The 72,089-nt window shown below is 34.2% G+C and overlaps 1 protein-coding gene, 1 long non-coding RNA gene and 1 other non-coding gene across 4 annotated transcripts; 2 read left to right on the top strand and 1 right to left on the bottom strand.

The window, feature by feature from the left end:
• The first annotated feature begins 13,595 nt into the window (after window positions 1–13,595).
• On the top strand, window positions 13,596–23,506 carry LOC133784787 (probable F-box protein At1g44080). The gene is made up of 2 exons (XM_062224061.1): window positions 13,596–13,710; window positions 22,338–23,506. Exons 1-2 carry the CDS (start codon window positions 13,596–13,598, stop codon window positions 23,504–23,506), a joined length of 1,284 nt encoding a protein of 427 aa, XP_062080045.1.
• An 11,856-nt stretch (window positions 23,507–35,362) lies between these two features.
• On the top strand, window positions 35,363–35,469 carry LOC133787635 (small nucleolar RNA R71). Its single transcript, XR_009872642.1, has one exon. It is a non-coding gene; the product is annotated as a small nucleolar RNA R71 (small nucleolar RNA).
• Window positions 35,470–44,658: 9,189 nt separating this feature from the next.
• LOC133783863 (uncharacterized) lies at window positions 44,659–47,828 on the bottom strand. Of its 2 annotated transcripts, none has more exons than XR_009870995.1 (6): window positions 47,705–47,828; window positions 45,974–46,238; window positions 45,785–45,881; window positions 45,578–45,702; window positions 44,915–45,041; window positions 44,659–44,833 (listed from the first exon to the last, which is right to left on the bottom strand). It is a non-coding gene; the product is annotated as an uncharacterized LOC133783863 (long non-coding RNA). The 2 variants fall into 2 exon arrangements; XR_009870996.1 differs by lacking the exon at window positions 47,705–47,828 and adding an exon at window positions 46,346–46,507.
• Between the last annotated feature and the right edge of the window lie 24,261 nt (window positions 47,829–72,089).

Below are 72,089 nucleotides of genomic sequence, written 5' to 3'. Positions count from 1 at the left end.
TAAGTATTATGGAGTATCTCTAACCAATCATGGGATGTCACTTTGATTAAGGGTAAAAAATGTACATTTATTGATTTTAATTGTCAAAATAAATTAAGTTTTAATTAATATTTTCAATGAATTAATGTAATATATTTTATAAATGAAAATATTTAATTTGGATTTAATTGGTTTTTATTTTGTAGGAAAATGATACAATTTTAGTTGAATAAAATAAAACAAAAAGAAAAAGAAGTAAAAGTGGAAGAAAATGAAGAAAGTTGACATTTTTAAGAAGTCAAGCCCAAATTGAAAAAGCTCAATCCAATTCATGAAGATGTCATGTCACCAATCCATGCAATTTCTTCTCCACCAAAAGAGATGTCAATTACAACTCATTCCAACAATTGTTGACAATCCATGTGCTTCATTTTCAACCAATAGAAGTGTCTTATTTTCAACAAAAATTAGCAATCCATGTGCTTCCCTCTCAACCAATAGTAGTTTTCAACTTGTCATTTCCACCATAGTTTATTTGTATTCTACACCCATAAATAGGATGTAGTTTTCATTTGAAAAACACACATTTTCTACACACTTCTCTCCCTACCAATCTTTTCTCTCTATTTCATCTTTTCCATTTTATCTCTAAGCCTAGTCTTCTCACATTTTCATTGGAAAATGTGAGAATGACTTTTAACTTAGGCTAGAGTTTTCTTTTGGTGAGGATAGGGGTGAAGCTTTATATTTTGTAATTTTTTTATTTTGATTTTATAAAAGTGTTTTAATGTTCAAATATTTGATTCTTATTATTTCTATCATTATTTATGCAATTAATATTTATTATTAATTTTATATAGATTCAGTCAAGCTTTTTCTATGTAATTTTGCTAAAATAATTTATATTAAATTTATTATTTTGTGGGTAGTCTTTTACTGCATTATCGCCAATATGGTATAGTGGCGCTTCTAGATTTCTCATAATGTTGCTTATATTTTAATACACGCAAGTGCACGTATCATACAAGTAGTACTCACACAGGTGAGGTCGAACCCAAGGGAATTGTAGCTAAGTACTAACAAAATTGGATCTATATTTCTATTTGGCAACAATAAAATTTGGTGTTTAAATATGTAATGACCCACTAATCTAGACTAATTGGACCATTATCGAAACTATACATAAAACTTACATTTTTACGAAAATACCATAATTTATTGAGTAACTTAAAAATAAGAGTTATTTACAAATAAACAGAATACTAAGAAGGATTTTGGGATCCCATTGTCTTTAAAACAAAACAAGATTTAAAATAAAAGACATTACATAATAATGCGGAAAATACACATAAAAACCATAAAAACATAAAAGGAGACTATATCATCGAATCGAATAACGCTCGGCCCCTTGACTCCATTCATCATCGATACACATTCTCCAAGCGTCACGAATCTTTCCGCCTCTAAACTTATTTTCCTGCACATAAACAGAAAGGAGTGAGCCTAATGCCCAGTAAGGAAAATCTAACACAAAGTCACATACATAATTTCATAAGAAAACATAAAGACTTAACATAATACATATAACATACACTTATTATAATGGCCATTATTACTTGGGGTCCCATAGACTAAACAAGCATATGCCCATGGGATTAGTGGGGTCCTACTAGCTAAGTAGGTTATATGCCCATAACCCATTTGGGGTCTTGTTAGTCATATGGGTCATATGCCCAAGCCTACAAACATACACATATACATATCATAACACTTTTAATAACATAAAACATATAGATAACATAATCACATAACATGTTGATTCTAGCCTATTTCCTTACCAAAGTTACCGAGATTATGGACTGAGTTGGGATTGTTGGAACACTCCTAAAACCATAAAAAAAGAGTAAGTTTAAAGAAAGGAGATGAAATGAAAGAGATGGAAAGACTAAACCATAGAAAACATACTTACCAACTTATATGCTTAAAAGCTTGGATTCCCTAACCAAAATAAGAATAAGGTTAGGGGACTGAGTAGAAGGTTTTGAGAAAGGAAATAACATAAAAATACAGAAAAGAACTAGAGTTTTGGGTTTACCTCAAAGATTGCAAGATCAATCTAACATCCACCGAAATACTATAGCACTCACTTACTTCCCAAAGTGTTTGATAAGCTTATGATGTTTAAGCTTATAGTTTTTCCCCAAACCAAGTGTTTACACTCTCACACTCACTTAACACTAGCAGCCTCTGAACTTAGAGCAAATGGTGAATAATGGCTGGGTACTAGGTCCTATTTATAGAGTTTGGGAATGAAAATATCTTGATTTTACTTGAATAAAAATAATGGCTTTTTAGGTGAAAATCATTTGAATAATCGTTCAGCAGAGGCTGAAGACTCGTTCAGAAGATGCTGGACTGTTGAAGGAGTTTGAATGGCTGAAGGGAAAAGAATTCAAATGTATTTGAATTCATGCTGGTGGAGGCGATATATCGCCCCCTATAGGCGATATATCGCCTGGACCTTTGTTCCCGAGGCGACCGTGCATCGATTCGTGTTTTCCGTATCTACGTGCTGCGATATATCGCCCCCTATAGCTGCGATATATCGGCATACGCTAAATATTTAAACACGAATTTACACATTTTTAGCTGAGTTTGAATGGAGTAAACAGCCTTGACTAAGCCCTCAACGTGCTCAAAGCTGCTGACTGACCCTATACATTCAAACTTTTACCCTTATTTAATTTAATCCTCAAAAATACTTAATCCTTAATTACCATTCAAAACATGTGCTTAAAATCCTATTGGTTGATGTCTAAACCTTATAATATAATAATATAATCCTTAATATCAGACACATTAATCAAACCTTAGGTTATACTTAATATTCTTAAACTATAGGTTAAACTTAGAAAATCTATAAGTACTACTATGAGTGTCCAAATAACTCCCGGTCTGAACCAAAAATCCAAAGTAACAATGATAACACTAAACATACTATAATACTACTAAACAATTAGCTAAGTAAAGTTCTTGGACTCTACAAAATAATAATGCAGAAAACAAAATAAGCAAAATCAACAAATAAGAAATTAAGGGTTTAACAATGGATGTGAAAATAGGGATATGATTTCAATTGCTCCGATAACCCAATTGTTAACGCTAGTTGACTATTCTTCTTCTTTCAATGAAATGACAGATTATAAAATTACCTAAACTCTTTTCAGATCATTTAGGTTCTAAATTGCATTGTCAACTATTACATTTCTGAGATAGCACAACAATCAATTCGCTTTAAGTAATAATCTATAAGCCACATAAGCTATGCGAATACTTTCGTTTCGCATCAAAACCTATGTTCATTCATTTAGAGCATTCCTAATATTCACTTTTCAGATTTCACATTAGGATCATGAATCATGCTTAAGGTGATCAATCTCAAACATACATTAAGCATAAAGATGAACAAATTTCATAAACAAGCAAGAAGAAATAATCAAATAACATTAACCATGGGGTGATCTCAGTCAATATCCATCAAATCCCTAATAAGAGTTTAGTTCATAATCTCAATATTCAAATCCATAATCAAACTAAACAATAGCATAGGAAAATCAAAGAAAAAGAGGATGAAACTAGATGGGGAGTTGTCGGAGATCGCCCACGCTTGCTCCAAAATTCGTCTTCTCTTGTCTTTTCCCTCTTTTTGTCTATCTCCACTGTCCAAAATCGCGATCCCCCTTTTCAGAATGAAGACCTCATTCTATATTCTACCAATAATGACGAAATTGCCCTTAAAATTCTGAAGTGTACGGACGATAGCGCCGCGGCGCCAATTCCTGCGCCGCGGCCCTACTAGGCAAAGGCAAAATCTCGAGTTTCTAGAAAGGGGCTCGCCGCGGCTCTAATACGTAAGAGCGCCGCGGCGCCAATTTCTGCGCCGCGGCCCTAATTGAAATTTCAGCACAATCCACTCCAAATGCTTGATTTCTACACAATCCACTCCAAATGCCCAAAACATAAGCTTAACCTGAAATCAAGCAAAAACAAGCATAATTCCGCTCCAAAAACACAAGAACCATTAAAAAGACACTGATAAAGACACTTAAAAAGATAGGCTAAAATTAGCCTAACACATAACAATAGTATTAGCATTAGATATTAGTTTGTTATTTTGTGAGTAGTCTTTTACTGCATATTGCCAATGGTATTATGTCGATTCTAGGTTTCTCATAACAATATCATATGCATGTACTTCAACTAAAATGTTTTATTACTCAAATACATTTGCAAATTATCAAAGTAAATAGGTGACCAAAATATATTGTGGAACCCCAATGCCTCACCAAACCCCTTTTATCATTTATTTTCCTTTCATTTCAATTATTCAAAACCACAAAAATATAATTCCTTTTACTACTTTCACATTACTTACCTTATAACCATTTTATTTGTTCTTTGTTTCTTTACCTCCTTGTGGAATCGACCGTTTATCTATACTACGACTACCGCTAAGTGGAAGTCACGTTTGGGTGTTAAACACACCTCATGTGGTGTTGGGCACCTTGAAAGTTTAGCAACCTAGCATATACACACCATTAAGTCCTTAAATTGAGGTATTATTTTCTTTTGTGCATCTTAACCAATAACCAATTTATCATGCTACACATCTATAGTCCAATTTTAGTCATGTTATTCTATTGGTAATAAAAGTAATGTTAGTGACTATTGAAATTCATATAATACATTTTATTATTTCATAAGAGTATTACTATGAAATATTTGGATATTGAGCATCATACTACTAATGTAGGTGGAAAGTGTACTCCACAATATTAAATTGCCATTTAAATTATACACATGCAATAGTTGTGGTTCCTTTTAGCCAATCTATTTTTAAAAAAAAAAAGAATTATATATAAAAAGTATGTCATATAATTGGGAATTGTGCAAATGAATAAACTTGTGTTTCTGCTACTCAAAATAAGCAAATCATATGTTTATTATTAATATAGGCCTAGAAGTGGATATTTCCATCACACACAATCTAATTAATTATTTTATTTTGAAGTATATTATAAATATTTTAAAAAATAAATAAAGTTTCATGTGTATAAAATGAATGCATAAACTTAATAAACTAATTTAACGTAGAATAAATAGGAATTTTTCCTCCCAAACTATGAACCAGGTAGAGTTTTGTCTCCTGATTTTTTTTTACAAAATTCCCCCTAAACTATAACAATCATAGCAAATGTACTCCTTTAGCTATAGCATGTTCATTTTTAAGCGGTTTACTAGTCTGACATCTGACTACATGCATAGTTACAGTATGATGGTCTATTTAACTAACTTAAGTTAGCCGAAACTGAATTTATTGACATTAAACATACAAATATTAAATCTAAGAATATCAATATATATATATATTTATGGAATTTGGCATTAGACTACTATCTATGCATGTATTTCTTGCCTAGTTGAATTGTGTCTGATTAGCGTTACATCAGTGTTAAATCAACAAACAGTTTAATGAACGAAATACAATTGAAGGGGAACATTTGCAATAATTGTTATAGTTCGGGGGAGTTTTTTTCTTTAAAAAAAAATTAGAGAGCAAAACTCAACAAGTATCATAGTTCAAGAAAAAATCATTTTTGTTTTTTAACATATATATCAAAATTGCAATTGCGTAATAAAAATTATATAACCTAATGATTATATTCATTTTTTGACATTAAAGAGAGAAATTCGAATTTGAGACTTCATTTTTGTGAGAAAAAGTGTCAACACAATTATTATTAGTTCAACACAAGTTCTCATTTATTGAAATCATTCTAATTTTAGTTCTTTGAACTTGTACAAATAGATTATTAAGATTAGAAAATGAGGATGATTTGTCTCCATATATTAATGATCATAATATATATATATATTATTTTCCCTTTGAAAAAAAAAATAACTATTCTTTTTCTACCCAAATAGCTTAGATTAAAACAAAAGTAAACAATAGTTGCTGAACTGAGAAAAATGTGTTTTTTTTATAATATGTGTTGCCGTTATATAGTTTGGTGTAGAAGTATTATTCCCTGAATTTCTAATTATAAAATAAATAATTTTATAGAAACTAATAAGTACATTACCTTTTCAAAAAGAGAAAAATTGCAATCGGGATATTATATTCTTTGGCAAAAATTGAAAAATAAACAAAACATGCCAGAATTTTTGGCTAATAGATAATGACTATAAATGATATATATTTTTTCTTTAAACAAAAAATAAAACTATCATACTTGAAAACTCATATAAATTTTTTTTCTTAAAATTTCCAAAACGTATAATTAGGTCCGGCCTGAGATGGGGAATACAAAATATAGTATTTTTTTTATATAAAAAGTTATATATAATATGGAATTACAAAAATAGTTTTTTTAATAGAAAATAATGACATTCTTCTTTAAAAAAAAATATTGGGCCTCTTTAATTGGAAGCCTTAGATACAGATCTGATCCGTTTGTGTCCAAAGCTGATCCTGGGTATAGTTTATATCAAATAATTTAAAATTAAGATTATTTTTCTAATTTTTTTATTATTGTGTTGTTTTATAATTTTAAGAGATTATAAAGAGTTATTTTAAAAAAAAAAAATTAATTCTACTACACATGGGTGTACTAACTTCGTCTAAAATTTGATATAGTATATTTTAGACATTTTATTTAATGATAAATATAAAATAATTATTTCTAACAAAAAAAAAAATATAAAATAATTTTTTATATTTGTTTAGGATACAAATACAGCTAACTATTGATACTTTGGTATCTAATATCTGTATTGCCCAAAATGAGCTAAAATAGCTAAAAATGTAACTTATAGCTCAAAACCTAAAAAAGCCACTTTCATCCTATGCTTTAAAATACAAAAAAAAATACTTCCATCTATTATATATGCTCCACTTTTATAAAATATATTCATGCTCTAAATAATATTTTATTATTTTTTCTCTCTCTTTTCTTTAAAATATATATACATATTCTACCATATATATATATATACTAGTCAATAGGTAGGTAAAATAAAATATTAAAATATATAAGTACTTTATACAAAAAAAAATGAAGAAATAAGTAGATAAAAAGCATGTAGAACAGTTAATATAATTGTAAAATGCAAGAGAGTAATTTAACTATTATATACATTCTCAAAGATTATTTGAGACAAAAATAGACATATCTAGCAATCTAGTTTGAAGCTACTATTGAAGGTCTTAAGACTATTGTGAGTTATATACAATGCAAAAACTATTTTTCATTGAAGTGGTACATAAAATAAAAAAAGAAATATATACAAGTACCAAAGTAGCCAGCTACATTATGAATTGTTAACTTCACTGCATGAAGTTCTTGAAATACTATCAAGAGAAGTAGCTGATGCATCAAAAAACTCATTATGTTCTTCAGAAGAACTTTCTTTAGCAGTTGAACATTCACTGATTGATTTTGCTTCTTTTTTATCAATTGTTTTGATTTCTGCTTGAGTAACTGATTTTGTTTCCTCTGTTGATATTGGTAGGAATGTAGTCACAATATACTGCACATTTGGTTTATTACTAACTAAAAATTTCATTGTTTTCAGATATATGTAATACTTTGTGTTGGTTGATACATGATTTATTTTGTGTAAGATGTTTGTTGTTTCCTGCATGTTAAGAATTACATGGTGTAAAATGCCTTTACATTAATAAAAGAATATAATTGAAGGTAATGGTAACTATGTGATACCTGAATAGTGTAATTCATTCAAGTGTTTGCAGAACAGGACAAGAAGATTTCAGCATTTTTACCAAACATAATGGCTTCTAAAGTTCCTGTTTGATCACGAAGTTCAACCATAATTTGAGCCCTAGAAATATAAAAATCATTTAGATAACATGTAGGACTAATATTTATAGTATTGGAAATTAGATTATGTAATTGATTGAAGAAGTAGAGAAGTAAAGATAATGAACCTTGGTTCAGCCATGCATTCTTTCTTCAAGCAAATATTACAAGTGAAAGGTTGATTTACATCAGCACCTGTGAATTTTTTACATTTATTACAAATCATGTACCATAGTGTTTGATTTGGCTTTATGATTGTAACTGATGTTGTAACTGAATATGCTCTTTCCTGGAATATTTTTTATATTTATTAGTATAATATTTTGTATTTATGTATATCAAAAGTAATAAATATGATAGAAAAAATTACCTATATTGGTGTAACAGTATCTATTGTTGTCATAAGATTTAGTGGAGCTTCAGTGATAATAGAGGATGATTGTACATGTGATTTTTGATTGATCAGGTCCTCAAGATAGGCCTCATTTTTATTGCACCTAAAACAAATGTAAAAATAATTAGTTTTTATTAAATATATTGACAAATAAAATAATAAATACATTAATATTGAAATTATAAATTTAGTAGTATATATTGTACCAATCACGCAAAATCTGCACCTCAGGTACATTAGGGTTGATCATAAGAGAAGTACCTATTTTTGTTGATAATGATATTTTTGATATTATAATAAATATTCCATAAGATTAATATTTATTATGTTCAATAATGTAATAAATTTAATAAATACATTTTAGTGATATAAGAGAAATAAATAAAAATAATATGTTATACCTATTTCATCAATAAAACTTGAAAAAATAGATTTTTAGTTTGTAATGCAACAATTATGTAGGAATAACTATGAGAATAGAAAAAAATATATCTTCATTAAACATAAAGCATGAGAAAAAATATTTCTTTTCTATTTTCAAATATATTAATTCCATTTCTACTAAGCTAAGATGCAATTTTTAATTTCTATAAAGCTAAGATGCAATTTTTAAAGTAAACAGATATTGTGTTATTAAAGTAAATAGATATTGTGGTATTATATAAGCAATTTTTAAAGTAAACAGATATTGTGTTATTAAAGTAAACAGATATGTGCTATTATATATGACAATAAATTAGTATGAAATTCACTGACCATTGAAGAATGTAAGTTTCAAACGCATTGCAAGAATGATAGGTTTGGTGCTGATTATATCTTCAATTGTAGCACGGTCAACTGTAGCAAATTGATCCCAACAAGTCAGTAATATTGGCTTCTCCCTATTGGTGAATAATTATTAGTTATTTATAGAATTAAATGAAGGAAATATTTATATGAGTAATATAATTATAATTCTCTTACTCTTGATTAACAAGTATTATTTCTTGTATTTCCTGTAAATTGTTCCTGATGTATACTTGTTTTTTGGGATTGAGGAGTATTGCAATTGCCATAAGATCTAGATCAAAAGAAATCAAAATAATTAAGTGTTGTTTATATTAGGAAAATATAATATAAATAAAGAGAAAATAGACAAATAATTCATTTTACCAATTGATGTCGTTTGATCCATATGGCGGGGCAAATCACGAAAAATGAGTGAAATTGTAATATGCTATTGTGTGCATTGTCTTGTCTTCAACTTCTTCAAGCAAAGTTTGTCTAGTAATCACTCATTCATATTGATTGTCTACGACTCGGTATTGTGCCTTGCTTTCTTTCACTTGTATGTTTGATATGTAATATTTGTTGAAGGTGATCAGTCTGTTCTCAAACGTATCGATCTCCCTATCATAGATAGTTACCTGTACTCTTGTATCCTAAAGAAATAAAGAAAATAATGAATTAAAATATTTGAAAATGAGAAAGTATAAAATTAAAGAAAGAGGAAGCAAAATTTTTCATATAATTAAATTGTTTAACTTACCTGTGAATCACAGAAAATTAAATTTATGTATTTTTTGGTAGTATACCGAGCAGTTTTCCACATTCATTTCTCTATAACAATCACTTTAGCTTTCCATTTTGTGTCGGTTGGTAAAATATCTTTGATGAATTTCTCTTGTATTGCCATTGAAACCTAAGAGTGGTGGTTGATATGTTTATTATAATAATATCATTCAAAGATTTAAAGATATGCAAAAGTCCAATCAATTTATGTATTTAGTAATGTGAACAAAAAAAGACAAAGAATAAAAAAAAATTATATTGCACAAGAGATGAGAATTCAATATAAAACTGGAATAATAAAACTAACAAAAGAAAAATATATTTTAACAGATGCTAGAGGTTGTGAAATTAAAATGTTTAATGATTGTTTGGAGACGACTTCATATCAGATATAGCTACAAAATAATAAGCATAATTTGTAAGTTTTAATATATGAAACTAATAAAGTATAGTCAGTATAATATATATATAACTTAATGATATATACATATATAGATGTAATTATATAATGTTGCTAAATATGAAGGAGAAGTGGATGAGTGATTTTAAATGTAAATGGCAAAATCAACACACAATATATATGTTGGGGGCATTTTAAATATCATTAAAAATGAAATTAATAATATAATTAAAATTTTAAAATTTAAGTAAAACATCTAAATCATAATTTAAGAATAATTGAAACTATTGTACAATTATGTAAATACTCTATGAAAATACTATGAACACCACAGGGATGAGAATTCTAATGAAAACAAAATCTGAGAAAAATGGTAAGAGAATAATAATAAAAAAAACTTCTGCAACTGAATTAGTAATAAGCTTTTACTATGTTTAAAACAACTAATACAGAATGCACCAAGGGCATGTTTTATAATTAGTATACAAACGAATTGTAAAGGGTAAGGATTTTAAAAGATGTAAGGAACTCAAAAATTGGGCCTTTCCTTTTCAATTTAACTAATTTTATTTTTTTGATAGTAAAAATTCATGATTTTCATTCATTCATTAAAAACAAAGATCAAAGATCTCTTACAACAACTCTTGATAAGCTCAAACGACAAATCTATTTCTACAAGACGAGCACTAACAATGGCATCAATAGCCAACAAGATCTGTTTTTTAATGGCATACAAGCCTAAGCCATGGTCAATAACAATAATCAAACTATGAAAGATAGTTGATAGAGGAAAAAATCAGGGGTATTTGCTATCAAAACCCCAACTGCAGAAATGCACAGAATCCTACAAAAATATATAGGAGAATTACAATACCTATCAAAGAGAATAAAGAAGCAAAATAAAATAAAGAGGTAAAGAACAAAGTTATTATTTTTTTTCACTCTGTTTATTGAAATAGAAGAGTAACCTTTTATCTTCAACTTAGTTTTTGAATGCTGAGAAAAAGTTTTGAAATGCAGAGAAAAATGAGTAAATAAAGATAAAGAGGAAAGAAAAAAAAGATATATAAAATAAATACTTTATAGAAATTAAATCGTGTCAAAATTTGTTGCAGTGAAAATAATGATAAGTAAAGTGTATTGTGCATGTTTGACATGTTTTGATTTAGCTTTTTTTTTTTTCAACAAACGTTTTTATTTGCTTCATCACTAAGATACTAATATTTTAATAATAATTATAATAGAAGGAATATTCTTTTAATATGCTTCTATATACTATAGATATAGATATATATTCATTCTCTACCATATATTTAGCATAAAAGAAAATCTTTCAATATCTTTTTACTATTATTTGATTTGATTTTACACCACATGTAACATATATTTTATATATTTATATTATTATATTTTTATAATATTGATAATTAGTGAAAATATAAGAACAATTTTGATTAATTTAAAAATAAGATATATTTATATGATATGATATATTGGTAAATATTATAAATATTAAAAGATGTAGAAATATTATTGATACTGAGATTAAAGTATTTGAAATGAATACAAAATATTAAAATATTTAATATTTAAATGATATAGATAAAAAATATAGAAATTATGATGTATAGTGTAGTAAAATAAATAAAAATTAGTATTTTGATGAATTATTTTAAAAATTAGAATAGATCATTCTTTAGAGTAAAAATAATGGCCCGTTCGGTAACTATTTATTAAAGTGAAAATTACATGTTATATGAAATTTTTAATAGATTGTGCAAAAATATGGTTTTTTTTTAAGAAAAGTTAATATATATCTTTTTTTTTTATTTCACTTGTATGGGTTTAGTTTCTCATATTTTTATATGAAAGTTTGATTATGCCATAGTTTTACTCTTAATCAAGTTTTATTAATTTGGAAGGGTATGTTTGTAATTTGATTATTTTTTTAGCTTATTTGATTTTTTTTATATTTCTTTTATATTAAATTTTTCCATGGTTGTTTTGAAAATTTTTTATTAATATTTTTTTTAATATGAATTGTGTTTATTACTATTTTTTATTTATTATAAACATTTTTTTCTTTTCTTTTTCAAAACCTGAGTAAGGTAACCAGTTACTTAATTTATTTTTCAAACTTATGTTAAAAAAATCCTACAGCTAGGTTAAATAAAATTTATGCAGAGGGGTAACCAGTTACTTGTTTGATTTTTCACAGTTATGTAAAAAATAGTCTTAGAGGTTAAATAACATGTATCAGGAGGGGTAACCAATTACAGTGAGATTAGTAACTTACTGCCATAAGAGGGGTAACCAGTTACCATAAGAGAGGTGACGTGTCACTCATATTAGAAATGAAAAGAAACATCACATTTGAAGGGAAAAAAAAACGAAGAGTAAGTATGATTTAGTAACCTAGGTAACCAATTACCATAAAGAACCCACAAATATACACACACATCAGAATATGAAGGTAACCAGTTACCTCCTGAAATATACACACAAAGAATGTGAAGGTAACTAGTTACCACAGATTTGAAGATACAGATTTGACCACGAACCAACCTTCTCCCTCGCCTCCGACCACCACCAGAAACCCCCATCCCCTGCGCACAAAACCCCGTCGCAAACCCAGCCATCCCTGTCGTTTTGCGCAGCTCTGAGCACCACAAATCGCTCTCAGCCCAGGCGCCACCCTTCTTCCTCGCCTCCGACCACCACCAGCACATCCCTCTCCTCTTGATATCCTTCTTTTTGAAAGGGTTTATAGGTGCAAACTTGTTTCAAGGATACATTATTACTACTATTGTCATTATGTTTGCACTATTTATGTATTAAAACTAGTTTTTTTATTAAAATTATATAATACAACATAATGGATTCTTCATCCTGTATTGGTACAAGAGATAGAAGAGAACACATGTGACTTGTCGCTGACTGTGTGGTTCTTTTTATCCTTCTTGATGGCATAGAAATGGAATGCCTACTGCTTGGGTAAATTTTGTTTTTTTTGTTCACATTGGGTGTTTGACTATTCTTATATAATACAGGTGTGCATAACATTTTAACCACATGATCAGTAATAATTATTAGACCGTCTTATTGCAGAGTTTCTTGGTGGTGGAGACTATCACCTGAAGTCATTGAAGCTAAATGCATCATGAACTTGGTTGATGAATTTGCATACACTGTAAGATCCAATATAAGTGCAATCCATACTCGGTATATTTATGTTGATGGTTCCACCATTCTATGCAAGTCTCACCCTAAGAAATGAACATAAAAAGGGGATTGGTGTGGAGAACATCAAAAAGAGACTTGTGAACTCGAAAGAACCCCAACATATGAGCAGCCAAAGATAACACTTGAAAAGCTTATTGAGTATGGAAACATGCTTGTTGAAGAGCAAGAAAATGTAAAGAGAGTTCAATTGTCAAACAAGTACTTGAAAGAAGCAACTCTTGGAGATGCAAATGAGGATGCCATCAAGTCAGGAAACTTCTATGGTTAGAGCTTAGAATCTTAGATTTTCCTTAAGTACTATTTGCCCCAAAATAAAGTAGATTATAGGCTCTCATTATCATATGGTTTTAAGATTGTTTTTAGATGAAGTAATGATATGAACAAAATGTCCATTGATTTTTAAAATGGTGTTTTTGTAATAAAAATTTGTATATTTATAATTTTAAAATGTGTAGAGAAAATTTATAAGAGAAAACATAGAATAACTAATTTTTTTTTTAAAAAAATATCTTCATATTTAAGTTTATAAAATAAAAAATAAAAACATTAATTACCAAACATGTTTTTTATTTTTTATTTTTAAAAATAAAAAACAAATATAATTACTAAACGCATTTTTATTTTTCATAAATCAAAAAACAGTTTAAAAAATTTTAAAATAAAAATTTTCCCAAACGCCACCACAGAATCTTCAAAATTTCCTATAAAATCCACAATCAACATACATATTAATTAGCTCCAAGATTTTTTTTTTAATTTTTCTCTCTATGGAATGGATAAATAAAATAATAATTTTTTTTTTTTAAAAGAAAGTCAAATAATAAAAGTGTAAATATTCCACAACGTGTGGTCAATCATAGTTGATTCGCCCTTTCGGGTCATCTTTTCGACTATTTTTTTTATTGCCTTTAATTTTTTTTTAAATGATTACCTTTAATTTTAGATAGTGAGCATTTATCACATCCGAAAATTTTATTGATACTTTTTAGTGGATCTAATATATATACGGAATTCTTTAAGCCCTAGTGGTGGGATTCTCGGTCTTCTCGACTCGTGTATAGTTTTTAGCGCGATTTTTTTTATGACCATGTATATTGTAGCTATTTAGAGCATCTTGTAAATTTTTAGAAAATTTCGAATAGTTTATAATACTGAAAACTAATTTCAAATATCTTGTTGCACGCATAACTAATTATTTTTATGAGCGTATAAAGCAACATGTTTGAACTTTGACACATGTTAAAAATTAGGCCAAATTTGATTCACAATATAACATGGTGCATATTTTGCATCATCATAAATGCTACACTTTTTTATTTATTTTTATTATTTTTATCTATTTGTATTAAATATTATATTTTTTACCTTATTATTTTATTATTATCCTATACTATCAGCAATAAAATATAAAGAAAAATAACTCATTTTTATATAATTTCAATACATATCAAATTAATATTAAATTTTTCTACAACATTAAAGCATAATACTAAAAATTATACTAAATATATAATATATTAATTTTTTTATATTAAATATAGCAAACTATTTACATAGGGAAATTTTATGTTATATGCATAATAACTTAGTGAAATTTTTTAATATGCCAACTATCCCAAATATATAATAATTTCAATTTTTTAGACAAAAATATCCCTAACATTCAAATACCCATTTTCTCTCTCAATCCAAACTTTCTCTCTCTAACATCTCTTATTCTCTCACTCTCTCTAACATTCTAATCTTGTAGATCTCGAAAAAATATCAAAATTAAAAAAAAAAAATCTAAAACCGACATTTGAGTGAAAAAATATAAACCTAAAAAATTTTCGTCAAATTTCAGTGCAGAGCATCAAAATTGCATCGAAAAAGCATCGTTTTGGACAAAAATCAAGTTTTCATGATTGCATTGAAACATCATCGATGCACTATCGATTTTGCATCGAAACACCATCAATTTTGCATCGAAAAGTCATCATTTTGGCTAAAAAAATAAGTTTTCATTATTGCATCGCAACAACATCGAAATACCATCGATTTTGCATCGAAACATCATCGATGTACCATTGATTTTGCATTGAAATACCATCAATTTAACATCGAAATATCATCGATGTACCATCAATTTTGTATCGAAAAAACATCGTTTTGGCCAAAAACAAGTTTTTATGATTGCATCGAAAAAACATCGAAACATCATCGATTTTGCATCGAAAAAACATCGTTTTGGCTAAAAATCAAGTGTTCATGATTGCATCGTAACAATATCGATGCACCATTGATTTTGCATCGAAAAAAGCATCGTTTTGGCGAAAAACAAGTTTTCATGTTTGCATCGTCGATTTTGCATCGAAACACCATCGATTTTGCATCGAAAAAACATTGTTTTTGCCAAAAATAAGTTTTATGATTGCATCGCAAGTGCATCGAAATTACATCGATTTTGCATCGTTTTGATGCAATTTAGATGTTTTTTTATGGTGTTTCGATGCAAAATTAATGGTGTTTCGATGCTCTTGTGATGCAATCATAAAACTTATTTTTTTGGCCAAAACAATGACTTTTCGATGCAAAATCGATGGTGTTTCGATGCAAAATCAATGGTACATCGATGATGTTTCGATGCAATCATGAAAACTTGATTTTTATCCAAAACGATGCTTTTTCGATGCAATTTCGATGCTCTACACTGAAATTTGACGAAAACTTTGTAAATTCATATTTTTTCACTCAAATGTCGGTTTCAGATAATTTTTTTAAATTTTGGTATTTTTTCAAGATCTACAAGATTATAATGTTAGAGAGAGTGAGAGAATAAGAGATATTAGAGAAATAAAGTTTGGATTGAGAGAGAAAATAAGTGTTTGAATATTAAGGGTATTTTTGTCTAAAAAATTAAAATTATCATATATTTGGAATAGTAACTTATAATAGCATATTAAAAAAATTCACTAAGTTATTATGCATATTACATAAAATTTCCCTTTACATATCTCGCATATAATATTATTCATGTTTAATAATTAGGAAAAAATTACATTAAAACTATACAAGGCCTTTATCTCTTCTATATAATAAGTGTGTAGATAACGGAAATTCTTGATTTTAACGGTTTTTTATTTTTTTAAGGTTAACTTTAACGGAATATTCTTATATTTAACAGAATATTCTTATATTTAACTGTAGTTTCTAAACACTTAAACTTAAATAAAATAAAATAAATGATTAAAAAAATTAAAATAAGATATTTTTGAGATATTTTACAATAATAATTATTTAAAAATAATAAATAATTAAACAAATTAAAATATGATATTTTTGAGATATTTTACCATGATAATTATTTTAAAATAATAAATAATTAAACAATTTAAAATATGATATTTTTGAGATATTTTACCATAATAATTATTTTAAAATAATAAAATCATATTTTTTTATAACTTAAATAAAATTTAATTAAACTTAAACTTAATTTAATAATATCATATTAAACATGTAATATACTATACTGTAAATTAGCATCAAATTATTTTTTTAACAAACTAGCAATAAACTTAAATTTAAAAAAATAAATGATTAAAAAAATTAAAATAAGATATTTTTGAGATATTTTACAATGATAATTATTTAAAAATAATAAATAATTAAACAAATTAAAATATGATATTTTTGAGATATTTTACCATGATAATTATTTTAAAATAATAAATAATTAAACAATTTAAAATATGATATTTTTGAGATATTTTACCATAATAATTATTTTAAAATAATAAAATCATATTTTTTATAACTTAAATAAAATTTAATTAAACTTAAACTTAATTTAATAATATCATATTAAACATGTAATATACTATACAGTAAATTAGCAACAAATTATTTTTTTAACAAATTAGCAATAAACTTAAATTTAAAATCCACATATAATATTTAATATTACATTAAACACATAATATATAATCTCTTGTTGTCATTCTCAAATACAAAAACTAGAATAAACATAAACATAAACAAAAATAAATAAATTATTTAATTAAAATATGATATTTATTTTAAAATTTATATGACATTAATATAAATTTAATAAAAAATAATTAATAAATTATATAAATAAAACTAAACAAACGTGCAATATGTACGTTGTTTGTATCTAGTATCTAGTATATAGATATGTATGTGGCTTTGACTTAGGCGCACACGGAAGAGTTCCATTGCGGTTTGACTTATTAGGCACCCAGATTTGAGATTAAGTTATATATAACAAATTTCATTAATCTGCCGTTATCTTTAACGTTTTTTATAAAAAATTTAAAAAAAGTTGACCAACGATTTGAAAATTAATTCTATCTACTTTATAGATTTCAATATTATTAATATGAGTTAACTTTAACGTTTTTTGATCAAATAAATTAAAAACAATGATCAATGATTTAAAAATTGCGTGCTTCATTTTTTAAATTAAAAAAAATTAAAGTACATTAAAAAAATTGAATTCGTTATAAAATCTTGATTTGAATTGCGCTATTTTTTATCAATAAAAAATCTGGCCATCGTATAATTGGGGAAATCAATAAATTAACCAATTTAAATTTAATTCATTCTGTTAAGAACTTTTTAGTATATTTACGTCAATTGGAAATCTAGCCATTTAATTATTTTAATTAAAACATCTTTTATTTTAACTTTTAAATGAAGTTTTTTAAATTGTATATTTAGAAGGAAAAAAATAAACAATATTGATCACAGTGTATATAGGGCATTCAATACAATCAACCTAAATTTAATTCATTCGGTTAAGATTTTTTCAGAGAAAATTAAGTTTAATTTTTTTTAAAAATATCTACAATATAACATCCCTATATATATATAACAAAGTTACAATATTAATAATTTTTATTAACATAAAATTTTCTCTGTGACTCTCTAACCATCATCAAAACATTAACGTAAGTTATATTGCCATAAAAAATTACACCAAACTCAATTTCATTATAACCACACATCATTCATTGATTGCTATATTGATTAAATTGATTTACTAACCATTTTTAATTCAGGTGGCGAGTCAGAATTCAGTTTATCAAATAAAGTTTACACAAACACAAAGTATCATCTTATTTTAATTATATTGACAGGTAAGTAATTATTGTCACAAAAAATATTGTGATTTCAAGTTTTTTTATAACCACATCATTGAATGCTATATTGATTTTCTAGTCATATTTAATTTATCTCAAATCAGGCAGTGAGTCACAAATAAGTACAATCAGATATATAAGATAAAGTTCAAGAAAATACAAGGTAACATCTTATACAAACAGTTATGAATTATTTTATTATGCTATGTTCAGTTAATACATTTAGTAATTAATTAATAGTAAAACAATAAAATAGTACTTAGAGAATTAGAACCATCAATTGCTATTCAATTACTATGATAATAAATGTTAAAACTAATAACAAACTGTGAAAAAACCTATAAGCATTAATGATATTTTCATAAACCATAAATATTTGTTCAACAAGGCTAGAAGATGCAGATAGAAAATCAACCTATAGAATTTAGGATTGATTAGATTAAGCTTAACTATGAGGTTTGAAATATATACATATACCAAAGAATAACCAAATCTTAAACTGCAACCATTAAAAAAGAAAAAAAAAACTTATGAATCATCCAATAAATCTAAAGTAAAAATATCATTACTTGAAAAAAAAACAACCCTAACCTAACAAAATTAAAATAAATCCATTATCCATAAACAAATTTAAGAAATCAACAAAAGCAAAATCCTTTTTTTTTACCACTATATGAATCAATCAAACGAAACAAAAATAAATCCAAATCCAAACCCAAAGCATAAATTTATTCAATAAAAATTAAGACTTTGAGTTTTAAATGAAATAAACAATCAGCTAATGATAATCTCATTGGGATTTGGTCCTGTTCATTTTATAAACCAAGGATCTATTGGGCATCAAAACTAAAAAATAAGCGTACCTGTGTTTACGATAATGCTCATTTGGTACCATGTATTTTGAAATCGTACATATTTGGTAACCTGTATTTTGAAATTGTGCATATTTGATAACCTAAACTCAAATATAATTGATACAATTTTGCTAATTTAATCAAACTGTTATCAATTTATGAGTTTTAAATTTAAATTTAATTAGTTAATTACATATAACTGATGAGAATTTGGTCATATTGATAAAATTTTATTTATTGAATCTGAGTTTAGGGTACCATTATATGTATGATTTTAAAATATAGAGTAAGAATTATTGAAAAAAGAGGGTACCAAAACGCTATTTTACAAAAACACATGGTACCAAATGAGGAAATTCCAAAAAAAAAAAAACCAACCTGATTGCCAAATGCAATGACATTGTGAAAAAGATATAAAAAAAATCATGAGAAAAAACAAAGCTTACATTAAAAAACTACCCTTTGACACATAACACAAAGCCCACAACACCAACAACCAAAAATCAACGTGTTGGGTACTCCTGTCAAAGATGAAACAAACCCAAATAGATAGCTAAGCATTATATCAAAAAAATTAAGTATTGAGTTAACATGTAAAAAATATACATATATATATATGTGTCATCAAATCTGTCCATAAATCTATACCAGATCAAGAAATAAAGCCTGAATGATAATCATAGTCTAAAAGCAAGCAAAGAACAAAACCCACAATTTCCAAAAATCCAAATCAAGACAAAGAAAATATTCAAACTTCAATCAAACGCATCCTTATTTAATATATCTTCTTCTCTCTTTTTTTTAATCAAAGAAAATGACATCAAAAAACATGTTTTATGATCCACTAATAAAACCTCCCCCAACAAATATATGACAATGACATTATTAAATTTTATATTTAGATTCAGCTTATTATTCACTCATTAATAAAACCTCCCCCGACATGATTTATGGTTGTAGAAAACATTAACATATAAAATGTTTGTGAAAGTTATACAAATTACCTATCTTAGTATTTGGGCTAAAATCATAATGAAATATCATTAAAAAAAAATTATATAAAAAAAATCTAACTAATTAATATTGAAACATATAGAATAAGTATATATCGTAAACCCACCATATTGAGCATCAATATGCATAGAAAATTTATTTTTCTTAAATTTTAATGTTGGGAAAAAAATTTGAAATATGCATTGATATTGACTTAGAATATATCTATTATTACTAAAAATATACTTTAAAACACATTACTTCAAAAGAGAAGTCCACTGAAGCTTGGTCGGAGATGGTGAGGGAGGGACGATGGGGAGGTGGCAGCAGTACGACGAAGAGGGTGGTGGTGGTGGTGGTGGTGGTAGTGATGGTCGGAGATATTGTGAGGGAGGAAGAGACTTTTGGGGGGTGGCGGCTAGATTGGGGTACCGCAAATAATATCGACGCAAAAAATGTTATTTGTTGTAGTGATAGATTAAGTGGTAAAAAAAATTATGTTTTATTTTAAATATAAATGATGAAAAAAATTAATAAAAATTAAGATTATTTATTATAAATATATTTAGAATAAAGATAATTTATAATATTTGAATTTATATTACTACTAGATACAAGTACGTGCAATATGCACGTTTACTTAGTTTTATTTATAGAGTTTATTAATTATTTATATTAATATCATATAAATTTCAAATATATATCCTATTCTAATTAAATAATTTATTTATTTTTGTTTAAGTTTATATTTGTTGTAAGTTTTGAATTTGGGGGTAACAACAAGAGATTTTAAATTTATGTTTCTTGCTTTTAAAAAAAAAAAATTTGTTGCTAATTGACAGTAAATTATATTATATGTTTAATTAAATTTTATTTAAGTTATAAAATGTAAAATTTTATTATTTTTAAATAATTATCATTGTTAAATATCTCAAATATATCTTATTTTAATTTATTTATTATTTTTAAATAATTATCATTGTAAAATATCTCAAAAATATTATATTTTAATTTTTTTAATTATTTATTTTATTTTATTTAAATTTAAGTGTTTACAAACTACCGTTAAATATAAAAATATTCTGTTAAATATAAAAATATTCCGTTAAAGTTAACATTAAAAATATAAAATATTGTTAAAACAAAAAAAATTCATTATCTACACATTTATTATATAAAAAAACTATAGGATAGATATGCGGTCAATTTAAAATCAAATAAATATAATCATAATAGATTTCAGTTCAAATTAATAAGCAACGTAGTCTTAAAAAAAGATATTAATGACAGTTTTATGAAAATCAGCAATAAAAATAAAAATAATTAAATATATATGTATAGAAAAATCAACCGAAAATATAGTAAAAAAATAATCATACCTTCAAATAAAAAGATATAAGGTTATAATTTAAAATGAGCACAAGATAATTATAATTTAAAATATGGAAATCAAATAGATAAAAATATATTTATACAAAGATATTTTGAATTTTAAACAAGATTATTATTGACCCTAATAAGCCAACGAAGTTTAAATTAATAAGCAACGAAGTTTTAAAAAAAGATATTTTGAATTTTAAAAAATATTACTCTTGACCGCCATATATATATATATATGTATATATATATTCATACATGAGCAGCTTGTTATATATAACTTACAATCTCAAATTTCCTTCACATTTGTGTTCCTAATTAGTCAAACAGCAATGGAACTCTCCCTTGCCGTCATCAGTGTGCGCCTAAGTGAAAGTCACACACCAGGTAATAATATATCTATTTATATATAATGACCTTGTATAGTTTTAATGCAATTTTTTCCTAATTATTAAACATGACATGAATACCATTAATAGTTAGTTTTTTTTGTTTTTAATTTTACGTTCTCAATGATTTCAGATTGGTCGAGTTTACCAGAACATCTTTTCGACCAAGTTTTTGGTAACTTGGAAACAGTAAAACAGTGTTTGCAATTCAGTGGTGTTTGTAAGTGTTGGCACAGTGTGGCAAAGGATAACCAAAGGAAACTTGTGGAATTGAGTTTTCACAATGTACCAATGTTGTTGGTTCCTAACAAACACAAAGAAGATGATAATAAGGATGAATGGAGTGTGTATGATGTGTTGTCAGACAAGTTCTTAATCTCAAATTTATTACTTCCTCCATATGATCATTCTTTTGGTGGCTCTTCACAAGGATGGTTACTTACCCTTGATGACAATTTATCTTTAACGCTCTATAAACCCTTTGTTGGAATTAGTATTAATGATGTTATTCACCTTCCTCCAATATCATCAACTCCCATGGATAAGGGACTATTGGAAGGGATTGCTAAATATCGTCAATACTATGTTATGAAGATGTCTATACACACTCCTGATCCAATAGCCAACCCTAAAGATTTAATCATTGCAGTCATATTTGGACAATACAAGTTGGCTTATATCAGGCCACTCAAACAACTTACTTGGTCTCAAATTGATATACAATCACCCTTTGATGATCTTGTGTATCACAAGAACAAATTTTACGCCATAACTCTTACTAGCCAACTTGCATCTTTCGATGTTGACAACAATGTTAACTTTTTTGCCGATTCTACTATTCCAGACGATGATTATGACTGTTATGAACCAGTAGTAGGAAGAAGTTCTTGTTACAAGAGATACTTGGTAGAATCATTAGGAGGAGATCTTCTGCATGTTAAAAGGTATGAAAGGTATACTCGTGCTTTTTATAACTGTGTGACTATCAAGTTTAAAATTTACAAGTGGAGTTCGGAGAAATGGATTGAGATAAAAAGCATAGGCGATAGTGCTTTGTTTTTGGGTGATAACACATCAGTGTGTGTGTTGGCATCAAACTTTGTTGGTTGTGAGAAGGACTCGATATATTTCATTGATGACAAAGATACCATTGACTATGCACATAAAGGTCAAATGGATCTTGGTGTGTACAATATTCAAACAAGAGTTTGTAGTCGAAGGGGTTTCAATTTTGATGCAGCAACCATTCCCAAAACACGTGGTCGCCAACCAATTTGGGTTTTACCTACTTTATCTATATAGTCTTTTTTTTTCTTTCGTTTATGAGTTGTATAAACAAAGATTATTTTTTATTATTATTATTATATATCTTTGGTTGAATTTTTTTTATTGTATAGTTTTCATTATAGCTAATATAAGTTTATATTGTTTTAGGGTTTATTTTATAGATAAATTATATTAGTGTTTGAATTAATTACTTATTACAATATTAAAACAAAGAAGACAATTTATATGATTTCCTAAGTATATAATGACATTTTCCAAGAAGATGAGTCTCTGGTTACAGACAATAAACTTCAAATTTCATTTTTAAATGAACTTTTGTATGGTATAGAAACCTTTTTCCAGAGCCTAATTACTATGAATTCATTAAACGGAATATACAAGTAACAATTAAACTAAGAACAAGATAATCAATTATAGCAATAGGATTATTAATTTTAGAAACTTCATACAGTTAGAGCTTTCCCCAAGAGAGTTCTCTATATGTCTATTAATTGCACCGACGATATCTCTCTCTTATCTTCTTCTTCTTTATATTGTTATATGTATGTGGTCAAATGCTTGAGTATAAGTTTTTTTTGTCTTTATTCATATTCATGTTCTTATTCTTTGTATTGTTTCAAATTCAATATTTTTTATAATTCTTCAATTGTTATAGTTCATTTAATTTTTTTTATTAAATTAATTATTTAATATGATGGGTCATTGTTATATACGTATGTGGTCAAATGTGAATAAGTTTCACTTAAGTGTTTATTGTCATCGCTCATGTTTTCTCCTTACTTCTGCCACATCTAAGCAAATAAGTCAATACAATTGTAGGAACATAAATAGAATACCTTTAAACATTAAACATTATTATTCATATATTCACCAAAAAAAGTATTACTCATATAATAATAATAATAATAATAATAATTTGTTGGGGTTAAAGTCTTTGACATTTTTATTTAAGAAGTATCATTTCTTTGATATGATCATAGTTTTTTATGTTTTTTTCAGTTAGTTTGATATATTAGTATCTTAATTATTGTAAAAATATATAGTATCACCATTTTTTTTTTTAAAATAGTTGGATTTCATCCCTAAATGAATAGTTTCTTCATTAAAAAAAAATATTTTTAGGCTTCTAATAATAAAAGATTAGACGTGTTATTGAAGATTTATGAATTGAACTTTTATATATTTATATATGTTAGTCCAAACATCACTAATGTTTTTTTTTTCTATTTTATTAAAAACATAATATTATACTTCTATTATATATAAACATCTATTTATCTAAGATTCAAAAATACATTTAAGTAAAAAAAAAAGAGTTTTCTTTTTCTTTTAATTTAATTGTTTTTACATTATTAAAACTATGTATGTGTATCAATTTTTGTTGGATATGTATGTTATTGTATGTGTATTATTAACATTGTAAAATTATCAAATAAAATATATATTTTAAAAAAATCTATTTTCACTAATTATGCTTATTATATCTAAATTAATTTGAAATATATTCTTTACATATTAAATCGATGTAATAAGTGTGTTAGTTTATTTCCAAGCCCATAACCAAATTATTAATTATAAACTGTTTGTTTATATTATTATTTACTTTCTTCACACATAAAAATTCAAAACAAAAATATATTTTTTTACTTATTCCTTTCTACATTACTTTTAATCTTCTCGTAAGGAATAAAATACTAGAAAAAGAATAATATTGTCACCCATTGACTAATATATATCTATACTATATATATATATATGCACGAATAATTTTTTGAGTGATCCTTTTTTTTTTTTGGTAGTGAGACACTCATTTTTAGTTGCTGATCATCCTTTTCACAGTCCGTTAGATATACACACAAATGTAATTGTATCTAAAATTGTGATTCTTTAATTTATTACATTCCTTTTTTTCTTATTAGTTCACTATTACACGTTTCACCTTATTGTTTTGCCACTTATATATATTATTTGTAAATTTTTTTTTTATTTACTATTTTGTTTTCCAAATACGATGTTACTCTGTCTAGGGAGATGCGTAAGTCATTCTTTATTTTTTTGTTTTTTTCTTTTTGTTTTTTATGTTAAATAGTATATATATACATATAATATAAACTGATTTATATTATGTTATTGGTAATTGTATATGCATAATATACATTATATTGTATTAAGTATACAAGGTTATTTTTCTTTTTTGTTTTTTTTCTTAATTTATTTTTTCTATTAACCAATATATATAATATACACTAATTATATGATATTCATTCGTAGTTGTATATGCACAATATACAATATAGTATCTACATATATAAATTTAATATGTATGATTATATTGTATTTAGTCCATTGTATTTATATAGTAATATAATAAAAGGCTATCATCATTTATTGAATATTAATACATACGAATGCAACGTGGTTTAATGCATGTGAAAGTTACACGTATTAATAGGCTTGTTGCTCGAGTCATACTATGTTGGTGTGTTGATCACACATATACGGTCATCCTTCTTTTTATAAAAAATAAATAAATTATTAACTGTGAACTATTTATTTATATTATTATTGAATTTTTTCACGAATTCAAAACAAAAATATATTATTTTTATAAAGAGTAAAACGTAAGAAAAAAAGTAACACTGGTACCGAGTTACTCGTGCCTTTGGCCCGAGCCACTCTCACTAGTATATATATATGCGTGGATAAGTTGGTGGTCATTCTCTTTTTTTGTCGTATATATCTATACTACTATATATATTTGTGAACAAGCTTATGAATTCCTCCTTTTTTTTTTGTCCTTTTCTTTTTGTTTTTCTCCAAGGCCTGAAAGCCTTTTTTTTTTTTTCATTCTTTTACTTATTTCATTGATCCCATACATGACCACGAGCAAGTGTATTATAAATCAAATTTTATCAAATCATAATGTTAAGTTTTCTTTTTGTCTTATAATTTAACAAAATAATTCATATGTATCCACTAATTAAACTACTACACTTTATATTAAACTGACAATAAATGAGTAAAAGCATATTGACATATTTCTTCATAAATATATATCTCATTCATGATCATATAAATTGTTATAAAAATAATAAAGAATAAATAGTATTTTATGATTATGTTTTTTAAAACAAATGTGTTAGTTTTCTTTTGATATTTTACTTGGTGTTTCTTTTCTAATATATTATTATGAAGTTTTTCCAATGTATATAGTTAGTTTATTTTCAAAAAAAAAACTAACTACTTAATGTAATAAGTGTGTTAGTTTTCTTTTCTATTGAATATCCTCATTTAATTTTTCTTTTACACCTTATTGGAGTTTTCAAGAATAATTATATCTATAATTTATTGATTTACAAGATAGTCATTATTTTTTTGTTAATGGGAGAATGACGTCTTTATTTCTTCCAAATTAATAAACTGTTTGTAATATTGTAAATAGTTGAATTAAATATTTAGAAAAATATTAGTTTACAACTATGTTATCTTCACACAAAATATCAATTTATTAAACAAAGAAAAATTGTCATAGAATCAGAGAAGTGGCAAAATACATAATAATAATAATTATAATAACACAATTAATTAAATTTCCAAGCCAAGAGGAAAAAAATATTAATTATGAACTATTTGTTTATATTATTATTTAATTTCTTCACCTACAAGAATTCAAAACAAAAATATATTTATTCACTTATTCATTTTTAAATCACTTTTAGTTTTTTGGCAAGAAGCAAAACGCTAGAAAAAGACTAACAATGTTAACGGGTTGCTCGTGCCTTAAGCACGAGTCATTCACTAGTATATATATATAAATGGATAAGAGGTCCATGTCTCCGTGACCTCACTCACTTCTAATGTCTTGGCAAGCCATTAGGTCTAAAGATCTTTCTTATCAAAATGCAATAAAGCCCAAGAAGCCCATTAGGCGAAGAGGTCTCTTAGCAAAATGCAATAAAGCCCATCATGACAACATACATATGATAAAATATAAAATGTGTAGTGGTAATCTCTAACTTATTGTTTAACGCCCAAAATGTGACAACCACTAAGCGGTGGTTGTAGTATAATCGGGCGGTCGATCCACAAGGAGGTAACCTAAATCAAAAGATTAGTAGAAAATAACACAAAAATTTAGTAACAAGAAATAAATAAAATTGTAAATGGAAAGAGGTTTGAGATTTTGGTATTGTATTTTGATAAAGTGATGAAATGAGATAAGTGAAATAAAGGTAAGATGTAATCAAGAGTTTGAGAAAATGAAAGGTTTCAAGAATCATCCATATGCTTGTTTAGTTACTTGGTTACTTGATTTACAAAAATACACAAGTAAATAGTTCACATCCCAACATTTACTTGGAAAATCTAACATTAAAGTCCATAGTTTTTCTAACAAAAGTTCATTTGAGTTATAAGGTTCTTTACTTTAAAAGCACAATATTAATCTTATGAAAAATCTAAAAAATGACAAAATACCCAAGGGCAATAATGCAATTGAAGATTAGACATAAAATTATGTATCAATATTACTTTTACTAATTAGAAGCACATAGAAAGAGCATGACTAATCCTATATACTAATAGCATAAGTAAATAGAGATAACAAAATAAAGATAGAGATGAAAGAACATAAATAACTCAAATATATTACATTAAGATCATAGTAAATCAAAGTAGCAAAATAACATCACTTGCATATGGAATCATCCCTAAGCTTCCTAGGAAGATTAGGCCATTATGCTCATGATTCTCACAAAATTCTAAGAAGAAAATATGAGAAGAAAGTGAGTGGAAATTTTGCTATAGTTTCACTACTCTAAAAATTACATATTAAATGTGAAGAGAGTGTCCCTATTTATAGATGGAGAAAATGACTAAAAAGAAATTAAACAACAAAATGGGGTTTACAAAATAAATCTGAAATATTAATAATAAGATATGATTTTGAAAAATCAAATATTATTATTAATATTACCCTAGCTATTTTTGTGTATAGTCAAAATGCTCCTTTTCTAAAATACCACAAAAACATGAGCTTTAAAGCTCAAAATGGCAATTTTACAAACCCAATACCCACAAAATATGGCTGGTGACACAAGAGGGTTTTGACCCACTTTCAGCCAATGAGGGGGTGCCACGTAGGCACTAGCTAGGAGAGGAGAAAAATGGATTTGGGCTGCTGGAAGTTGGGTCACGTGGGAGCTTGGAGCTTGCTGAAGCTTGGGCGGATTGGGCCTTTGGGCCTGGAGAGAAACAAGGTTGCATATAGGCTGAGACTTGCTAATTGATGGAGGTGAAGGAGGCGTGAGATTGAAGGGGTGCAAATGGAGCTGTTGGCGGCGACGTGGCAGGGTGTGATTGGCTGGCAGGGAGGCTGGCATGCGGTGGCTCGGCAGGGAGGCTCGGCGGCTCGGCTCGCGTGGCTTGAGCTCGGAACGGCTCAGCTTGGCTGTGGGCTGCTGGACAGTGGGCTTCCATTGGACCTCAAATGAAACAAAAAAGGAAGTTAATTACAATAATATCATTTTTAGCACTCATTTTTTTCAAGTTTAATTCTTTTCTATATTTTTTTCTTTTAATTAAGCTCAAATGTATTATAATTCATATAAAATATTTTTAAATTAAATTAAAACTAATATTTTCCATTTAAAGAATATATCATAATAAATTCAAGAAAATATTATTCAAAACTTAATTTAATTTGAACTTAAACTTGATAAAATGACATCTTTTGAGCACTAATCACAACCCCCAACCAGCTTATTGCTAGTCCCTAGCAGTTCAAGCGAAAAAGAAAATTGTCAAGTTGAATAATCAAGTTAAACCAAGCAAAATCATCTAAGCATTTTCAAATTATCAGCAAGAAGTCAGAAATTACTATCTAAGCTACTATAGTTGCGATTTCAGAGTTGTGTGTGTGTGCACCAAACCATATTCTTTTTCTCACAAGTCATAACACAAATAGTATCGAAAAATCTCAAAAGTATAAAGATCTCAACTCCAAATTCCTCACGGGCATTGAAAGTATTGTATGGGAAGGATTACACTCTTGGAGTTGGAAATGTAACAGTTTACGCTCAAATGAGAAAAGATAAACTTTTTAGGACAAGCAATTTGAACAAAAATTGATCACAAGATAGGCAAATCAACTTATTGGAATTCAAATGACAAACAACCTTTGGGATTTACATGAGAAAACTCCAAGAAAAAAATGACAACTAATTAGACATGATAAATAAGAAAATGAACTATAATGATAATAAATTTTTATTTTTTTTTCAACAACTACAAAGTAATAGAAGGAAATGTTGCTCTTGTTCTCTCTTTTTTTTTTTAATCTTTTTTTTTCATTTATTTATCATTTTTTTTCTTTTTCTTTTTTTTTCATTATTTATTTATTTTTATTTTTTTTTGACAAGAGACAACACAAAAATACAAAGGAAATTACAAATATAATAAATAGAACACAAATTTATTACAAAGACTTTTCTTAAATGAAAAACGTCCCTCTAGTAAATGTCATGTTTTAAATTCCAAATATGTGACTTTACCAACTCAAATGATCAATAAAAATTCAAAAAGTTGTTTTCTCAACTCTCACAACTCACCAAGAAATGAAAAACTTTAAACTTGAAATTTCTCTCAACTATTTGTGTTAACAACCAATTTATTTATCATATGTTTGGAAAGTGCACAAAATAACTCTGAAAATCACTTCTTAATAGCTAAACATAGTAAAAACTGACTCAAACCAACAAATTATACTCATGCTTGGATAATTTTGAGAAAATTTGACTTAAAAATTCAACAAGACAATAATGTTTCCCAAATGACTGCTAATGACGTAACAATAAGATTTTACAAATGAAAGCCAATGCATGTTCACCACCCCCAACCAAAAATCAGACAGTGTCCTCAATGTCAAAATGAATAAGCAATGAAAAAGATAAGGAAAGAGAACACCTGGATGATGACCATGTCCATGAGGTCAGAGCGAAAATAGCCTGGTAACAAAACCCCAAAACAAAATACAAAAACGAAAAGCATACAAAAAAAGAAAAATAAAGCTAGGGAAAAATAAAAATAAAAAGAACAACAACAAACCATTCAGAACGTCAGAGTGTATAGATTGGATCCTTAAGAAGGACCTCTTCAACATGACTCACACTCTCAATGTAATGCTTCAGCCGTTGGCCATTGACGCGAAAAATTCTCCCATCGGTTGGATCCTCGACCTCCACCGAACCGTTGGGGAATACTTGCTTTACTACAAATGGACCAGTCCATCGCGATCGCAGTTTACCGGGATGCAAGTGCAAGCGAGAGTCGTACAGATGCACTTTTTGATTTGGCTCAAAGTGTTTTCGCAGAATTTGTTTGTCGTGAGCGATTTTCAATTTTTCCTTATAAATCCTGGAATTGTCATATGCATCGTTTCTCAACTCCTCAATTTCGGACAACTGGAGTTTGCGATTGATACCTGCGGCATTCAGATCAAAGTTTAGGGCTTTGATAGCCCAATATGCTTTATGCTCGAGCTCGACAGGTAAATGACAGGCTTTTCCAAAGACGAGCCGATAGGGAGACATCCCAAGAGGGGACTTGAAAGCAGTGCGGTATGCCCAAAGAGCGTCTAGAAGTCCTGTAGACCAATCTTTGCGGTCGGGATTTACCGTCTTTTCAAGAATGTGTTTTATCTCCCTTTTGGCTAACTCGGCCTGACCATTGGTCTGTGGATGATAGGCATTTGCAACTTTATGAAGTACACCGTACTTGCGCATAAGAGCCTCAAAGGATCGGTTGCAAAAATGAGTGCCTTGATCACTGATGATAGCACGAGGGGTACCGAACCTTGATAACACATTTTCTTTCAAGAATTTGACAACTGTAGCGTTATCATTGGTTCGACATGGGACAGCCTCGACCCGTTTGGAAACATAATCCACAGCGAGAAGAATGTAAAGGTAGCCAAAAGAAGGTGGAAACAGTCCCATGAAGTCTATCCCCCAACAATCAAATATTTCGATAACAAGAATTGGGTTCAAGGGCATCATGTGCCGACGAGATAAGGATCCTAACTTTTGGCACCTTACACAAGAACGACAGAAATCATTGGTGTCTTTGAACAGAGTGGGCCAGTAAAGGCCGCATTGTAAGATTTTTGCAGCGGTTTTCTTCACAGAGAAGTGACCACCACAAGCATCATTGTGGCAAAAATTCAGCACACTAGACACCTCATCGTCATGGATGCATCTTCGCATGATTTGGTCGGGGCAATACTTGAATAAGTATGGGTCATCCCAAAAGAAATTGCGCACCTCGACCAGAAATTTGCGTTTGTCTTGTGAACTCCATTCAGATGGGAGTTCACCTGTTACTAAGTAGTTTACAATGTGAGCGTACCACGGCAACTTAGCAACAGAAAGCAATTGTTCATCGGGGAAATCATCATGAATAGGTGGACCGTCAGCGGGATCGCTGAATTCAAGTCGGGACAAATGGTCCGCGACGACATTTTCAACACCTTTCTTGTCTTTGATCGTTATGTCAAATTCTTGCAGGAGAAGGATCCACAGTATTAATCGCGCCTTAGCATCCTTTTTGGAAAGGAGATACTTAAGGGCGGAGTGATCTGTGAAGATCGTAATTGGCGATCCAATCAAATAAGATCGGAATTTGTCAAGGGCAAAGACAACGGCAAGCAACTCTTTTTCAGTAGTGGAATAGTTCATTTGAGCACTATTGAGAGTTCGGCTTGCATAATAGACAACAAAGGGTTTCCCCTCCCTTCGTTGTCCTAGCACAGCTCCCACAGCAAAGTTGCTGGCGTCACACATGATCTCGAAAGGAAGACTCCAATCGGGTGACTGAATGATGGGAGCGGAAGTGAGCGAATTGACAAGCGCTCGGAATGATTCCTCACACTTAGGTGTCCACTCAAATGTAACATCTTTGGCTAGGAGGTTGCTCAGCGGACGAGCAATCATTGAAAAATTTTGTATGAACCTCCTATAGAACCCAGCATGACCAAGAAATGACCTAACGTCTTTGACAGTCTTAGGAGTCGGCAGGTTGGAGATAAGGTCGATTTTGGATTGATCAACCTCAATTCCTTTTTCAGAAACAATGTGACCTAAGACTATGCCAGAAGATACCATGAAGTGGCATTTCTCCCAATTGAGGACAAGTCCCTTCTCGATGCATCGTTTTAAAACAGCTTCAAGATGAAGAAGACATGTCTCGAAGGAGTTTCCAAAAACGGTTAGGTCATCCATGAATACTTCCATTGATTTTTCAATCATGTCACTAAAGATGCTCATCATGCATCTTTGGAAAGTAGCTGGTGCATTGCACAAGCCAAATGGCATACGCCGGAAAGCAAACGTGCCAAAGGGACAAGTGAAAGTGGTCTTATCTTGATCCTCCAATGCAATCTCAATTTGATAATAGCCAGAATAGCCATCAAGGAAGCAATAGAAAGGATGACCAGCTACACGTTCAAGAATTTGATCAATGAATGGGAGTGGAAAATGATCTTTGCGGGAGGCGGCATTCAATTTTCTATAATCAATGCACATGCGCCACCCCGTCACCGTTCTTGTGGGGACAAGGACCCCTTTTTCATTTTGGATAACGGTGACACCAGATTTCTTGGGCACAACTTGAGTTGGACTGACCCATTTGCTATCTGCTACCGGGTAAATAATACCAGCGTCTAGCAATTTCAAAACTTCATTTTTTACAACTTCCTTCATCGTGGGATTCAGTCGCCGCTGAGGGTCTCTTCGAGGGATAGCCTTGTCCTCCAGATTGATTCGATGGGAGAAAATTAAAGGGCTAATACCTTTGATATCAGCAAGCGTCCAACCTATCACAGATTTATGCGTTCGCAGTAGCTCGAGTAACTGCAATTCTTGAGAATTTTGAAGGTTGGATGAGATGATAATTGGAAAGGTTTCACCATCTCCCAAGAAGGCATGTTTTAAACCCTCGGGAAGTTGGGTCAATTGAACAGTTGGAACCTCTTCAGCTGAAGTTTTCGGCTGTGACCTCTCACGAGGTAGCTCTTCAAAACGAGGTTGCCAAAACTGAGTCCTTCTATGGCGTGAATCTATGCGATCTGATATTGCAAGAGTAGACTCAATAGAACTGGGACTTTCATTCTCTGACAGAAGGAGGAGTTCATCAAGATTATCAAAGTTGTTTCGCAATTGAACCTCCTCGGGAATCAAAGAGTCAATCATGAATGTTTGGTAACATTCATCATCTTCTCGGGGTTGTTTCCCGATGTGGAAGATATTGACTTCTAGAGTCATGTTTCCAAATGATATCTTCATTAGACCATTCCGACAATTGATCAAAGCATTTGCAGTAGCAAGGAATGGTCTTCCGAGGATAATAGGAATTTTCGACTCCATGTTCACCACAGATTGGGTATCAAGAATAAGAAAATCCACGGGATAATAGAATTTTTCAATTTGAACCAATACATCCTCAACGATACCCCTAGGCTTTTTGGTGGAACGATCAGCAAGCTGTAGTACAACAGATGTTGGCTTCATTTCTCCAAGACCGAGTTGCGAGTATACAGAATAAGGCATGAGATTAACACTCGCGCCAAGATCAAGTAAGGCTTGGCTGACTTCATGGGTCCCAATTTGGCAAGAAATTGTGGGACAACCAGGATCTTTGTATTTTGGCGGTGTCTTTTGTTCAATCACCGCACTCACTTGCTCGGTCAAGAAAGCAGTCTTCTTGACATGGTGCTTCCTTTTTGCAGTGCAAAGATCCTTGATGATTTTGGCATAAGCAGGCACTTGTTTAATGATGTGAAGCAAAGGAAGATTAATCTTCACTTGTGTCAAGTGCTCAAGGAGTTCAGCTCGGTTATCAGGAAGTTTCCCAACAGGTTTCAAAGCCTGGGGGAATGGTACCTTTGGGGTGGCATTAAGTGGTGGATTTTCCGAAATGACTTTTGGAATATTGGGAGAGTTGGATTTATGGGGTGGGTCTGACAAAGTTTTACCGCTTCTCGTCGTGATGGCATTCACTTCCTTGACGTTTTGATCATTTGAATTTGAAGATTGGGCCATGTGTTGGCCTTGAACATTGAATTTCGGTTGGGAAGGAAGTTTGCCTTTTTCAGGAATGGCCAAGGATTCAGTCAATTTTGAGAATTGACATTTCATTTCCTTGATTTCTTCCATCATTTGGCGATTCAGTTTGGATTGTTCCTCCATGAATGCATGAAGAGTATTCTCGAGAGAATTGCGTTGTGGATGAGCATTGTAATGAGGTGCAGAATACGCCTTTGATGGTTGAACTTGTTGCTCATTTCTCCATTGGCATCCAGACGATTGAGCTTGGTTGGAATCTCTCCAACTGAAATTTGGGTGGTTTCTCCAACCAGGGTTGTACGTATGGGAGAATGGCTTGTTATATGCCCCTAAGGCATTGCATTGCTCCTCATAAACCCCCCTCATTTCATTCAAAGCTAAGCAGTCCTTAGCTAAGTGCTCCGTCCCTCCACAAACAAAGCAAGGTTCTTGCGGTTCCACTTGAGCGATCATGTGCGACTTTTGCCCATTTTTCGTCATTAAGACCTCAAACTGCTTTTTCAAAGCTTCGAGTTGGGCCTTAATACTATCCTCTTCTCGAAGTTGATAGATCCCTGATGGATTGTGTCGGTTGGAGCTGTCAGTAGCACTTGGACCAGTCCAGGTGTGAGATTTTTTTGCAGTTTCTTCGAGATATTCAAGAGCATCGTCTGGCTCTTTTTCGAGGAATTCACCATTGCATATCATTTCTACAAACTGGCGCTCACGACTCGTGAGGCCTTCATAGAAGTAACTGACCAAGCGCCAGTTCTCATAGCCATGGTGCGGGCACTGATTTAGCAGATCTTTGAATCTTTCCCAGACTTGATAGAACGTTTCATTGTCCTTTTGGGAGAATGTGGAAATTTGTCGTTTTAGACTGTTGGTCTTATGGCTAGGGAAGTGTTTCAGAAAGAAGGATTTAGTCATCTCCTCCCATGTTCCAATCGACCTAGGTCTCAAAGAGTACAACCAGCTTTTGGCTTTGTCCTTCAAGGAGAAAGGGAAGAACTTTAGTCGCACAGCATCGGCATTGTCGGCTCGGTTATAGAACGTGGCTACCACCTCCTCGAATTCTCTGATATGCACGTATGGGCTTTCGTTTTCCATTCCATGAAATGTAGGCAACAGTTGAATCATGCTAGGTTTAAAGTCTAATGCGGGCATATTAGGAGGGAAGATAATGCATGAAGGTGTGGAAGTGCGAGTGGGATGGAGGTAGTCATTGAGAGTTCTTGGCTGGATTTCATCATTGCGAGCCATTGCAAATGGGTTATTATCAGGGAAATTTTGTGGAGAAGCTGGATGGGTGGAGGGAGTTCCGGTAGGAGTGGCAGATGAATTGGAAGAAGTGTCACTGGAAGTTTCGTGATGATTCATCCACTCTTGGAAATCAGAATTAGATTTATTTTATGTCTTTTTTTTTTTTTTTTTTCTTTTTGATTTTTTTTTTTTTTGTTAAACTTGTTCCCAGGTAGAATTGGAGGTATTCAGGTGATCTCCAACGCCTTACTAGAACTCCCCGAGGTTCCCGAGTAAGTATGGTGGATCACAAGTCAACCTTTTCGACCAAACAACCTTTAAGCAAAGTGAAATTGCTTATTTTGACAGAACAAGCTTGGTTTTCTTATAGTAATAAGTTCAACAATGTAATAGTGCAAAGGTAGATGCTCGAAATGTTCCCAGGCCGATTGGGAAGGTTGCCAAGGTACCGCTTTAGACCCACACTTGCCTAGATAGAACTCCCCGAGGTTCCCAGGTAAGTGTGGAGGGTAACGCTATCACAAACCTTATTTAACAACCAATCTTTCTAGACAGAACAATATCGGTTTCTACCATTTGTAAAATTACACAATTGTTCCCAATACTAAGCGTTTTATGATTGAAATTTTATGAACAATTTTATGCAATTTTATGTTTTTTTTTTTTGAAAAACCTAAATTCTAAGGGAAACTAAGGCAAAGGAAAAGAAAAACCTAAACTAAGTAACAAAATAAAAAAAAAACACAAAACACAATAAAATAAAGAAAATAAAATTAAAGTGAAGAGAAAATAGCAAGCTTAATCTATTTTTTTTCAAATATGTATTAAAAAAAAAAAGAATAGAAATTAAGAAAGAAAAATAGAGTAAGAATTAGGTAAAGAAAAAAATTATATAAATATATATAGTTTTTTTTTTTTAAATAAAAAGGGAAGAAAATGGAAAAGAAGAAACAAAGAAATAGAAATAAGAATAATTTTTTTCTGTTTTTGCTTTTCTTTTTTTTTTAGTTTTTTTTTCTTTTATAGATATGTATATATATATATATATATAAATGAATATAGATATTTATATATATTTTGTTACCGAAAAAAGAAAAAGAAAAAAAGTGTAAAAGAAGAGAATAAATATATATATATAAATAAAGATATTTTTTTTTTTAGTTTTTTTTTCTTTTTATTTTTGTTATAATAGTAATATAATTAATTAAAAATTAGTAAAAAAAAAACTATACTAACACAATATTTATTCAACAAAAACACAAATAAAGTTACTAATATTTTTGTAAAAATTTCACTAAACTTTTGAAAATTACCTCCCCGGCAACGGCACCAAAATTTGTTTAACGCCCAAAATGTGACAACCACTAAGCGGTGGTTTTAGTATAATCGGGCGGTCGATCCACAAGGAGGTAACCTAAATCAAAAGATTAGTAGAAAATAACACAAAAAGTTAGTAATAAGAAATAAATAAAATTGTAAATGGAAAGAGGTTTGAGATTTTGGTATTATATTTTGATAAAGTGATGAAATGAGATAAGTGAAATAAAGGTAAGATGTAATCAAGAGTTTGAGAAAATGAAAGGTTTCAAGAATCATCCATATGCTTGTTTAGTTACTTGGTTACTTGATTTACAAAAATACACAAGTAAATAGTTCACATCCCAACATTTACTTGGAAAATCTAACATTAAAGTCCATAGTTTTTCTAACAAAAGTTCATTTGAGTTATAAGGTTCTTTACTTTAAAAGCACAATGTTAATCTTATGAAAAATCTAAAAAATGACAAAATACCCAAGGGCAATAATGCAATAGAAGATTAGACATAAAATTATGTATCAATATTACTTTTACTAATTAGAAGCACATAGAAAGAGCATGACTAATCCTATATACTATTAGCATAAGTAAATAGAGATAACAAAATAAAGATAGAGATGAAAGAACATAAATAACTCAAATATATTACATTAAGAACATAGTAAATCAAAGTAGCAAAATAACATCACTTGCATATGGAATCATCCCTAAGCTTCCTAGGAAGATTTGGCCATTATGCTCATGATTCTCACAAAATTCTAAGAAGAAAATATGAGAAGAAAGTTGTTATACCCAAAAAATAGGAAGGTGCATTCTAGGAGAGTTAAGGGGAATGGTCCTAGGAGACCCCAAGGAGGGTGTGGTCCTAGGAGACCCCAAGGGTGTGTAGGAGGTAAGCCTCCCAAGGTTTTCTAAGTGTTGGCTCGAACGTGTCCAAGGTAAATAGCTAAGGAGGAGGAGTCTCATGCAAGAGAATGGAGACTTAGACTTTCATAAGGAAAGTCTATACAATGTTCGATCGGACATGTTTGGGAGATGCTAAAGGAGGTTGCCTCAATGTTGTCCAAGGTGAGGTTGCCTCAATGTTGTCCAAGGTGAGGTTACCTCAATGTTGTCCAAGGTGAGGTTCCCTCAATGTTGTCCAAGGTGAGGTTCCCTCAATGTTGTCCAAGATGAGGTTGCCCCAATGTTGTTCAAGGTGAGGTGCCAAGGAGGTTGCCTCGGACCACCTTGGTCCGAGGAGAAGCCAAGGAGATTGGTTCAAGGAGGAACATGGCATGCTAGAGGAGAGTGCATGTTAGAGGAGAGAAGTGCATCTCCTACCACCATGCACGTTCAACCTACCACCATGCATATCCTACCACCATACATGTTCAACCAGCACTTGCATGGGTAGTGAGTAGGAGGTGGACCAACTAGCTAGAGGAGACTAAGTCAGACACAACTTCAACAACATGCGCGGGAATCTCTCATTCTTCCCACAAATGGGGAGTTTGTTACATTTCAAATTTTGAATGTTTATTTGTAATATAAATGTAATAAATATAATAAAATATCCCTATTATAAGGGGATATCAGTTGAGGATCCCAGGCCTATAAATAGAAAGCTTATGGGATGAGAGAGGGGTTTTTCCTTCTGCTTCTTCTTTCTAGAGAGAGAAAATTGGGACTGTCTATTCTAGAGAGAGAAAGTGCTGAAATTAGAGAGAATTCTTGTATTTTCACAATCTGTACTGAAGAAACTCAGTTGGCTCAGTCCATCTGATCTTGAGTACAGGTTTATAAATCACATCTCTAAGTGGATTAGGCTATTACCGACAATCGGGGCTGAACCACTATAAAAATCTCCTGTGTTCTTTATTTTTCTTGTTTATACCGTCTGTTGTCGTTTACATTCTCTTGAAGGTTCGTCGTATTTGACGTTCTCACGTCGTTGGCTAAAAACGCGGTCAACATTTTGGTGCTTTCATTGAGAGCCTGAAGAGAAGAACAGACGGTCCCTAAAGCATAACAATAGTATTAGCATTAGATATTAGTTTGTTATTTTGTGAGCAGTCTTTTACTGCATATTGCCAATGGTATTATGTCGATTCTAGGTTTCTCATAACAATATCATATGCATGTACTTCAACTAAAATGTTTTATTACTCAAATACATTTGCAAATTATTAAAGTAAATAGGTGACCAAAATATATTGTGGAACCCCAATGCCTCACCAAACCCCTTTTATCATTTATTTTCCTTTCATTTCAATTTCAAAACCACAAAAATATAATTCCTTTTACTACTTTCACATTACTTACCTTCTAACTATTTTATTTGTTCTTTGTTTCTTTACCTCCTTGTGGAATCGATTGTCCATCTATACTATGACTACCGCTAAGTGGAAGTCACGTTTGGGTGTTAAACACACCTCATGTGGTATTGGGCACCTTCAAAGTTTAGCAATCTAGCATATACACACCATTAAGTCCTTAAATTGAAGTATTATTTTCTTTTGTGCATCTTAACCAATAACCAATTTATCATGCTACACATCTATAGTCCAATTTTAGTCATGTTATTCTATTGGTAATAAAAGTAATGTTAGTGACTCTTGAAATTCATATAATACATTTTATTATTTCATAAGAGTATTACTGTGAAATATATGGATATTGAGCATCATACTACTAATGTAGGTGGAAAGTGTACTCCACAATATTAAATTGCCATTTAAATTATACACATGCAATAGTTGTGGTGCCTTTTAGCCAATCTATTTTTTAAAAAAAATATATATATAAAAAGTATGTCATATAATTGGGTATTGTGCAAATGAATAAACTTGTGTTTCTGCTACTCAAAATAAGCAAATCATATGTTTGTTATTAATATAGGCCTAGAAGTGGATATTTCCATCACATACAATCTAATTAATTATTTTATTTTGAAGTATATTATAAATATTTTAAAAAATAAATAAAGTTTCATGTGTATAAAATGAATGCATAAACTTAATAAACTAATTTAACTTAGAATAAATAGGAATTTTTCCTCCCAAACTATGAACAAGGTAGAGTTTTGTCTCCTGATTTTTTTGGACAAAATTCCCCCTAAACTATAACAATCATAGCAAATGTACTCCTTTAGCTATAGTATGTTCATTTTTAAACGGTTTACTAGTCTGACCTCTGACTACATGCATAGTTACAGTATGATGGTCTATTTAACTAACTTAAGTTAGCCGAAACTAAATTTATTGACATTAAACATACAAATATTAGCTCTAAGAATATCAATATATATTTATGGAATTTGTCATTAGACTACTATCTATGCATGTATTTCTTGCCTAGTTGAATTGTGTCTGATTAGCGTTACATCAGTGTTAAATCAACAAACAGTTTAATGAACGAAATACAACTAAAGGGGAACATTTGCAATAATTGTTATAGTTCGGGGGAGTTTTTTTCTTTAAAAAAAAAAAAATTAGAGAGCAAAACTCTACAAGTGTCATAGTTCAAGAAAAAATCATTTTTGTTTTTTAACATATATATTAAAATTGCGTAATAAAAATTATATAACCTAATGATTATATTCATTTTTTGTCATTAAAGAGAGAAATTCGAATTTGAGATTACATTTTTGTGAGAAAAAGTGTCAACACAATTATTATTAGTTCAACACAAGTTCTCATTTATTGAAATCATTCTAATTTTAGTTCTTTGAACTTGTACAAATAGATTATTAAGTTTAGAAAATGAGGATAATTTGTCTCCATGTATTAATGATCATAATATATATATATATATTGTTTTCCCTATTCTTTTTCTACCCAAATACCTTAGATTAAAAAAAAGGAAATTACACTAAATATAAGATTTTTTTTATAAACTTTGAAAAATATAGCAGTTTTTTTTTTTTTTTAAATTTTATGGCATATATTTTTTTTTACATTTTGATGGGAGTTGTTTTCCCATATATATGTAAAACTTTATTTGTATACCATATTTTATCTTTTATACTTTTTTCAGTACCTATTTTTTTATATATTTTGAGATTATTTTTATAATTTTAATCTATTTGTGTTAATTTTTATCATTTATATTTGATAAAATATATTTTTTTACATAATTCTCATTTCTTCTTCTTTTCTTTTTCTTCTATTTTTTTTATCTTCTTCAATCAATATTTTATCCACAGTAACTGGTTACCACTATAAAAACAATTTTGATTTTTTTTGTGATAATAATCATATGCAACTGTCCTTTTTTTTAGTGATGTGTGGTAACTAGTTACAACTATAAAAATCAGTTTTATTATTTAAGTGGTGTTGTAGTAACTGGTTACAACTATAAAAATAATTTTTATTTTTTAAGTAATGCACCATTATCAAAATATCAACTGAATTGTAACCGGTTACTTAGTGAGATTTGGAAGAAAAAAAATTATATGAAAAAAATAAACTAAATTGATCATGAAGGTAACTGGTTATAATTAGGTCTGAAGAAAAAAAATAAAACAAAACAGAGACAGTTGCGATGGTAACCGATTACTTATCCAGACTTGGAAAAAAATAAGATTCAAACAAAAAATCTAAACTGATCATAATCGTAACTGGTTATAGCGAGGTTTGAAAAAAAAAAATCAAATCTAAAAAAAAGATCCAATGGTCATGGTACCTGGTTACTTAGCCAAGTGTGAAAACAAATCAAATCTAAACAAAAGAATCTAAATAAATCGTTATTGTAACTAGTTACAGCTAGGTCTAAAAAAAATCAGATATGAATAAAATGAATTAGGTGTCATGGTACCTGGTTACTTAAACAGATTTGGAAGAAAAAAAAACCAAGAAAAATCAAATATGCAGCACAAAATCAGATGTGAAAAAGAAGAAGAAGAAGAATAAAACTAGATTTGAAGAAAGAAAAATAAAGAATAAGAAAGACAGAAGAAGAAGAAGAAGAAAGGATTGAGAAGAAGAAAAAGATGTATATATATTCATATTTTGCATAAACGAAATGAGAAGAAAGATCTTTTGATTTTGATTCAACTCTCCAAGTCTGGGACTATTGGAATCATCAACTTGAAGCTATATTCAAATCTAAAGATAATGTGTAATATTTCTTTGAAGAACATGTATTCTTTTCACGAAGGTATCGTGAGGGAGAGAAAAAAAATAAGAGAGAGTTGTTCAGAAATTGGACCAATATTCTCTTTCCTGGCACGTTTCACCTTCGGTTTCTCGGATTGGACCTGAACAATTTCAGGCTCCACGCATGAGGAGGAAAAGGAAGAAGAACAAGACGAAGAAGGCGACCTCTTCATACCTTTCTCTCTCTTATTTTTCCTCACTTTCCCAGAAAATTAAACAAGAGAAAAAGAAAATCAAAGAAAGAAAATAAAATATACAAGTTGAGGAAAGACATGTTGGGTAAGTATATCTTTCAATAATCTCACTTTTTTCTCTGTTAGATTGTACAATGAGAGACTAACAGTAGTTGTTAGAAGAAAACAAAAAAAAAACAGTAGAAAAATACTGGTAACCTAAGTGGTTTATCCAAAATAGAGAAAGTAACTAAATTTATGGTAATTTATTTTTTATATTTTATAAAATTTCTATATTTTAAACTTTTTTTTCTAAAACTTATTATATTTTGCATAATTATTTTTTTTCCCATAAATTTAGAAATTATATATATTTTTTCATATTTACGTAAACTTAAAGTAATATCTGTTGCCGTTATATAGTTTGATGTAGAAATATTATTCCCTGAATTTCTAATTATAAAATAAATAATTTTATAGAAACTAATAAGTACATTACCTTTTCAAAAGGAGAAAAATTGCAATCATGATATTATATTCTTTGGCAAAAATATGTCAATTTTGGAAAAGTAAAAAAAATAAACAAAACATGCCAGAATTTTTGGCTAATAGATAATGACTATAAATAATATATATATTTTTTCTTTAAACAAAAAATAAAACTATCATACTTGAAAACTCATATACATTTTTTTTCTTAAAATTTCCAAAACGTATAATTAGGTGCGGCTTGAGATGGGGAATACAAAATATAGTATTTTTTTATATATAAAGTTATATATAATATGGTATTTTTAATAGAAAATAATGACATTCTTCTTTAAAAAAAAATATTGGGCCTCTTTAATTGGAAGCCTTAGCTACAGACCTGATCCGTTTGTGTCCAAAGCTGATCATGTGTATAGTTTATATTAAATAATTTAAAATTAAGATTATTTTTCTAATTTTTTTATTATTGTGTTGTTTTATAATTTTAAGAGATTATAAAGAGTTAATTTTTTTTTAGAAAAAAATGAATTCTACTACACATGGGTGTACTAACTTTGTCTAAAATTTGATATAGTATATTTTAGACATTTTATTTAATGATAAATATAAAATAATTCTTTCTAACAAAAAAATATATATAAAATAATTTTTTATATTTGTTTAGGATACAAATACAGTTAACTATTGATACTTTGGTATCTAATATCTGTATTGCCCAAAATGAGCTAAAATAGCTAAAAATGTAAATTATAGCTCAAAACCTAAAAAAGCCACTTTCATCCTATGCTTTAAAATACAAAAAAATACTTCCATCTATTATATATGCTCCACTTTTATAAAATATATTCATGCTCTAAATAATATTTTATTATTTTTTCTCTCTCTTTTCTTTAAAATATATATACAATTCTACCATATATATATACTAGTCAATAGGTAGGTAAAATAAAATATTAAAATATATAAGTACTTTATACACAAAAATGAAGAAATAAGTAGATAAAAAACATGTAGAACAGTTGATATAATTGTAAAATGCAAGTGAGTAATTTTACTATTATATACATTCTCAAAGATTATTTGAGACAAAAATAGACATATCTAGCAACCTAGTTTGAAGCTACTATTGAAGGTCTTAAGACTATTGTGAGTTATATACAATGCAAAAACTATTTTTCACTGAAGTGGTACATAAAATCAAAAAAGAAATATATACAAGTACCAAAGTAGCCAGATACACTATGAATTGTTAACTTCACTGCATGAAGTTCTTGAAAGAGAAGTAGCTGATGCATCAAAAAACTCATTATGTTCTTCAGAATAACTTTCTTTAGCAGTTGAACATTCACTGATTGATTTTGCTTCTTTTTTATCAATTGTTTTGATTTCTGCTTGAGTAACTGATTTTGTTTCCTCTGTTGATATTGGTAGGAATGTAGTCACAATATACTGCACATTTGGTTTATTACTAACTACAAATTTCATTGTTTTCAGATATATGCAATACTTTGTGTTGGTTGATACATGATTTATTTTGTGTAAGAGGTTTGTTGTTTCCTGCATGTTAAGAATCACGAAGTTCAACCATAATTTGAGCCCTAGAAATATAAAAATCATTTAGACAACATGTAGGACTAATATTTATAGTATTGGAAATTAGATTATGTAATTGATTGAAGAAGTAGAGAAGTAAAGATAATGAACCTTGGTTCAGCCATGCATTCTTTCTTCAAGCAAATATTACAAGTGAAAGGTTGATTTACATCAGCACCTGTGAATTTTTTACATTTATTACAAATCATGTACCATAGTGTTTGATTTGGCTTTATGATTGTAGCTGATGTTGTAACTGAATATGCTCTTTCCTGAAATATTTTTTATATTTATTAGTATAATATTTTGTATTTATGTATATCAAAAGTCATAAATATGATAGAAAAAATTACCTATATTGGTGTAACAGTATCTATTGTTGTCATAAGATTTAGTGGAGGTTCAGTGATAATAGAGGATGATTGTACATGTGATTTTTGATTGATCAGGTCCTCAAGATAGGCCTCATTTTTATTGCACCTAAAACAAATGTAAAAATAATTAGTTTTTATTAAATATATTGACAAATAAAATAATAAATACATTAATATTGAAATTATAAATTTAGTAGTATATATTTTACCAATCACGCAAAATCTGCACCTCAGGAAATAAATAAAAATAATATGTTATACCTATTTCATCAATAAAACTTGAAAAAATAGATTTTTAGTTTGTAATGCAACAATTATGTAGGAATAACTATGAGAATAGAAAAAAAAATATCTTCATTAAACATAAAGCATGGGAAAAAATATTTCTTTTCTATTTTCAAATATATTAATTCAATTTCTACTAAGCTAAGATGCAATTTTTAATTTCTATAAAGCTAAGATGCAATTTTTAAAGTAAATAGATATTGTGCTATTATATACGTGTCAGATATTGTGTTATTAAAGTAAATAGATATTGTAGTATTATATAAGCAATTTTTAAAGTAAACAGATATTGTGTTATTAAAGTAAACAGATATGTGCTATTATATATGACAATAAATTAGTATGAAAATCACTGACCATTGAAGAATGTAAGTTTCAAACGCATTGCAAGAATGATAGGTTTGGTGCTGATTATATCTTCAATTGCAGCACGGTCAACTGTGGCAAATTGATCCCAACAAGTCAGTAATATTGGCTTCTCCCTATTGGTGAATAATTATTAGTTATTTATAAAACTAAATGAAGGAAATATTTATATCAGTAATATAATTATTATTCTCTTACTCCTGATTAACAAGTATTATTTCTTGTATTTCTTGTAAATTGTTCCTGATGTATACTTGTTTTTTGGGATTGAGGAGTATTGCAATTGCCATAAGATCTAGAGCAAAAGAAATCAAAATAATTAATTGTTGTTTATATTAGGAAAATATAATATAAATAAAGAGAAAATAGACAAATAATTCATTTTACCAATTGATGTCGTTTGATCCATATGGCGGGGCAAATCACGAAAAATGAGTGAAATTGTAATATGCTATTGTGTGCATTGTCTTGTCTTCAACTTCTTCAAGCAAAGTTTGTCTAGTAATCACTCATTCATATTGATTGTCTACGACTCGGTATTGTGCCTTGCTTTCTTTCACTTGTATGTTTGATATGTAATATTTGTTGAAATCAGTCTGTTCTCAAACGTATCGATCTCCCTATCATAGATCGTTACCTGTACTCTTGTACCCTAAAGAAATAAAGAAAATAATGAATTAAAATATTTGAAAATGAGAAAGTATAAAATTAAAGAAAGAGGAAGCAAAATTTTTCATATAATTAAATTGTTTAACTTACCTGTGAATCACAGAAAATTAAATTTATGTATTTTTTGGTAGTATACCGAGCAGTTTTCCACATTCATTTCTCTATAACAATCACTTTAGCTTTCCATTTTGTGTCGGTTGGTAAAATATCTTTGATGAATTTCTCTTGTATTGCCATTGAAACCTAAGAGTGGTGGTTGATATGTTTATTATAATAATATCATTCAAAGATTTAAAGATATGCAAAAGTCCAATCAATTTATGTATTTAGTAATGTGAACAAAAAAAGACAGAGAATAAAAAAAAATTATATTGCACAAGAGATGAGAATTCAATATAAAACTGGAATAATAAAACTAACAAAAAAAAAAATATTTTAACAGATGCTAGAGGTTGTGAAATTAAAATGTTTAATGATTGTTTGGAGACGACTTCATATCAGATATAGCTACAAAATAATAAGCATAATTTGTAAGTTTTAATATATGAAACTAATAAAGTATAGTCAGTATAATATATATATAACTTAATGATATATACATATATAGATGTAATTATATAATGTTGCTAAATATGAAGGAGAAGTGGATGAGTGATTTTAAATGTAAATGGCAAAATCAACACACAATATATATGTTGGGGGCATTTTAAATATCATTAAAAATGAAATTAATAATATAATTAAAATTTTAAAATTTAAGTAAAACATCTAAATCATAATTTAAGAATAATTGAAACTATTGTACAATTATGTAAATACTCTATGAAAATACTATGAACACCACAGGGATGAGAATTCTAATGAAAACAAAATATGAGAAAAATGGTAAGAGAATAATAATAAAAAAAAACTTCTACAACTGAATTAGTAATAATTTTTTACTATGTTTAAAACAACTAATACAGAATGCACCAAGGGCATGTTTTATAATTAGTATACAAACGAATTGTAAAGGGTAAGGATTTTAAAAGATGTAAGGAACTCAAAAATTGGGCCTTTCCTTTTCAATTTAACTAATTTTATTTTTTTGATAGTAAAAATTCATGGTTTTCATTCATTGATTAAAAACAAAGATCAAAGATCTCTTACAACAGCTCTTGATAAGCTCAAACGACAAATCTATCTCTACAAGACGAGCACTAACAATGGCATCAATAGCCAACAAGATCTGTTTTTTAATGGCATACAAGCCTAAGCCATGGTCAATAACAATAATCAAACTATGAAAAATAGTTGATAAAGGAAAAAACCAGGGGTATTTGCTATCAAAACCCAAACTATAAAGCTATTTTCCAACAAAAAAGTATTCTATGCATATTGTTTTTTATAGAATAAAATAAATATAAGTAAATTAGGATATTTAATTATAAGATTGAATAGAAATCTTACTTCTCACATATCTTCAACTGAAGCCCCAGCTGCAGAAATGCACAGTATCCTACAAAAATATATAGGAGAATTACAATACCTATCAAAGAGAATAAAGAAGCAAAATAAAATAAAGATGTAAAGAATAAAGTTATTATTTTTTTTCACTCTGTTTATTGAAATAGAAGAGTAACCTTTTATCTTCAACTTAGTTTTTGAATGCTGAGAAAAAGTTTTGAAATGCAGAGAAAAATGAGTAAATAAAGATAAAAAGGAAAGAAAAAAAAGATATATAAAATAAATATTTTATAGAAATTAAATCGTGTCAAAATTTGTTGCAGTGAAAATAATAATAAGTAAAGTGTATTGTGCATGTTTGACATGTTTTGATTTAGCTTTTTTTTTTTCAACAAACATTTTTATTTGCTTCATCACTAAGATACTAATATTTTAATAATAATTATAATATAAGGAATATTCTTTTATTAAAGAATATTCCTTCACTTATTGAATATGCTTCTGTATATACTATACTATAGATATAGATATATATTCCTTCTCTACCATATATTTAGCATAAAAGAAACCTTTCAATATCATTTTACTATTATTTGATTTGATTTTACACCACACGTAACATATATTTTATATATTTATATTTTTATAATATTGATAATTAGTGAAAATATAAGAACAATTTTGATTAATTTAAAAATAAGATATACTTATATGATATGATATATTGGTAAATATTATAAACATTAAAAGATGTAGAAATATTATTGATACCGAGAACAAAGTATTTGAAATGAATAAAAAATATTAAAATATTTAATATTTAAATGATATAGATAAAAAATATAGAAATTATGATGTATAGTGTAGTAAAATAAATAAAAATTAGTATTTTGATGAATTATTTTAAAAATCAGAATAGATCATTCTTTAGAGTAAAAATAATGGCCCGTTCGGTAACCATTTATTAAAGTGAAAATTACATGTTATATGGAATTTTTAATAGATTATGCAAAATTATGGTATTTTTTTAAGAAAAGTTAATATATAACTTTTTTTTTAATTTCACTTTTATGGGTTTAGTTTCTCATATTTTTGTATGAAAGTTTGATTATGCCATAATTTTACTCTTAATCAAGTTTTATTAATTTGGAAGGGTATGTTTGTAATTTTATTATTTTTTTAGCTTATTTGATTTTTTTTATATTTCTTTTATATTAAATTTTTCCATGGTTGTTTTGCAAATTTTTTATTAATATTTTTTTTAATATGAATTGTGTTTATTATTATTTTTTATTTATTATAAACATTTTTTTCTTTTCTTTTTCAAAACCTGGGTAAGGTAACCAGTTACTTAATTGATTTTTCAAACTTATGTAAAAAAAAATCCTACAGATAGGTTAAATAACATTTATGCAGAGGGGTAACCAGTTACTTGTTTGATTTTTCACAGTTATGTAAAAAATAGTCTTAGAGGTTAAATAACATGTATCAGGAGGGGTAACCAGTTACAGTGAGATTAGTAACTTACTGCCATAAGAGGGGTAACCAGTTACCATAAGAGGGGTGACGTGTCACTCATAGTAGAAATGAAAAGAAACATCACATTTGAAGGGAAAAAAAAAAAGAAGAGTAAGTATGATTTAGTAACCTAGGTAACCAGTTACCATAAAGAACCCACAAATATACACACACATCAGAATATGAAGGTAACCAGTTAGCTCCTGAAATATACACACAAAGAATGTGAAGGTAACTAGTTACCACAGATCTGAAGATACAGATTTGACCACGAACCAACCTTCTCCCTCGCCTCCGACCACCACCAGAAACCCCCATCCCCTGCGCGCAAAACCCCGTCGCAAACCCAGCCATCCTCGTCGTTTTGCACAGCTCTGAGCACCACGAATCGCTCTCAGCCCACGCGCCACCATTCTTTCTCGCCTCCGACCACCACTAGCACATCCCTCTCCTCAGCCTATCCCCGTCATTTTGGATTTGGGGGCTCGCGAATGGAATCGCACAGAGATGCGCGGGTTGAGGTTGTGTTCATCGATGGTGCGGCTGGAGTGTTCTTGACTGGGTTTCACGGAGGTGCGCGCCTATGCCAATTCATACTTTGTGTTTTCATTTAAATTTTTTGGCAAATATACTCTATGCCCCATGATTGTTACTGGGCTCATCTTCTTTGATTTTAGCATAAGCAGACAGCATGCGTTCGAAGATAAACATGCGTCAAAGTGCTGCATCAAGAAATGATAAACGAGCAATGTTGGGTAGATGTTTTGAGTTCTCCATTTTCACTTTGTTGCTATATCTCTATGTAAATCATTTTTGTAAAATATTAAACTAGCTCTTTGTAGAGTCCAAGAGCTTTACTTAGCTAATTGTTTAGTAGTATTATAGTATGTTTAGTGTTATCATTGTTACTTTAGATTTTTGGTTCAGACCGGGAGTTATTTGGACACTCATAGTAGTACTTATAGATTTTCTAAGTTTAACCTATAGTTTAAGAATATTAAGTATAACCTAAGGTTTGATTAATGTGTCTAATATTAAGGATTATATTATTATATTAAAAGGTTTAGACATCAACCAATAGGATTTTAAGCACATGTTTTGAATGGTAATTAAGGATTAAGTATTTTTGAGGATTAAATTAAATAAGGGTAAAAGTTTGAATGTATAGGGTCAGTCAGCAGCCTTGAGTACGTTGAGGGCTTAGTCAAGGCTGTTTAATCCATTCAAACTTAGCTAAAAATGTGTAAATTCGTGTTTAAATATTCAGCGTATGCCGATATATCGCAGCTATAGGGGGCGATATGTCGCAGCACGTAGATACGGAAAACACGAATCGATGCACGGTCGCCTCGGGAACAAAGGTCCAGGCGATATATCGCCTATAGGGGGCGATATATCGCCTCCACCAGCATGAATTCAAATACTTTTGAATTCTTTTCCCTTCAGCCATTCAAACTCCTTCAACAGTCCAGCATATTCTGAACGAGTCTTCAGCCTCTGCTGAACGATTATTCAAATGATTTTCACTTAAAAAGCCATTATTTTTATTCAAGTAAAATCAAGATATTTTCATTCCCAAACTCTATAAATAGGACCTAGTACCCAGCCATTATTCACCATTTGCTCTAAGTTCAAAGGCTGCTAGTGTTAAGTGAGTGTGAGAGTGTAAACACTTGGTTTGGGGAAAAACTATAAGCTTAAACATCATAAGCTTATCAAACACTTTGGGAAGTGAGTTCTATAGTATTTCGGTGAAGGTTAGATTGATCTTGCAATCTTTGAGGTAAACCCAAAACTCTAGTTCTTTTCTGTATTTTTATGTTATTTCCTTTCTCAAAACCTTCTACTCAGTCCCCTAACCTTATTCTTATTTTGGTTAGGGAATCCAAGCTCTTAAGCATATAAGTCGGTAAGTATGTTCTTTTTATGGTTTAGTCTTTCCATCTCTATCATTTCATCTCCTTTCTTTAGACTCACTCTTTCTTATGGTTTTAGGAGTGTTCCAAAAGTCCCAACTCAGTCCATAATCCCGGTAACTTTGGTAAGGAAATAGGCTAGAATCAACATGTTATGTGATTATGTTATCTATATGTTTTATGTTATTAAAAGTGTTATGATATATGTGTATGTTTGTAGGCTTGGGCATATGACCCATATGACTAACAAGACCCCAAATGGGTTATGGGCATATGACCTACTTAGCTAGTAGGACCCCACTAATCCCATGGGCATATGCTTGTTTAGTCTATGGGACCCCAAGTAATAATGGCCATTATAATAAGTGTATGTTATATGTATTATGTTAAGTCTTTATGTTTTCTTATGAAATTATGTATATGACTTTGTGTTAGATTTTCCTTGCTGGGCATTAGGCTCACTCCTTTCTGTTTATGTGCAGGAAAATAAGTTTAGAGGCGGAAAGATTCGTGACGCTTGGAGAATGTGTATCGATGATTAATGGAGTCAAGGGGCCGAGCGTTATTCGATTCGAGGATATAGTCTCCTTTTATGTTTTTATGGTTTTTATGTGTACTTTCCGCATTATTATGTAATGTCTTTTAATTTAAATCTTGTTTTGTTTTAAAAACAATGGGATCCCATAATCCTTCTTAGTATTCTGTTTCTTTGTAAATAACTCTTATTTTTCAAGTTACTCAATAAATTATGGTATTTTTGTAAAAATGTAAGTTTTATGTATAGTTTCGATAATGGTCCAATTAGTCTAGATTAGTGGGTCATTACACTCTTATATCTTAGTTTTGATATTTTATAAGCCATATATTTTAAGTTTTGAAATTGATTCTTCCTCTTGATATCCTTCTTTTTGAAAGGGTTTATAGGTGCAAACTTGTTTCAAGGATACATTATTACTACTATTGTCATTATGTTTGCACTATTTATGTATTAAAACTAGTTTTTTTATTAAAATTATATAATACAACATAATGGATTCTTCATCCTGTATTGGTACAAGAGATAGAAGAGAACACATGTGACTTGTCACTGACTCTGTGGTTCTTTTTATCCTTTTTGATGGCATAGAAATGGAATGCCTACTGCTTGGGTAAATTTTGTTTTTTTGTTCACATTGGGTGTTTGACTATTCTTATATAATACAGGTGTGCATAACATTTTAACCACATGATCCGTAATAATTATTAGACCTTCTTATTGTAGAGTTTCCTGGTGGTGGAGACTATCACCTGAAGTCATTGAAGCTAACAAATGAAATGCATCATGAACTTGGTTGATGAATTTGCATACACTGTAAGATCCAATATAAATGCAATCCATACTCGGTATATTTATGTTGATGGTTCTACCATTCTATACAAGTCTCATCCCAAGAAATGAACATAAAAAAGGGATTGGTGTGGAGAACATCAAAAAGAGACTTGTGAACTCGAAAGAACCCCAACATATGAGCAGCCAAAGATAACACTTGAAAAGCTTATTGAGTATGGAAACATGCTTGTTGAAGAGCAAGAAAATGTAAAGAGAGTTCAATCCAAACAAGTACTTGAAAGAAGCAACATCCTTGACATGCAAATGAGGATGCCATCAAGTCAAGAAACTTCTATGGTTAGAGCTTAGAATCTTAGATTTTCCTTAAGTACTCTTTGACCCAAAATAAAGTAGATTATAGGCTCTCATTATCATATGGTTTTAAGATTGTTTTTAGATGAAGTAATGATATGAACAAAATGTCCATTGATTTTTAAAATGGTGTTTTTGTAATAAAAATTTGTATATTTATAATTTTAAAATGTGTAGAGAAAATTTATAAGAGAAAACATAGAATAAATAATTTTTTTTAAAAAGAATATCTTTAAATTACCAAATAATAAGCACAAAAATATCTTCATATTTAAGTTTATAAAATAAAAAATAAAAACATCCTTGATTTTTGTCGGAGATTTCATATTGACCAGGGCTTTGATCTTCTCGGGATTGGCCTCAATTCTTCGCGAGTTTGCTATAAATCCTAAGAATTTCCTTGATCCAACTCCGAAGGAACACTTGAGGGGATTCAGCTTCATCTGATATTTATTCAAGACGTTGAAGCAGTCTTGCAAGTCCCCTATATGTCCTTCTACCCTTTTCGACTTAACCAGCATGTCATCAACATATACTTCCATGTTTGTACCGATCAACTCCTTGAACATGTGATTGACCAGTCGCCGGTAAGTCGCACCAGCGTTTTTCAAACCGAAGGGCATTACTTTGTAACAGTAAAGACCTGTATCGGTCCGAAAGCTAGTGTGATCCTCATCAAGTGGATGCATACTAATCTAATTGTACCCGGAGTAGGCATCCATGAATAAGAGGATCTCGTGCCCTGCAGTGGCATCGACCAGCTGGTCGATTCTAGGGAGTGGGAAACAATCTTTAGGGCAGACTTTATTAAGGTCAGTGAAATCCATGCACGTTCTCCACTTGCCACTCGGCTTCGGAACCAATACGGGATTAGAGACCCATGATGGATAAAACGCTACCCTGATGAATCTGTTTTCCTTTAGCTTCTCGACTTCTTCCTTCAGAGCTTTTGACCTGTCTTTATCGAGCAGCCTCATTTTCTGTTATACTGGTGGAAAACTCTTGTCTACGTTCAGGACATGGCTAATGAATGCAGAGTCTATTCCAACCATGTCTTTATGCGACCAGGCGAAGACTTCCTGGTTTTTCTTTAAAAATTCCACCAGTTCTTGTTTCGTTGTTGTCTCTAAGTTTTTACCAACTTTCACAACCTTGGTCGGATCTGCTTCATCGAGTTGGACCTCTTCAAGGTCCTCGATGGGTCCTATCTCTTCATCAAAATCCCCAAAGAGAGGATCCAAATTCTTGTCCTCACTTTGGGCAACACCCTATTTGGTGACACAATCACCTGATTGGGCTTGTACATCATTGGCCGTTTGCAACTCCTTCCTGACAGCTTCCCTCGATCCACCTTTCTTCGCCTTAGATATCGAGGCGTTGTAGAACTCCCTCGCTTCTCAATAATTTCCCAACACGCATCCTACCCCTGCGTCGGTTGGGAATTTCATGGAAAGGTGCCAAATCGAGGTAACGGCTCACAAGTCGACCAAAATTGGCTTTCCAATTATAGCATTATACATTGAAGGACAATCAACAACTATGAAAGTAGTGAGTAATGTCCTGTTTACAGGCGCAATTCCTGTTGTAACTGGGAGCCTAATCAACCCTGTCGGGGCAAGCCCTTCGCCAGAAAAACCATATATGGTTTGGTTGCACGGTTCCAAGTCCTTGACGTACAACTTCATCCTTTACAGTGAAGACTTATACAAGATGTTGACTGAGCTTCCTGTGTCCACCAACACCCTCTTAACTATCATGTTGGCTATTTTGACGTCAACGACCAACAGATCATAGTGTGGGAATCGGACGTGCTAAGCATTGTCGTCAGAGAAGGTTATCAACTCCTCCTTTGGTGCTTGATCCTCCACACTCATCATCTCGATGTCCTAGTCGTGGCGTAAGGTCCGAGCGTATCGCTCCCTTGCTTTCCCACTATCCCCTGCAATATGTGGGCTGCCACGGATGGTGAGTAACGTACCTGCCACATGAGCTGGCTGTAAAGGTGGCGAGCGTTGGCGTGCAAGCACCAGCTCGTTGCCACCTTGAGCCTCTCACTGAAACCCTTCTACAGCTCGTACGTATCTCCTTATGTGTCCCTGTCTGATCAGGAACTCAATCTCCTCCTTCAACTGGTTACACTCATTGGTGTCATGTCCGTAGTCGTTGTGAAAATGACAGAATTTTGTTGTATCTCTCTTGGAGATATCCTTCCTTATAGGTGTGGGTCGCTTATATGGGACATTAGAGTTGGTCGCCTGGTAGACCTCTGCTCTACTCTCGACAAGGGCCGTATAGTTGGTGAATCTCGACTCATATCTATTGCCTTTGGACATTTATTTTCAGATGTTGACGTCTCATTGCCTGCCATTTTTCCACCATTTTTACCATTTCTGTTCCTGTTGCCATTGGATTCATCCGACCCGTTGGCGGCTTTGGCAGGATCTATTAGGAAAATATGTATTTGCATCAATGGAAATGGTAAGATAATTACAACTCTAGGCAATATATTACAAATAAATATAGATTGATTAAATAAGGTTACAACTCTATAACTAAAAGTACAAATAAACAAAAGAAGAAGAGGAAGAGAATAAGAATAGAATAGTGAAAATTACAACTCTAAGCAAAATATTACAAGTAAAGTAAAGTGTTTGAAACAAAAGAAAAGAAGAATACAACTCTAAACACAATTACATGTAAATAGAACAAGAGGGGGAATAAGAAGAAAAGCAATAGAAGGAATGTAAGAACACTAACAAAGAAAACTCTCACTTACACAACCTAAGTGAAGAGTGTTGGGGATCACCAACTTGAACAAGGTTTAAAACCTTTGTCCAAAAGTTTATTTCCCCTTAACTCAAGCACTAAGGGATCTCTCTCAGATATTGGAAAAGTTTTATGGAATTATCAAGCCTCAAGGTGTTTCTAGCCAAGTGCTCTAATGGATAGAAATGTTGTATCTTTCAAGTGAACTATAGGCTCCTATTTATAGAGTTTAGAGACACCCTTTGAATTTCAAATTCCACCAACCCCCATAGCTGTTACCAATGTTTAATTGGATTAATATAGAATTAAAAATGAGATTTGAGAGTTATTTGGGTTTTTTGAGCCGTTCAACAAAAATTGAAAAAACTGAAAAAATTGTCAGTGTTAGCCTGTGGTCGCGGCCACTACTCTCTGTCCCACTGGCCGCGACCACTGGCCATTTTCAACACAAAATTTTGTGTTGTTTTTCCAAATGGTTCCAAACCCTCCCAAATGATTTTGTAACTCTCAAAACATATTATTGGGGTTAAAATCATATCTCTAACAGTCATTTCTCAAATGGCTTTATGAAATTCATCTCAATATTGTGTAACACCAAATTTACACAATAAATGGTAATATTTGGAAGTTACAGATTTGTAACACCAAATATGTTATATTATTTGGATATATCTCATTGTTGACGCGGTTCTTCGCCAACAGGTAATTAAGAGAAGAAGAGGAAGGGATTAGTGTTGTATATAGAACCGTCACAGATATAGGATCTTAGAGAATGAACTAGGTGACTCAAGACACGTTTTTAAGTGGTTCGAAGGTTAAAATCATTCTACTCCACTAGTCAATATTATTGATATATTCTGGGTATTTGGTTACAAAGCATATATCTATCCAGAGACTATTTTTTCCAACCCTTATCAACTCCCCGGTTCTCCATATTTATAGGGAAGGCACCTGGAAGTTGGTAAGGAGATCATCACGTGACCTTATTATTTGTCACATCAACTCTGTGACATTCATGATTAATTCCTAAACCTGACACATAAGTATGGTCAAATCGATAGGTAAGGAGATAATGGGCCGCACAGCCCAACCCAACCGTGGATATCTGAACACGCACGTTCCTGCTGCGTGTCCGAGAAGTCAGGGAGATATCGAACATGTGATGTCAGATATATGCACGTTTATCTTGTGTGTGTTGACTTTACGGAGGGTCAGAGCTCCATACACAGTTCGTGCCACGAGCTTCTCCTTTGACCCGACCTTCGGCCTTCGGATTCCTTCACCCAGTCCTAGGCAACCTTGGCGAGTCCTCAGGGATTGCCCGAGCTAATAGGGTACGACCTAGAAACGGGAGCTCCGGTTTTGGAGATGTTAATGGGCTAATCGTGATTAGTCCGTAGCTCGGCCTGCTAATCAGCCCGTGGGAAAACCAGGGCGTACATCTGCCCCCCCAAGCTCCTGCTCGTGGTACATGACGTCATATATAAAGACCACAGTAGGGGCTTTTAGACTTCCCCATAAACTCTTCGCATTCCACTCTTTACGCAGGCGTCTGATACGTGGAACGTCGTGGGTGGTGATGGTACGTCTTACAAGAACCGCATTTAATGGCCTAGCCTATGCCCAGCCGTCGTTTCGTATTTCGAGTGGAAGGCCTCGGATCCCTCACCAGGGCCACCCAAGAGCCTTCTACACGTGATACTTCACGTATATAAAAGGGGGTGGCCACCCCACGCACGGGCCACCCTTTCATTCAAAATTTTCCAAATCTCCTTTTCTCTTCCTTCTCCACATTTCAGAAGAACAAAACCCACAATCCTGTTGCTGCCATTTTCATCGTTCACGAAGCTTAGGCGCACGGATTTCTCCGAAGCTTTGGAAGTTACCATACCGACGAAGCTCCTATCAACGCAACACCCTCGTCTACCTCCCAGCCATACACTGTAAGTTTCCTGACCCTGTTCACTATGAAAACATGCTACTGTAGCTTGGGAAAAAAATTTCACTGTAGCCGCATGCAAGGGTTTTCTGGGTTGTGTGGATATGGAGGGTGACAACCCTTTCTAGGTTAGGGCACATTTTTTGTAAGAAATCGCTTTAGAGTATGGGTTCCAGGGTGCTTTTTCTGGACAAATTTCTGGGTAGGAGTTTTGGGAATTTTTGGGTGCAAAACCGGATAGCTTAGGGAACATGCCTCACAAGCGGTTTTGTAATTTTCTGCTTATTGAAACTTTCCCCCCAAGGCAAATTCTATTCTGAATCTGCTGACACGCGAATTCCGAGTAATCTGGGATCTGTTGGGAGCATGCGCGTGTTCACTGAACCCCGTGGTTCCACTCTCCACGAGCTGGGCTTACCTCAGCTCGTGCAAATAATAATTGCTTCTTCCTTCTGCTGGGATCGCTTTTTCTAAAGTGTTTTATTTTGTTCGCTAGGCGACCAGATGACTCCAAAAAAGAACCTCCCTCAGAAGAACGATGGAAGCTTGGCCTCCCAGCAGGAAAAAGGAAAGGCGGTGATGCCTAGCTCCCCGATCTCCTGCTTCGGGCCGGACGTGGAGAAGGAGGTCGAGGTGGCCCCCGACGCATTCTTTGAGGCGGAGAGAATCGTCTCAAAGGTGACCGACCAGGCGAAGATCAACAAACTCTTCCTCACTCACAACATTCCACTGGGGAAAGCCTCCGTTATTGCCCGACCTGCCGTGGATGGCGAGCGGAGCTGCACGCCGCTCGATGAATCGTTCGCGGCCTGGAGCGGTGAACACTTCAAGGCAGGGGCCTTCCTTCCCCTGGATCAGTACTTCGCTGCTTTCCTGAACTACGTGGGGTTGGCCCCCTTTCAGCTCCCCCCCAACTCCTACCGTCCGCTCGCAGGGTTGAGGTATTTATTCAAGAAGCAGGAGTGGGAGGTCCCTACTCCTGCTGATATTTTATATTTCTTTTGCCTCAAAGCCAGCCCGGATCAGTGGGGGCGAGGTGACGGGTTTTACTATTTAACCCGTTTTCCCAATACGGCGGCGGTGATCGAGCTACCCAGCCACCCAAATGACTTCAAGGACCAGTTCTTCATGTCAACTGGGTTCCAGAACTGCGACCACGACTATTTCAATCGTCCTCGTAAGTAATCCTTGTTCTTAGCTCGGCTTTCAAGTGTTACTTTATTTTAGCTCCTAGCGTATTCCATTCTGATTCCAGCCAATCTTGCAGCTATCTACGCGAGGACCGAGAAGTCTGTGACCCTCGGGGGCCAATATGAAACATTGGCGGGCTTGCCCCCCAGTGAGAAGGACTATCGCGTGCTCGTGACGGACGAGACGATGGTGTTCTGCAAACTGATCTTCCCAAACCAGACCCTAAACCTGAAGAGGCCCCGGGGGCCGCCCCCAGCCCGCGATAACAGACCTATCGTCGTGGAGGAGGTCGTGGCAGAGGAAGATGAAGAGGACGAGGCGGCTGAAGTTCCGCTCGTGAGGAATAGGAAGAGGACCTTGGAGGTCGCCCAGAGGATGGACGAGGAGAGGGTCCAATCCGGAGCAGTCGCGGGTCCTTCCGGCCAAGGTAACCCTTACTTGTTTAAGAATCTAGATAGGGCCACTGCAGACCCCCGGCTGGTTAGGTTCAATCCTAGGCAGATCATCCATCGTCACTGAAGGGATCCAGACCTGAACACACTCCTGCTCCATTGTGTTGACCGGCTCGTGCTGGATTACCAAGAGAGCCGGCCTAGGGGTACCGTAGTAGTAGATAACACCCTAGCTTTTAGGTCGATCTCATTCGAGGAGTATGGGACCAACCTACGCACATGGCCATCACTCCAGAGGGGTATCTATGCTCCAGGGCTTAGGCAGTATGTAGAAGAGTCTAGCCCCGAGTCAGAACCGAACCTAGAACCTGCGCCAGTTCGTGAAATAATCGTCTTAGGTTCTTCCAGCTCAGGGGGTAGGGCTCCCTCAGTATTCATATGCTTCTTTAGCTTTAAACTTTTGTCTTTATCTTTGCATGATTGCTAACTTGTAATAACCATGTTTTTTCTTTTTGTTTGACAGAAGAGATGTCTCAGCCTGAGGATAGCTTGCGGGGCATAGTCTTCGGGGGAAACCCCCTAGCCGGGCCAAGAGCGAAAAGGCTCCGGGGTTCCAAGAGCTCTGCCGGGGTCTCCACTAAATCTCCTGCAAAGGGGAAGGAGAAAACCTCGCCAGTCCAGGTCGTGGGGGCGATCCTTCCAGCTGCCGGAGCAGGACTAATGCCTCCACCGCCTCAGCGAGTTCCGCCTGCCCCCCAGGACAGGGGAATGGAGACCGGGATTTCGCCTGCGGCGGTCTCCGATGTACGCATCCTGATCAATCCTCAGGACCTGGAGAAGATCCCAGAGGTCTTTCGAGGGACAGTGTACGAATCGGCGAGCTACGCCGTTAACCATATCTACAAGTTCACCGAGAAGGAACTCCGGACCATTGAGTCGATGAGCCCGGTTGACGTCATGGACTCTTCCATGAGTATGACCCTAACGGTAAGCTGCCCTATTCTTTTACAGCTTTTACCATTACACTTTGCCTTATTTTTTCTCTGAGCCAGTTTATCTTTCATTCCTCGCAGGGTGTCGTCGCCCTTCACCGAAGCATCATCAGGGCCAGGACTCAGCTCGATGACATGAGGACCGAGCACCAGGCCACCCTTCAGGAGGTTAAGGCAGCCAAGGATGCCCTGACGGCCTCGAAGGGCGAGTTGGAGAGGGCCCAGGTCGATCTGGGGAAGACCCGCTCGAAGGTCCAGGAGCTTGAGACATCCCTTGCCACCTCGCAGGCGGACCTTGAGGTAGCGAGGACGGAGATCCAGGCCGCCCTGGAGGAAGAGAAGACCATCTCGGAGCAGTCCATGCAGGATTTGTTCTACCACTGTTGGCTCCATAATCCGGAGGCTGACTTCTCTTTCATGCCATTGAATTTCTGGGCGTGCTTTTTGGTGAAGTTCCAAGCTCGCCTCGACAAAGAGGCGCCACCTTCGGAGACTGGGGAAGCCTCTGGGGCGGCGGAGCAAGATGAAACGACGACCTCCAAAGGGCCAACTGACGGAGCTTAGGGCGCTCTTCTCTTTTTCTCTTTATATATTTTGAAGTATTTTTTGTAACTTTTGTATGAGGTGTCTTTACCTCGAGACAATTTGCCTTGAGCTTTTAACTCGTATTTTTTCATGCTTTTGGCTACAATACATACCCTTTTTTTTGATAAACTTAGCTCGTGTTAATTTTTATCCATATCTTGAACTCTTTAAGAAGAACGACGATAAATAGATTTAAATTAACTTCCAAGTTTTATGACCTAGTTAAAACCAGGAACTTATTTTGAAAACTTAGTTCGTGTTAACTTTTATCCATATCTCGAGTTCTTTAAGAAGAACCACGATCAATAAATTTAAGTTAACTTCCAAGTTTTATGACCTAGTTAAAACCAGGAACTTATTTTGAAAACTTAGTTCGTGTTAACTTTTATCCATATCTCGAGTTCTTTAAGAAGAACCACGATCAATAAATTTAAGTTAACTTCCAAGTTTTATGACCTAGTTAAAACCAGGAACTTATTTTGAAAACTTAGTTCGTGTTAACTTTTATTCATATCTCGAGCTCTTTAAGAAGAACCACGATCAATAAATTTAAGTTAACTTCCAAGTTTTATGACCTAGTTAAAACCAGGATAGGACTTAGTTGGCGTTAACCCTTATCCGTGTCTCGAGCTCTTTAAGAAGAGCAACGATCCATAGGTAAAAATCAACATCTAAGTCGTTAAGGAGACCTGGTTATATCCAGGTACCATATGCCCCCCAAGTAACTGGGAAAGGGTCTTTCGTGGTTACTTTAGGATTACAATTGCAAATGTGCGTAAAAAGCTGATTTTTATTAATATATAGAAAGTGGCCTTCCAGGCCTTACAAGTGGATCATTGATAATATTTCTTTAAGTGACCTGGTATGGTCCTTCCCAGTTTGGTCCCAACACTCCATCTTTGGGATCTTTTCCGGCCAGGAAAACTCTCCTTAGGACCAAGTCGCCAACGCTAAAGACGCGTTTTTTGACTTTAGAGTTGAAGTAGCGAGTGATCTTCTGCTGATAATGGGCAAGCTGGAGTTGCGAATCTTCTCGCCTTTCATCAATTAGATCGAGGGAATGGCGCAAGAGCTCATGGTTCCGATCTTGGCCGTAAGACTGGACTCTATGTGACAGAACCTTAACTTCCACGGGGAGGAGTGCTTCACTCCCAAAGGTTAGGGAGAAAGGAGTATCACCCGTAGGAGTCCGATGCGAGGTCCGGTATGCCCATAGGACCTAGGGGAGCTGTTCTGGCCAGACCCCCTTTGCCTCATCTAATCTCTTCTTGAGGCTCGCCTTTAGAGTCTTGTTGACAGCTTCGACCTGGCCGTTCGCCTGAGGATAGGCCATGGAGGAGAAGCTTTTTACAATCCCGTGCCTTTCAGAAAACTCGGTGAACAGATCGCTGTCGAACTGAGTGCCGTTGTCGGAGACGATTTTCTTCGGTAGACCGAATCGACAGATGATACTTTTAACCACGAAGTCGAGTACCTTCTTCGATGTTATTGTTTCCAACGGCTCTGCCTCGGCCCACTTAGTGAAGTAGTCTATGGCTACTACGGCGTAACGCACCCCGCCCTTTCCAGTGGGCAGGGCGCCCACTAGGTCTATTCCCCAAACAGCAAACGGCCAAGGGGCCGAGATCATCCTCAGCTCGACTGGAGGAGCTCGGGCAACTGCAGCGAATCGCTGGCATTTGTCGCACTTCTTCACATATGAGATCGCGTCTTTGGATAGAGTCGGCCAGTAATAACCTTGCCTGAGGACCTTTAAGGCCAGGCTTTGCCCCCCAGTGTGGTCTCCGCAGAATCCTTCGTTAATTTCCTGCAGGATGGCCTTCGCCTCATCTGGAAGAACGCATCGGAGGAGAGGTAGGGAGTGCCCACGTCGGTACAATAACCCATCAATTATTGTATATCTAGGGACTTGATATAGGACTCGCCGCGCGTCGTTACGTCCTTCAGGCAGCTTGCCCTCGACGAGATACTCAAGAATGGGGGTCATCCAGGTCGGTCGAGCATCAATCATCTCGACCTCTGCCCGATCTCCGTCTATACTTGGTTTTTCCAAGAATTCTATTGGCACTAACCCCAGAGTCTCCGTCTCTCCCGAGGTGGCGAGTTTGGCAAGGGCATCCGCATTGGCGTTCTGTTCTCGAGGTATCTGTTCGATCGATTCTCGCTCAAATGTGGACAGCTCGGCTTTTACCTTTGCCAAATAAGCGGCCATCTTGGGTCCCCGCGCCTGATATTCGCCCAGAACCTGGTTTACCACGAGCTGAGAGTCACTAAAGCACTGGACGGAGCTCGCCTTTAACTCATTGGCTATCCCCAATCCTGCTAACAGAGCTTCGTATTCCGCCTCGTTGTTGGAGGCCTTGAACCCGAACCTTAGCGCCGAGTGGAACCTGTGTCCCTCGGGGGAGATCAGAATGATTCCAGCCCTAGAACCGTTCTCGTTGGATGAACCATCCACAAAGATCTTCCACAACGATTCGGGCGAGGTGATCTGAGACGAGCCTTCTGATGGAACCTCCTGAAATCCCGTGCACTCTGCCACGAAGTCGGCCAAGGCCTGACTTTTTATGGAAGTTCGTGGAGTATAGAAAATCTCGAACTGACTGAGCTCGACCGCCCACTTTAGCAAACGTCCCGATGCTTCAGGTTTTTGCAAAACCTATCTTAGAGGCTGATCGGTCATGACGTGTACCGAGTGGGACTGGAAGTACGGCCTGAGCTTTCGCGAGGCCGTAATTAGGCAGAACGCCAATTTTTCCATCAGTGGGTACCGTGATTCTGCTCAGAGGAGTCTCTTGCTGATGTAATAAACTGGCTTCTGAACTTGGTCTTCCTCTCGTACTAGTACGGCGCTGGCCGCGTCCTTAGTGACGGCCAGGTAAAGGAAGAGAGACTCTCCTGCCTTGGGCTTGGATAGCATAGGTGGCTCGGCCAGATGTGCCTTCAGGTCGAGGAATGCGCTTTCGCATTCTACTGTCCATTCAAACTTCTTGTTTCCCTGGAGCAGGTTGTAGAAGGGCAAACATTTATCAGTTGACTTGGAAATGAACCGGTTGAGTGCTGCTACCCTTCCTGTGAGGCCTTGTACATCTTTCCGCGACCTGGGGGAAGGAAGCTCGAGCAGTGACCTGATCTTGTCGGGGTTTGCCTCGATTCCTCGGGTATTAACTATGAACCCCAGGAACTTCCCGGATGCGACCCCAAAAGTGCATTTCTGGGGATTGAGCCTCATGCCGTATTTCCGTAGTATTTTAAAACATTCTTCCAGGTCGGAAACATGGTTGTCGGCAGTCTTTGATTTGACGAGCATGTCATCAACATACACTTCCATGTTTTTTCCGATCTGGTCCGCGAACATTCTTTTTACTAGCCTTTGGTAGGTAGCTCCGGCGTTCTTCAGACTGAACGGCATGACCTTGTAGCAATAGACATTAGTTGGGGTCATGAAGCTAGTGTGTTCCTGATCCACCGGATTCATCGCGATCTAATTGTAGCCTGAGTACGCGTCCATAAAGGACATGAGCTCGTGCCCCGTCGTGGCGTCCACCAGCTGGTCGATCCTTGGAAATGGAAAACAATCCTTGGGGCAGGCCTTATTCAGATCGGAGAAGTCAATGCAGGTCCGCCATTTCCCGTTGGGCTTCGAAACTAGCACGGGATAGGCGACCCAAATTGGAAATTTGGCTTCCCGGATAAAGCCACATTTTTTTAGTCGGGCTACCTCTTCTTCTAGGGCTTCAGCTCGGGTTGTCCCTAAACGCCTTTGCTTTTGAGACTTGGCGGGAACGCTTTTATCCAGATGGAGCATGTGCATGATGACACTCGGGCTAATTCCTACCATGTCCTCGTGGGACCAGGCAAATACATCTAAATTAGCCCGGAGAAACGTAACCAGCTCCGTCTTCCTCTTGCTACAAAGGTTTTTCCCGAGCTTGACCATCCGTGAAGGATTTTGCAGATCAAGGTTCACCTCCTCGAGCTCCTCAATGGCCTGGAGCCCGGATCTGTCTTCGCCTATTCGGGGGTCAATGTCCTCACTAAGGGCGATACTTTCCCCTTGGGCGTTTTGAGGTTTTTCAATCTCAGGAGCCGCCAGGGGCTCCTGGGATTCCTCTTCACTCAAAATGGCCATAGCCAGCTGCCCGGGTTTAGATTTTCCCTTCATGGAAATGCTGTAGCATTCCCTGGCAGCGAGCTGATCACCTTTGATGGTGCAGATTCCTGTTGAAGTAGGGAATTTCATGGCGAGGTGTCGAATGGAAGTGATAGCCTCGAAAGCTATGAGCGTAGGTCGGCCCAAAATGGCGTTGTAGGCGGCGGAGCAGTCAATGACCACGAACTCAAGTAGCTTAGAGACTGTCCAAGATTCTTCCCCTAGGGTGATCACCAGCTCGATCGTCCCTATCGCTGCCAACCCTTTTCCCGAAAAGCCATACAGCATCATGGAGGTCGCCTTTAGCTCGGCGACAGTCAATCCCATCTTTTCTAAGGTGGATCAGAATGGGAGGTTTACCGAGCTTCCGTTGTCCACCAACACTCTCCGGTTGGCGAGCTGGGCTGCTACTACCAAGGGATCATTATGAGGGAATTGGACATGGCCTACGTCTTCCTCCGTAAAGGTGATTGGTTGCTTTTCTAACCGCTGCTGTTTCGACTGGCGCTGCTCCAGGACGAACTCCGCTCCGTTGTGGGCCTTTAATTCATTCACATATCTCTTCTGGGCACCTCTACTCATTCCAGCCATGTGCGGTCCTCCAGAGATGGTGGATATCTCTCCTTCGATCACGGGAGGAGGGACGTCTTGATCTACACGAGGTCCGGGTTGACTGGCTGGGACTTCTGGAGCGGGTCGACTCGCTGGGACCTTGTTTCGTGAGTATTGCACCAAGGGACCTACTCGGATGAGAGTCTCGATCTCATCTTTTAGATGCCTACAATCATCGGTATTGTGGCCGACGTCGTTGTGGAAACGGCAGAATTTGGAAGTGCCTCTCTTTCCCTTGTGGTGTTTCAATGGTTCCGGTCTCTTCCAGGGGACCAGAGTAGAGTTGGCGAGGAAGATACTTTCCCTGGACTGGGTGAGCTCGGTATATGTTGTGAACACGGGCTTGAACTTATCCACAGACTTTTTCTTCTTTTGACCGTGCTGATTGTTTTCACCATTCCCCTTTCTTTTGCCACCACCGGGCTGGTTGTTCTGCGCGACGTCGGGGGTTGCCATCACGATCTCCGTCCCCGTTCAAGCGGGCTTCTCGGGAATCTGGCTAGTCCCCGCGGCTGAAGCTTCAGCTTCTTCGAAGTTTATCCACTCTTGGGCTCTGTTAAGGAATTCTTTAACCGAGCTAACTCCCTTCCTCTGAATGTCTTTCCACAGGTCTCCCCCGACTAGGATTCCGGCTCTCATGGCCATGAGCTTGGAGCTATCATTTGCGTCCCTGGCTCGAGCAGCGACATTTGCGAATCTGCTCAAGTAGGCTTTTAGCGTCTCACCGGGCTGCTGCCTTACGTTGGCTAGGGAGTCGGCCTGAACACGGGTGACCTGAGAGGCGCGGAATGCCCTTTTGAAATCTGCCGAGAAGGTCTTCCAGGAGCTGATTGACTGTCTTTTACTCTGCTTGAACCACTGCCTGGCAGGTCCGGTCAGTGTGAAAGGGAAGATCAAGCAACGCAGCTCCGGGCCAATGTTATGGGCCATCATTAGGGTGTTGAACATCCCCAAATGGTCCGATGGATCTCCGTCCCCATTGAACTTTGACAAGTGAGGCATATGAAAACTAGATGGGTATGCCGTCGCTGCTATGTTGGGGGCGAAGAGTTCCATCTCGTCTCCTTAATCATATTCGTCTTTTTCCTTTTCTGATAGGAGCTTCCTCATCAGTTCCTCCATCTGAGTTAGGCGCTCGAGGGTTTGGTCCTGAGATCCTGGGTTATTCCGGGGCTGCTCAACAGCTCTGAACCCATTGTATATATTAGGTGGGTTATTGCCCCTCCTATCTTGAGATAGGTTATGTGGGACATTCCCTCCATTATGTACTTCGGATCGGACCCCCCTCCCCCCCCGAGCAAGCCTGGCTACCTTCTCTAGCTCGATCCTCTCTGTGAGAGTTGAGGTGATCTCGAAGGTCGCCTCCCTGGGTGGTCCGGTGACTCTGTGCCGAACTTAGTCTCTGACGCAAGTCTCCTCCAGAGAGATCACTCCGGCGACTGCCGGTCCAATGACTCCTGCTGGATAGGCTCGGAGTCCGTCTTTGGTGGTGAGGACCTGAGCTTTCTTCCGACACCCTGCTACGCCGGGAAGGTCCCGCTGATGGTGGGTTTCTCCTACTACTTCCGTAAGCTGGGATGTCTCAGGCGGGCCAAGGAGGAGACGGATATCTGATCGGAGATGGAGGATGCCTAACTGGAGAAGCGATCTTGGTTCCGTCTGGACGGATTAAATTTGGTGGGGGCCTTTCGGCCCTGCCAGCTTGCTGGTCCCGCGCCGGGCGATCTGGACGAGGCGCAGGACGATCTTTGGGGACGGGCTGACGTCTTTGGCCCCCCTCGGATCTCCTCCGGGAATTTCCTTGAGCTCTCCTGGGCGTCCTCGTGGATGGTTGAGAGCTAGGAGTCGACGTCCTAACCGAACAACTGTATTGCTGTTGTCTGGCCCCAGGCATTTCCCCGAAGTTTTCATCTCGATGGTGCGACGAAGGGGTGGAGTTGGCTGCTGGAAGTCTATCCGAACGGCTATGCCTGAACCGACTACCCCGGAGAGGCTTAAGAGCCTCACCCTGCCTCTCTCCAACGTTAGCGTTGGTTGCGAGAGGGGGTAATCGGGCCAGGATATCCTGGATTTGTCGACTAGCAGTTGCTAACTGGCTCCTCAGCTGAGCGTTCTCCATTTCCACCGCAGTATAATAACACGGGTTCGGATTAGGTGGCCGGGGCGCCGAACTACCAGTATCGTCTTGGCCCGCTGGCTGTTTTCCTGGCCGCTGCTGGACTTCAGGAATTTGTTCCTCAGGGATGGCGATATGATGAGCCTCCTGTCCACCATGCTGTTCTGTCTCATTGCCATGCCTGGATTGAGTGGTCACCATAGTTGGATGTTTGCGGCAGCACTAATCGAACTTGCTCTCAACGAAAGCACCAAACTGTTGACGCGGTTCTTCGCCAACAGGTAATTAAGAGAAGAAGAGGAAGGGATTAGTGTTGTATATAGAACCGTCACAGATATAGGATCTTAAAGAATGAACTAGGTGACTCAAGACACGTTTTTAAGTGGTTCGAAGGTTAAAATCCTTCTACTCCACTAGTCAATATTATTGATATATTCTGGGTATTTGGTTACAAAGCATATATCTATCCAGAGACTATTTTTTCCAACCCTTATCAACTCCCCGGTTCTCCATATTTATAGGAGAAGGCACCTGGAAGTTGGTAAGGAGATCATCCCGTGACTTTATTATTTGTCACATCAACTCTGTGACATTCATGATTAATTCCTAAACCTGACACATAAGTATGGTCAAATCGATAGGTAAGGAGATAATGGGCCGCACGGCCCAACCCAACCGTGGATATCTGAACACGCACGTTCCTGCTGCGTGTCCGAGAAGTCAGGGAGATATCGGACATGTGATGTCAGATATATGCACGTTTATCTTGCGTGTGTTGACTTTACGGAGGGTCAGAGCTCCATACACAGCTCGTGCCACGAGCTTCTCCTTTGACCCGACCTTCGGCCTTCGGATTCCTTCACCCAGTCCTGGGCAACCTTGGCGAGTCCTCAGGGATTGCCCGAGCTAATAGGGTACGACCTAGAAACGGGAGCTCCAATTTTGGAGATGTTAATGGGCTAATCGTGATTAGTCCGTAGCTCGGCCTGCTAATCAGCCCGTGGGAAAACCAGGGCGTACATCTGCCCCCCCAAGCTCCTGCTCATGGTACATGACGTCGTATATAAAGACCACAGTAGGGGCTTTTAGACTTCCCCGTAAACTCTTCACATTCCACTCTTTACGCAGGCGTATGATACGTGGAACGTCGTGGGTGGTGACGGTACGTCTTACGAGAACCGCATTTAATGGGCTAGCCTATGCCCAGCCGTCGTTTTGTATTTCGAGTGGAAGGCCTCGGATCCCTCACCAGGGCCACCCAAGAGCCTTCTACACGTGATACTTCACGTATATAAAAGGGGGTGGCCACCCCACGCACGGGCCACGTATCAGACGCCTGCGTAAAGAGTGGAATGCGAAGAGTTTATGGGGAAGTCTAAAAGCCCCTACTGTGGTCTTTATATACGACGTCATGTACCACGAGCAGGAGCTTGGGGGGCAGATGTACGCCCTGGTTTTCCCACGGGCTGATTAGCAGGCCGAGCTACGGACTAATCACGATTAACCCATTAACATCTCCAAAACCGGAGCTCCCGTTTCTAGGTCGTACCCTATTAGCTCAGGCAATCCCTGAGGACTCGCCAAGGTTGCCCAGGACTGGGTGAAGGAATCCGAAGGCCGAAGGTCGGGTCAAAGGAGAAGCTCGTGGCACGAGCTGTGTATGGAGCTCTGAACCTCCGTAAAGTCAACACACGCAAGATAAACGTGCATATATCTGACATCACATGTCCGATATCTCCCTGACTTCTTGGACACGCAGCAGGAACGTGCGTGTTCAGATATCCACGGTTGGGTTGGGCCGTGCGGCCCATTATCTCCTTACCTATCGATTTGACCATACTTATGTGTCAGGTTTAGGAATTAATCATGAATGTCACAGATTTGATGTGACAAATAATAAGGTCACGGGATGATCTCCTTACCAACTTCCAGGTGCCTTCTCCTATAAATATGGAGAACCGGGGAGTTGATAAGGGTTGGAAAAAATAGTCTCTGGATAGATATATGCTTTGTAACCAAATACCCAGAATATATCAATAATATTGACTAGTGGAGTAGAATGATTTTAACCTTCGAACCACTTAAAAACGTGTCTTGAGTCACCTAGTTCATTCTCTAAGATCCTATATCTGTGACGGTTCTATATACAGCACTAATCCCTTCCTCTTCTTCTCTTAATTACCTGTTGGCGAAGAACCGCGTCAACACTCATATATCTAAATATTGTAACTCTCTATTATATGTTACAATATGTGACACTCTTTGTCATATTTATTTAATCTAAAACATTATATTATAATATAATATAATATTACACTATATTATAAAATAATATAACAGGGTCTTCCTTTGGTCCCTTGTCTTTCGTAGGCGACTCCCCCTCGTTGGCGATTGTATCTTCGAGCTTGATGTACCGATCAGCTCGATCCAGAAACTCCTGGGTACTCCTTACCCCATTCTTTCTCAAGCTATTCCAGAGGGGAGAATGGCGTCTAACCTCGACAGTTAAAGCCATCATCTTTCCCTCGTCACCCACTGTTTTGGCTCCAGCCGCTGCTCGCATGAAATGCTGGACATATTCCTTTAAGGGCTCTCCCTCCTTTTGGCATATCTCAACCAGCTGGTTGGCCTCTGTGGGGTGTATGCGACCCGCGTAGAATTGTCCATAAAATTCCTTCACGAACATTTCCCAGGATACTATACTAGCAGGAGGGAACTTAAAGAACCACTCCTGGGCGGTGTCAGATAGGGTGGCAGGGAAGATTTTGCAGCGAGCATCATCCGACACCTTCTGAATATCCATTTGTATCTCAAACTTGTTCACATGAGATATTGGGTCACCATACCCGTCAAAGTTCGGCAGTACTAGCATTTTGAACTTGCTGGGGGTTTCTGCCACAATAATCATTTGCACAAACGGATTGTCCCTCCTCCGGTCGTCTATGTAGGATGTCTGGCTCCTGACCAGCTACTGTACCGCCTAGTTCAAAGCATCAATTTGAGCCTGAACCGTGTCTAGGATCACTGGGGCGACTGGTGCTGGAGGAGCGTACTCATCATGCCTTTCGCGTCTGTCGTTGAGTACGTCCCTCAAATCATCGTCTTTGCGCCTTTGCTTGCTAGTGCCCAGTCGATCGAAGACGTTATGCTGTCGGGGCTGCCCCCCAACGTTATGGCTCGCAGGCCTATTTTCTCTCGGTGGGGGGTTTCTATCTCCACCTCTTTCCTCATGTCTTCGACTAGCATTCCCCCTGCCGGAATCGACCTCATTGTAGTCATGGCCATCCCTAAACTGTGGCCAACTATGGCGCGACCGGTTGGTCACACTGTTTCCTCCTCTGGCTGGTATCTCCCGGGCGTCAGGGGGAGGCCTGAGCTGGTCAGTGGGTCCCCATGCATTATTATGTCGTGGGGGCCCCTGACCGCAGAGCCTGACTCGTTATGCCTTCTGTTGGTAGAAGGACGCTACCCCCTGCTCGGTGGATTGGCTAATCGTCTTCTGGGCGTCTAGGGCTGCGGGGAGACTACCCAGCCCTATTCTGCCTCTGGTGCTGGGGATTGCTGCGACCAGCTTGAGAGGGTGGCTGTTGCTCAGGATCCTGAATTGGGACATCATCCTGAGCAACAGGCGGCTGCTCCGGCCTTTGAGGGCTTGCTGGCTGGAGCAGACGATTCGGATTATGGGCCTGTTGCGGTGGTGCACTTGGTGGCTGATCCAGTTGAGAGGCCGGTGCAGCTTGTCCTCGGCCAACTGAATGGCTACTTCAAGAGCGACCGTGGCATCTCTCTGCCGACGGTCCATTTCTGCTTGCCGCTCATTCAGCTCCTGACGCTGACACTCAATCTCCCTCTGCTGCAGCACCAATGTCTCTACTGCATTCTCCTGATTGGCCCTCAGATTGTCTAACTCATCCTGTAACACCCGCAATGTTGCCCTCAACGTCTCGGAATCCATTTCCTCCTCTTCAAAATCCAAGTGTGGTTCATTTTCAACCACATTTGGACGATGAGGTTGAGATAACGTAGGGCCAGCAGCCTGTCCAGCTCTCTTGGATGTCTTCGCCATTTGATCTTCCTAAAACATTTTGACTAATCTCTTAATGAAAACACCAAAATGTTGGCCCTTAATTTGCACAGAGTCAAAATAACGACAAAGAACAAAAAAGAAATCAAGAAGAGAATCAAATGGGAAGAAAGTGACACAAGTGATTTATAGTGGTTCGGCCCCAACTGTGTGGTAATAACCTACATCCACTTAGCGTTCTTATTGATCTTGGATCCTAATACTGTGATCAAAGAACTAGGGTTCTTGAGTTTCACAAGTCTTAGAAGTAATACAACTTTCCGTGGATAATTACACTATACTTTTCTCTCTGAATACCAAGATTAAAAGTCTAAGAGTCAAAAATCCTTTCCTTGAGCTTTCTCATTCTTATTTATAGGCTCAAGGAGGTTACATGGGCCGATGGGCCTTAATTACCCTTAATATCAGCATATCAAAGCAATAAAAAGAAAATATATTGAAGG

This window comes from Humulus lupulus, chromosome 6 (genome assembly GCF_963169125.1).
Source record: "Humulus lupulus chromosome 6, drHumLupu1.1, whole genome shotgun sequence".
Lineage (NCBI taxonomy): Eukaryota > Viridiplantae > Streptophyta > Magnoliopsida > Rosales > Cannabaceae > Humulus > Humulus lupulus.
This window is presented reverse-complemented; position numbering and strand designations above follow the sequence as displayed.

Coding starts and splice junctions, on each gene's coding strand:
- LOC133784787 (XM_062224061.1), top strand. CDS start 13,596: ATGCTTGTTGAAGAGCAAGAAAATGTAAAGAGAGTTCAATTGTCAAAC. Junction 13,711..22,337: donor CAAGTCAGGAAACTTCTATG/GTTAGAGCTTAG, acceptor CAATGATTTCAG/ATTGGTCGAGTTTACCAGAA.